The sequence below is a fragment of the Eretmochelys imbricata genome, chromosome 7, assembly GCF_965152235.1.
Source record: "Eretmochelys imbricata isolate rEreImb1 chromosome 7, rEreImb1.hap1, whole genome shotgun sequence".
Taxonomy (NCBI): Eukaryota; Metazoa; Chordata; order Testudines; family Cheloniidae; genus Eretmochelys; species Eretmochelys imbricata.
The window spans coordinates 17936348-18008436 of NC_135578.1; the positions used below are offsets into that span (position 1 = coordinate 17936348).

A 72089-nucleotide genomic window follows, 5' to 3' on the forward strand; every position below is an offset into this window, starting at 1 on the left:
TCAGTTAATAAAAGAAAACAAAGACACATGTGGAAGAGCCAGGAAATGTCATCTGCTAACAATGTACAATTCAAACGACATAAAGAATGGCTCAGTGCAGTCATCCATCAATTTGATTTACTTGACTTTTCTTCTGAGACCATTCTCAATTCTTCAGAGAACCTAAATTAACCTCTTCATTATTTTACCTATGAAAATAAGAAACTATATGCTTCAGTAGAAATGTCACCTTTCTTATGCAGGAGAAGACAAGGTTGTCCTTGTACTGAAGGAGTGAAGATGTCAGCCTAATGTTGAGAGATAAACAGTACAGGACACTTTCTTTTTAAAAAAATCCAATGTTGCTTTCAGTATAATTATTTTGGTCATGTCCAGAGCAAATTCAAAGTGTTTTTATTTAAGGCAATGAGCAAAGCATCTCTAGAGTAGTAGATTAGATCACAGATTATATTAGTCTATTATGCATTTCTAAAGTCCCTGGAGTCAGAGTTTGGTTTTGAAAATTTAAAATCAAGGGGTAGTCCGAGAATTCTGATCTAGGTCCCATTTTATCTGCACTTCCAATGTCCAGGGATAGGGAAAGATGTTGGATAAATACTTCCAGTTTTGCCCCATCTCTGTGTTCAAAAGAAATTATCTGCTGAAAAAAGAGATTTGGAGAACCTACACCTATCTATGGAGGGTTCACCTCTGGATAATATGAGAATTATTAATGTTACAGTAGTGACTAGAGACCCAATGGACTTTGAAGGCTCATTGTGCTAGATCCCATACAAATAGATACTTACCGACAATACTTGCCCCACAGAGCTTTCCAGCTACAAGACAGACAAAGGATGAGCATGGAAACAGAGGCTCCGAGAGGCTGAAATGACTTGCCAGAGGCCACACAGTAGGTCAGTGACAGACCCAGGAATTAGGGCCCATATTAGTTGATGCCTACTCACTCACAGCCTCTCTACAAGTTCAGTTTCCACGATATTTCTGCTGAGATTCCCACTAATGATTTGAACAGCTGTCCACTATGAACTAGAACAGGGGTGGCCAACCTGGGGCTCCGGAGCCACATGCGGCTCTTCAGAAGTTAATATGCGGCTCCTTGTATAGACACCGACTCCGGGGCTGGAGCTACAGGTGCCAACTTTCCAATGTGCCGGGGGGTGCTCACTGCTCAACCCCTGGCTCTGCACAGGGTCCTGCCTCTACTCCACCCCTTCCCGCCCCCTCCCCTGAGCCTGCCATGCCCTCACTGCTCCCCCTCGCCCCCAGAGCCTCCTGCACACCATGGAAAAGGTGATCAGAAGGCGTGGGGAGGGAGTGGGAGGCGCTGATTGGCAGGGCTGCCAGTGGGCAGGAGGCGTTGGGAGCCAGGAGAGGGGTGGAAGCTGATGGGGAGCTGCTGACCTATTACTGTGGCTCTTTGGCAATGTACATCGGTAAATTCTGGCTCCTTTTCAGGTTCAGGTTGGCCACCCCTGGACTAGACTGCGATAACCAACCCAATTCACCAACTAATATGACGTACCAATGGAACTCACTTAGGCCATGATGTTCACAAGAAATCAGTCAATTTTATAAATTTGTCTCATTCGGAGAACTAAAAACCCTTTATAAACATTCATTGATACTGACATCACCCTTGTGTGGTAGGTGTGCATTAGGTACATTTTATAGAGGCATAAACTGAGAGTCAGTGGTTTACCGATGGGCACTGTCAATGCAGACACAAGAACCCAAGTGTCCTTACCCCTAGAACCCTGTTAACCATTACACCACAATCTCTGCCGATATTTTTGATTTCTAAATCACACTGTACTTATAAAAAATCTAGCTCTGCATGTTCTTAAGAGTACCCAAACGTTTATTTTTAATGGGCTAAAGTTAAAAATAGCCCAGCAATTTTAAGTAACTTATTTACAACAAAAATTGAGCTGAGAATATGTGTTCCAAATTCCAGCTCCATGCCAATGTTTTCAATGGCTGAGTTATAAATATGCTCCTATTTGGAGCATATAAATCACCAACAGACTTTTTCCTGTTGCTGGATATCACAATAATATATAAACACATGTATTGCTGTACTTTAGAATAACAATGAGAAGTGCTGAGAAGCACTTTGACCAAAGCCAGGAAATTGAGAGTGTAGGTTGTTACTCATCAGTTGTGCCTTAGGTATTTCAGTTTGCAGCATGTTCTTGTATTGTACGTTAGAGATCTAATCCTGCACCCATTGAAGTCAGTGGCAAAATTCCCATTGACTTCAGCAATGCATGGAAGCACATGGTGAGACCAATTTGGAAGTGCCCATGCCCCAGAATTCCATCCACAGACCATATGTGTGTATGGATGGACCTCCAGAATGCAGAGCCCATCTTCAGGTAGATGCTTTCCAGTGTGGCCACCCCAAATTCAAAAGCACGTTTGTCTGAGCTGTCATCAAATAGAATAATTTCTCAATGGAAACACCATAATTTTATGGTGAAACTAAGGTTACAGGAGTGTGATTTTTTTTCCAGCAAACTCCAGCAGGGCAGGTCTGTTGGGTTTGAGTTTCTGGCTAAGCGAAACTATTGTATGCCCTATCCTATACTGTTGCATTCTTACACTTTCTGTGATATCTCGGTCATTTGTTTTTCAGACTTTGGGGGTCTATAACTAGACTGCAAAACCACCGCCCCATCCCTTCCATGGAGCAATATGGAAGCACAGAGTGGTTGGGACTGGCTGGTTAAGAATCCACAATGTAGATATGAGTGGATGAGTGATAGGCACATATAAAATAAATGACCAAATACATTTTTCCCCTATCATAAAATACACAGAACTTTGTCATCTCTTATTTTCTCACCTTTCTTTTGTGCCATTCAGCACACAAAAAGAATTTATATATTTTTACTGGAAACGGAGAAAGTGATGTTTGGACAAAACTTAAAAATGGTTTGGAAGAATTCTGGTATTACAGCCGGTTTAAATCTGTCATCCTTTCCCTACATATAAAAGAATATTCGTGGGAAAGTTTATCCATAATTGGCAGGAATTACATATTGAGAAATTTTTTTTTCCTTTTGATGAGAAAGGGAAGGTTTAAAGCTAGAAGTAAATGGTGTCAATGCATTTATATGACACTCATAATATATTGGGATGATCATTTTCTTTCTTAAATTGTAATCTGCTTATAATGATGCCCATTTTCTTGATGTGCAATTGTTTTAACTGATACTTGTAATAATATATGTTATTGCAGGGTCTGATCTAAAGCCCTTTGGAGTCAATGGAAAGACTCCCATTGTTTTCAATGACTTTGGATCAACCCTTTCCAAACAACATCTAGCCAATCTCACTCATTAGAAAAATATAGCATTCAAACATAATTATTTCTCACAACACCTGAGGAAAGCATCATTTAAACCCAGTTCACCCTGTATCATTTCACCTATTTCTGAACTCTTTAGCAGTTAGTCAGACCTGGTGTTGAGTGCTTTAGATAGAGATTAATATCTCATTTTTCTCTTGATTTAACAATACTTCATGTAGCATCATTATTTCTCCCTACAATAATCAAGACTTTCATTCATGAATTAAACATCAGAACTCAATGACATTTCAGCAGTATTAGTGACAGCAGTGTATCATTGGGGCCCCTTGAAATGGGCGTCTCTTCTTGGACTGTATTATAATCTCTTTAAAAAGGTGCAGACAAAGGTTTAAGATCAAGGATCCTTTATCATAGATGTCTAAATTACACAGCATTTTATTAGAAGACATAAATGTCCCTGTTCAATTCTTGCTATGCAGCTTTGTAGTAGAATTCAAAAGCCCTCTGTTTATTAAAAACAAAACTGTGATGTAAAACTACTATGGAACTCTAGTTATGGAAGATGATTTTAAGGGCCTGATCCATTGAATGCAATTGGAGTTTTCCACTGATTTCAGTGGACTTTGGATCAGACCCTAAATTTGAACTGAACATCTTCAGCTGTCCAGAGAGGTGTATTTAAGGAATGCATTGACAGCGGCCACGTTTTCACAGACAATGGGAGGAAGCATGCATGTATTTACTGTGGGCCTTTTCAGTGCTGGAAACATACTGTTGTTCGGTGGGTGGCCTGAAAGAAAAGCCTATAACTATTTTTAAGCATGCATTATAACAAAATAGGAAAACAAAGTATTAGAGAATACTAATACTCTCTGCAGGACATGGGCTATATTTCCTTTAGTTTTACTTACTGTCATCTTCATTCTGTTCATGGTCCATTTTCAAGGGTCAGGAGGCAAAGAGGATTTTCTAATCCCAATTTCCACCATGGAATGCATTGTTTTCTGAGCATTCTGTGTTCATAGTAGCTAAAGCCCATCCCCTCCAGCCACTCCCACCTCACAAACAATTCAAAGGTCAGAATTAAAGTGAAAGCTGACGCAAAAGTGAGTGATGAAAATACAAGCCAAACAAATTCATGAGTGTCACGTTCTCCTCCCAGAGCAAAACCCATAAGAGGGGACAAAATGTTTAGAAAGACTAACACACAGGGTCAGATTACTCAATGGGCCCTTCAGGCCAGCTAGCCTGACATAAGGCGGCTGTAGAGTAGGTGATAAGTCCCCCTACACATCATATTCCCATCTGTCCCTCTTCTCCATCCAGTAATATGAGAAAGGTAGTTCTTTCATTGTAGATTTAAACGTGATCATGGGCTTTATTCCTTTTACTCACCACCCAAAATACAGATGTACTGTTTTATATGTAGGTAACAAATACCTTCCTGTTATGGGACTTTGTCTTTTTTTTCCCTTTTCACCTATTTTGCTGTCACTAGAAGTTTTTGTATCTGATGTTGGGTATTATCTGCTGTTGTGTATGATTATGATTGCTAAATACATGCCAGCTAGAGACCAGAGCTTTTGGCAGACTTAAGCAATGATCAGAATCCTCCATTCATTGCTCTTCAGTTAGCCAGATTTGTATATATGTGAATCCTGTACATTACTACAACTCAAATTAGGATACTTGTGGCCCCTAGTGAATACTGTAGCTATACCAAATGAGCTAATAAATATTCTGTGCCAAGCTATGCTAAGCTTTCCCAACTCCCTCTTGTGTACCTTACATCCCTTTCTTTTTGTTCTCTGATTCCACAAGCATAATTCCTTTTAGAACTTCAACCTTCATCCAAAAAAACTAACTGAACTGTACTATTTGCAGACAGCATTCCTTTGATAATATGTGTGCTCTCTAATGTTATCCATCATTTCTATGAGCTGAAATATCAGGAACAGATTGATATGGTTAATAAGCCATTGCCTGTCTGGGAAAACAGTTAACGAGATACTTTGGCCAGGTAGCTGATGATTATGATAAATTAAGAAACAAATCTGTTCTTGAATTTTTTTGTTATTTATATGCTATTTCCATCTTGCACGTGTATTTATATATGTTTTGTTTCATTATTGTTTATATTTTATAGAAAATGAAAAAATGTGAAGTTTTTTTAAAAAAGAATTGAATGGAGGATATGTTGTTACTAGCCAATTTTTCAGTGCCTTACTTATTAGTTCATGTGGCCAAAAGGTTAATATCCAATGATATTCAAATATTTGATTCATTAGGGGCCTGATTCTGTGTCATCCTTATGTAGGTATGAAGCACGTGTGAGAGAGAGAGGCTGTAGGAGCCTTTCTCTAGAGCTGGTCAAATTTTGGATTTTTGTTTTCACTTTAATCCATCACAATGTCAAATGCTGACCAAAAAAGAATCTTTGGGCAAAAAGTTCCTTCCATCCCTTTTTTCAACTGCTATAGACCTGGTCAAAATTTTCCAAATGGCAACATTTCACTGAAAAATTTTGACAGAAAAAAAAAAGACATGAATTTTTTATGAAAATATCCTTTTGCATGGACTGCATAACGGACGAGCAAAATTGCAGGCATGATGCTTATACTTAGATTGGGTGTTCTCTGGGGCAGGCACTGTCTTTTTGTTCTGTGTTTGTATAGTGCCTAGCACAGTGCGGTCTGGTTCACGATTGCGGCTCCTAGGTGCTGCTGCAAAACAAATACATCATAATCCTCATCAACAACAACTGGGAATCAGTAAGGACCTTATAAACTGTGAGAAGTGGAGAATACTTGTAGTGTAGTGTTCCCTGGCCACACCACTGGCATGCCCTGATCCATGCCTTATGTCAGGTCTGGGTGCACAGCTGGTGTATAATTTTCACTCCAGTACTTCACCAGCCAGGAAGGCTCCCTACATAAGAGATATTTGGGGGAGCCACCTACACATACTTTAAGGCCTGTTGACGCTGTCAGAGTTGTATAAACTGACAATGTAACTCAGAATGAGTCCCTATTATAGCTCCAAAACCTTTATACATTTTAGTCCATACTGACATTGCTTTCAGGTCATCAAGGAAGAGAGTTTACATTCTACTGCTAGCTGCAGTCAGCAGGAGCACGTGAGCTGAATCTCCCCCTCTTTCCAACAGAGAGGGGGTGGCTAACAAAGCGTTCTGAGTGAGGGCACCAGGACTCTGGAACTTGCTCCCCTTCTTAGTCCAAAATAGTCTGAATTTGGTAACTAGTGACATCTCTTTGATAGGGCTTTTGGAGGGGGCTGAGAGTATGGGTCCCTCAACGACTGAGTGGGGAAAGGAGTCTCCGTAAGTGTCTGGGTGGCTGAGTTCCTGTCTGAATTGATAATTTAATGCAGCTGAAATGTAATTGTTAATGGAGTTTTTAGAGCACTTACAGCCTTAGCTAGGAATTTTTTGGCTATTATTTAAATCAGATTTTTTTAAAAAAATCTAAAAATACCAACCACCATGGGACAGTGCTGATAAACACTGAGCTAAACTGTGGCACAGAGCCACACCTCTGAGAGGAATAAATTAACAGCATGTATTAATAGCAATGAATAGATCCACTAGCCCCAGTGCTAAGCATTATTACTGCCAGGGACAGTTGGTGGTGGTCATTAAATGCTGTCAGTGTGCTAGGTGTGGTTGTTATTACACTAGAATTTCAACCTGAGAAGCTGTGATTCATTAAATACCTTCAAGATTAAAGTAAATGGCTCTTAATGATCGAGCTAGACTTCATGTTGCTGTTAATTTTTACTCTTTAACTAAAAGCTTCAGGCATCCTGAACAAATTCTAAGGCCCTAATCTTGCAATGAGAGCTGCATGGGTGAACCCCCACTGAAATTACTGGGGCTCCTGGGTCTGCCTGGGTAGGGCAATTTGCATGATCAGGACCTAAATATGCTGCTTAAAAACCTGTTTTTTTTTTCTTTCCTCCATCTGTCCCTTCCATTTTATGTGAAAAGGCCTGGAGGCTGTCCTGATGTGTTCATAACTGTTCTCTTTCCATCTAAGTCAGACCTGTCTTAATAAAAGTCTAATTGTCCTAATAAAACTTAATAGAACTTGATGGTCACATCTTTTCTGGGGTCTCTGATCTTTTCCACCACTGTGTCTGTGCTATACCACATTGAGGCATGACTATATTACAGTGCTTTGCTGCATTTCATCATCCAAGTGAAAGCCAGAGGGTCTGAGAACTTCTTTGGTGAAGTTCATCTTTTAAAACTATGGAACAGTCTGATATAAGCGGGACAAGGCACGGAGGCACTGAGTCCTCCTAAGCGTTATTATAATTTGTGACTGCATTTACTACCCTTGAAAGTGGAGGTTTTTATAGAAATGATTATATATTGTGCAACCCTTCTCCTCATGTTGCAGCTTCAGATGGAGGAGGCTGGTAGTATGGTTTGGATATATGGTTAATAGAGATAGGCCCCATCTATACTGCAAACCAAACTGTGTTGTTTAACAGTCGGGATCACCAGTGTGTAACTGGAGCCTCTGGCACTGTTATTTTTGTAGTGTAAATGGGACCAAAGAGAGAGAGAAAAATTCCATCCAACTCAATAGTATATTGGTGCTGAATCCTAAAAAGAGTGTTTAAATGTCACTGTTAATTAATTTACTGCTGGTTACTGTAGTAGAAACTTCCAAAAACTCTGGGATTGTTAGCAGAAATTAAGTTTTGGGTGGGGCTTGAGTAGAATCCCATTACAATGCATTTGTTCCCGAACCCTGAGGGGACTAGAAGACCTAAGATCTGGTGGAAAAGATAGCAAGACCAAGTGAAGAGAAACCGGAATGAATGAACTGGAGACACTCATTGAGTTTGTGCTGTTTTGCTAAATTCACTCCCGTTACAACTCTCACTTCCCTTTACCAGTGAGTAGACCAGGCCGAGGGTTTCAAATTTTGCAACTGGAATTTTAAAAAAGCAAAATAAAATAAAATAAAACATAATATAAAAAAATGGAGTAACCTTCTTATAGCATTTTTTTCTGGACCACCTGTAAAGAGGGGTCAGACTGGTCCCCATTTTTAAATGTCAAGACTTAAAAAGAAAGTCACAACATGTTTTAAAATGCTGGATTTTCCCCCACATTTTTTGACCAGCCTTGGTAGAGAGAGCAAGTGAGCTGGTCACACAGTCTCAGTTCAGGCTAACAGGACTTATGTGAACAGTGACCTTTTCCTTACTCTTAAGATGCTTATTTTACAATTCTATGTGGTCATGGTATCAGTAACATTATTGTCTATACCTATGTGAATGTATATTGTACTGGGTCTTCCCTCCCAATCGAGGAACTCTGGAATTAGCATGTTATTTCTCTTTGTCAGGAATACATGTAAAAGAGACACCTTTATAGCTATAGTTGCTGCATGGCATTGGCTGGTTCCAGCTGTATAGCTGATCTTATTTCCTGTTAGCTAGTCACATTTTTAGAGGCCTTATAGGGTGTCTGGTGTTGGATTTGTGGGTGGGAATGAATGCACTTTTATAACTGCCCTTTTTATATTAAGACATTGCTGATTAAACTCTGGTTTGGGCCGTATGAGTTTTGTCAGTTGTCAGCTGTAGAATTAGGGCTCATAGTTTCACGGCCCATCCAAAACCTGACTACTGAGAAATGCTCACACCCTTCATTGCATTTGAATTGTATGGTGTAAATAAAACAAAACTGCCTGTTAAATTGTGATAACATTGTTATTGACTTATCAACTCTCCCCAAGAACAACAAATTATAGTGTAAATATTAGCAAGGGAAAGCCCTAGATTCCATTCAGTAGGATAATCTGGTGTGAATAAAAAACAATCTGTGAAACAGCAATGATTCTGGGAAGTATTATATACAATACCTTATGAATGTGCTTGCATCATCTCTGATTGGAACAAGTTGATGTCTCTCCCAGAACGTTTGGAGTGGAAAAGATCTTCCTGGATGTATATTTAAATAATACTTTTAAATAAATACTTCATGTGGGGACCTCATAGTCCAACACCCCAAGTACAGAAGGGTAAATTGAGGTACAGAAAGATAAAATGACTTGTTCAAGCTCATGCAGCGAATCAGTGGCAAAGCTAGGAAACCAAGAGTCCTGGTTTAAGTCCTATGCTCTAAGTCCTATGCTTTAAGTCCTATGCTCTACCCAATGGACACACTCCCTCCTATTTTAGAGGTTTCATGCAGGATTTAAGTCAGTAAAATCAATGGGAGACATATAGCTGTAAAACCTCTGTGTAGTGTTTGGAAAAGCTACCCTCAATTATTAACAACCCTTTGGAATTTTTTTTATAAAAAGACATAGGTTTGCTTGGCCTGTGGAAAGTTTGACTAGGCACACTGATGGTGGTGGAGTTCAATGCCACTCCCAGGGGAACGATAGCATTCTGTGCTGCACTCAGAAGATAAGTGTGACTGGTTTGGGATGCCTGCTGCACTATGATTAACGAAGATTGAACATACAAACTTCAGTCAGGAACAAATACATTTATCTTTGATGCTACGCATCATCTGTTTTTCTAGTTAAATAGGTCTATTTTAACTTAGACAGTTCTAAACTGCGAGCAACCCATCTTTCCAGCTGCCGTGGAGTAACAGAGAAACCTCAGTGTCATAAAGCTGTTTACAGAGTTTCGTAAATGCAAGTATGGTACAGGAATGATTGAATGAGACACTCAGATACTACGGCAAGGTTGTCAACACTTGGATTTTATTGAGTCTTATCATATTTGACAGGTTTCAGAGTAGCAGCCGTGTTAGTCTGTATCCGTAAAAAGAAAAGGAGTATTTGTGGCACCTTAGAAACTAACAAATTTATTAGAGCATAAGCTTTCATGAGCTACAGCTCACTTCATCAGGCGCATACAGTGGAAAATATAGTGGGGAGATTTTGTTTTACGTAAAGCCCCAGCTCCTGGAGACACGCACTTAGGTACAATTCTCAGCCTTCTTCTTTCTTTCTTTATTTTTTTATGAAAATTTCCGCCCCTGATGGTTGCAAAGAAAAGTCTGGAAACATGACCCAGGTGCCCCCGAAAGGTTAAAAAACCTGAAGGCAAATAAAAAAGCTCAACATTATTTATTTATTTAAATTTCTTTATGGGGGGGGACTCATGAATTTTGAATGTTTGGGTTTGGCAGGAATGGTGATGGATATGGCACAAATGCTTAGATAAATATTTCACATCAGAAAGGAAAGAACCTCTGCCAGATATTTCCCACATGTGTTTTATTCCTTACAGAGTTTGGGTGTTCAGCCATTTAAAATGTAGTGTCTAGTCTTTCCAATGCTAAGCAAATCACATAATCAGTAATATTTTGCCATTGCTTACATTAGGGCTGTGAGGTAGAGGTGGTCTGAAATTTTTTCCCTACTTAAATTTTAGATGAAAATGAGAAAATGTCCATGTCCATCTACATTTTCCATGGAAATTATCGAGTTTTGGCTGAAAATGGGAGTTGGATTTGTACTTTGCTCTTTGTGTCCCCATTCCCCACTGCGTACCAGGTTCTGCAGCTGGACACCATCTCCCACAGTGCACTATTGCCAGGGAGTCCATGTTACACAGGTGTCCCCTTATTGGTAGGGGAGACTATGATGTATTATGGGAGATGTAGTCCTGCTGGGAATGCTAGCATGTAGAAAGAGGACATGAGATGCAAACTATCACTTGCTATGAAACACTATAGCTCCCATTTTTGGCCAAAACCTTTTGGGTTTTGACCAAAATATTTTAGCGAAAAACAAAAATTTCCGTGGAAAACAAACACTCTCTGCAAAATATTAGTTTGTCAAAAATCCAATTTTCTGTCAAAAACCAGTTTGATAGGAAAATATTGACCAGTTTACTGTTTCATGTTGCCCCCTTCCCAAGTCCAAAGGCATACCCCACCCCAGTGGTGTTACTAGGAGAAGATCCTGCCAAACCAGACTGGTTTGGGGTGTTGAAGTTTAATTCCAGCCCGTGTTCGAGGGTAGCTTAGAGAGGTACTATAAGCTGGAGTCATTTAGATACTGCTGGGCCTGTTTAGGCTCAAGACCTTAAAAGAAAGGTGCTACTGTCAGTGGAGGGAGATACGAGAGGCTTATGCTGACCAGGGAAAGGAGCTCTGCTGTATGATTCATACTCTCCGGTTTTGTTTTGAGTTTACTGCATGGAAGAAATGTGCAGCTTGAGCCTTTTGCCAAGTTGGTGTCAATTTGGGATAAATCTGAATCCCCTGCAACGATACCCAAAACAGAGAGAATAATTTGTGTCCAAACCTAACCTTGCAATGAGCTCTCCCTTACATCTTTCCATACTTGTCCTGCTACAAGGGCTATAATCATTTGGCTAAATGTTCGACCCTTGTTTTGACAGTGGTATAATTCCTTGTAAAGACCAGGTGGTGAGGTCATATCATTTATTGGCCCAGCTTCTGTCAGTGAGAGAGACAAGCTTTCAAGTTTACACAGAGCTCTTCTTCAGGTCTGGGACAAAAAGATATGACCTCACCCACCTTGTCCTATAATATCGTGGGATCAACACAGCTACAACAACACTGCATATTATAATTGCTTGTGTCAGTTAGCTTGCGCTAGTAACTGTACCCAGTTACACAACAACATAGACTACAATGGCTTTGGAGTGCTATCATAGTTACTAATCTGGTGGCCTTTAGTGTTGGCATTTATCCACTCAACACATTTCCTACTCCCCGCCCCTCTTTCTCTGTCTACCCTGACATAGTCTATGACAAAGATCTTGGGTCTGAAAAGGATGGTGTTTAACTACACACATGAGTTGGTTTCAAAGACAAATCACTTGTTGTGCTGCTCGAGGGCCTGAGTCTGATGTCACTTACCAAAAGGTGCAGTCAGTCCAGGGACTGGAGTTACTTTGCTATACACCTCGGTCAATGACAACAATGCAGGCAATGACAACAGTAACTATATGATTTGCACCTCAGCAGGAGATAGCCAGCAACCACATTGGCTGCTTGGAGGTAACATCTAATATAAAATATGAAGGCAAGGGAGAAAGGTCTGAATATAACCAATCTGTGAAGTGCTTGAAGAGAGTGTTGCTCTCTTTCCACCACTCATTTAGAACAGCCCCGGGGTGGAGGAGCAGTCATCATCCTCAAGTGAGAAAGCTCAGCTCCAGTGTTTATTTTCTTAATTAAACTGTCTGTTGCATGCTTGGTGCCGTTCAAGACATGGAGGAGTTCATGTTCCCTGCTGTGAGGAGCTCCCTCCTATGTATATAGGCCAGCTATGTAAACAGATGGCCAACAGGAATCTTCTGGGTCTCGCAGTGTAAGGGTCTGTCCTAAATATTAATTTTTTAACAGACCACCCTAGTAAGGAGCCTCCTGAGATCCTTCTGTAATTGACCCTGCTTGTGCTGACAGTGTGATTTGAGCGCAAGTCCTACGGAGCTGAAAGCATGAGATGCTATCAGTTGAGCTAGAGGAGTAACTCCTGCAGTTCAAAGCAGACTCGTGGCTATTGTGTAGCTCAGTCACAATGAGGGAGACAAAGACTCACATTCCCCTTGTGTAGGTTACACATGGACATGTGCTAACATCACTACCTATCCCTCTCTGAACCAATCTCATCCCACACTTTCTTGTGAAGATCCTTATCAGGGGATGGAACACACACCTGTTGCTCCTGACCCTGAGAGCTATTGCAGAGTAATAGTGTATTTGGAAAATTACAGATCACATTCCTTCATTTCAAACTCTGTAAGAAAGCTACCTGAAGCTGCTTACATTTCCATCATTTAGAATATGCATTCCACACACAGGCATTTAAAGGATACATTTAGCAAGCTAAATATCTCAATGCAAAGCTATGGAGACCAAAACCAAAAGCTTTGAATTCAAATCTCTGTCATACAATGTGTTAGCAATGTTTCAATCTTCATTATCATGATTCGTTCATCTCCATAGCTATAGAGCGAATGGCGAGGGGTGCACTAGAGAGGTGTTCTGCTGTTTCATTTAAGCACTGTATGACCTGCATGAATCGTTATTACACTGATAAAGAGACACCCACCACCCTCTGCGATGATGATGGGAGTGAAAGATCTTTAGATCTGCTCTCCAGTGAAAGTTGGAAAGGAAGAAGTTGCTCACTTTACGGAGAATAAATAATTCCAGATCTTCTGTGGTGCCCAATGGTGTGTTTCTTAGCAGAACTTAGGACCTATCTGCGAATCACATGACTGAACAGCAGCACTTTGCTGGGTAGTCCTCTGTATACACTTTATTCTCATTTCCAAAGACATAGAAGGAATAGACTTTTCCTCTCCATTCATATTCCACCTTGGTGAGTGGAATCAGCTCAATGGTTTGTTTCTGGAAAAGACAAAGGAAATATATGGTTATATCTGATAATAATCCAAAGGGCAGAGGTTGGGACTCAGATCCTGTTGGCCTGGCTTATGTTGAGGTGCACCTTACTCACAAATAGCCCCTTTCACTTCCCGGGTAAAATACTACTCAGCATGAGCAAGTGGATCACAACCTGGCTTTTATTTGGTTTAAAGAGCCTGATCCTAAGCCCATAGAAGATCTCAGGAACCAGCACTGGTGTAGCCTATCTAAGCCTAGTGTTTCACTCATCTCAGAATTGCTATGGTGATGATGAATTCTTGGAATGGTTTCAGTTCCTTTCCCAAGTGTCCTTTGATGGCAACATTTTTACATCTTTCTTGCACACCAGGATATCTAGAGATAGTGGACTTCATTGTACAGGTTTATATGACTTAAATTATTCCCTCCCCAAGTGGCTGTGAAACAAGCTGTTCAAACTTACTGTCCCCCCGTCTGACTCTCCTTTTATAAAAAAATCTTGGGGACTGACTACATCGTTTACACTGATTTTACATGATGGATCTTCATTGATTTTGATCGATTTACTCCCAGTGAAAGTCAGATCAGAATCATGCAACAGAGATCTGGTAAACGTGACAAGATACAACCTCCCTGGCAGATGGTAAGTTAGTAGCAACTTGGGCTCACATAGGTGCTGCAGAGAGATGCGGTAAAACAGCTGCTGTGCCTCCAGGAACAAGAAGGGAAAGAATGGCTGGCTGAAGGCTGGTCTCTGAATGTGGGCTGTAGATCTAAGTTAAGATTCCTCAAACTGGGGGAATATTTTGCATGTTGATGTTTTGGGGGAGTTTTCTGTAATTGCAGTGCACAGTTCTCCTTGAGTAAGGGAATTGACTGGCTGACCTTGTGTGATTTTTCTGTGTTGTTTCACCAGTTTACAATTGTATATTACATATGCTGGAGATTAGCAGGCTAATATTCTCCCCAGCTGCCTCCCATTTATTGGGGCAATGAGCTCACATCTGTTTGGTGCATGTTACCTACCTGTCTCAATATACGACTACGGGAGGCAAACTGCATTTGGTGTTGCGCAATGCATGATTCTGAACCCCTATCGATGGTCGGCTCAGGGAAATTCACTAGAGGATACACCTGTGAAAATAAAGACAGAGTTATGAAGGACATATTTATACACCCTCCAAAATGCAGTTTTATCATGTTAAGGATCATTAGTAAAGAACTGTAGTCCCTTGGGTATATTTTAATTTTAGCCCACTGCACGGTCCGCATGTACAGTGCCGACGCCCTCTTAAGCATGAATTTGACTGGCAGCTGGCAAAATGTCAGTGCTTCAAGGGATAAATCAGTTTTAATCTAATTTTAAATACAGATCCGACTGTCCTGCAGCTCCTCACATCCCCAGCACAGAGCAGACCTGCAGCTCTAAATCAGCACAGGAGGATGATTGCAGGATAGTGAGATTCTCAGATGGCACAAAGCCACCATACTGGCTTCTGCACACCTCCCTGAAGCTGTGGGAGCACCAATAACCACTCTGGAGAACTCCTTTCCCTGTCTTGTGCTGTGACAAAAAATGGGACCGAGATGCAAAGTCCCTCTATGGATGCAAACTTTCCCCAAATTCCTAGTAGTTCAGATCCAGGGTTCTGGTTCAGGCCTGTCTCTTTTATTGCTCATCCACAAGTATTGATAGCTGTCACCAGTGTTTAACTGGACTGTAACATGTTGCCCATGATGATATAACAATGGCTGCTACTGTGTTGTACTGTCATTGGAAAATTGCTGTGACATTTTTTTACAAATATGCAAACACTCCTATAAAAATTATACATTTATCATAAAATGTATGGCTATTAATTTTACTTCTTTGTCCCTTTAAAATTACTTGGTACTTAGAGAGCTAGTTCATAAACATGGCAGTGTGCTCTGCAGTTTCAGTGGATTCCAGATGAAAGAATTTTAACACAATAGCATCATTATTTACCACTTGATTTTCATCACTAAATATTTCCTTCCCAGTGACTTCCTGCAGGTGATAAATAGGAAACCCAAAATTCTTGTCAACAACATATTCAGCAACGCTGTTCTTCCTGTTGGGAAAATGGGGGGAGCATGTTGATTTCTATTTCTCTTCCTTAAAAGTTAGGATTGCTATGATTAGCTTTATACAACAAAACCCCATAGTGTTCAACATGTTTTACAAGCCCTGGGACAAAATCACGCCTTGGGAAGTACACAGGACTATGGCGGAAAAGCCACAGCTGGGAGGGGAACCATTAGGGGTAACTTTTGTACTCTGCTCTTATCTCCCCCAAAATCTGTCAAGTTCAAGCCTTTGTAGCTAGAAGGAATTCTGGGGTTGGGCTTTGGTTATGTGGTTCACATGTGTTAGTGCATATGTCTCAGACCTTACCACCCCCTGCAGGTTACTGCTTTCCTTGGCCTGAATAAACTATGTGAGAATAGATTTCCAGGGCCACAGCCAGTCCCAGGTCTACCTTAATTCTGCCCTTGCATTGATTAATGTGTGCCACTGTGCAAGCTACAAACAATGAGGGCTTCCGTTTGGCCTAAGATATATAGAGATGGCTTCTTCCATGACTGAAATTCAACCACTTTTGGAGTATGAGAGGCACCCTTCAAGTAAGGCACAGCAACATTAAACAGATCAGAATTTAAAGGAAAGATGATGGGTCTGACTCTCATTTACACGAAAGTTCCTTTACACCTTAGTGGCAGTGTCAAGTGAGTGTACATGTAATTCTAGAGCAAGGTAAAGGGATCATAGTGTAAATAAGAATCAGCCCCTTTACAAGAAAATGTTAATGAGGTGAAAAGTAGTTTGCTCAGAATTCTGTCTGAGCATTGAGCTAAGGTGCTCTAGCCTACCATACGAGGGAGTTTTAATGGGCACTAATGCTCGGGACCGTGGTTTTCTATTTGATCCAAAAGTTCCAGTAATCTAGTTGAACACTCCAGGTCTCTGAATATTTGTGTGCCAGATGCATTCAGCATGGACGGTGATAATGTCATTTCTCATTCTGCTTAACTAAAATTATATAATCAAGTGATTTCTGAAATTTACAAAATTATACTTCCTAGAGGTGAAAGCTGGATTTCAATGCCACTCTTTCTTTCAAATCTACATGTAAAATATCAATTTCTAAGGATTTCGTTAACACTTCTGTTAAATGTCACTAGGAGCACTGATCTCATGTTTGAATGTTTAAAATGTTGGGCCACGTAACTGGCAGGTGTAAATCAGCATGGTTCCATTGAAGTCAGTACTCCTAACCATGGCACAGCATTTAACAGGAATGACCTCAGCAGATCTACCCTCATTTACACCAGTTGAGGATCTGGCTTGAGTGTTATGTCTCAGTAACATCAGCATGCTTGAGAATGGCCAACAACTGTATATACTCTCCTGTCTAACAACAAATCCCTGTGTTCATTTGATTTCAACTTACCAAGTGATTGTAAGTTCAGAATGATATAGCAAGAGGCCTTTTCCAGAGCAACGGATGCATTTCTGCCAACCACCTCCATGACAGTTTGAGCAACTATGGAAGAAATATAACATTTATGCACTCACTTTACACACACAAGCCTGCTTTATGTGAAGCGAAGTCCTGATTCCTTATCCTTTATAGCACTCTCATTTTCACCCAGAATTTGGATAGGTTCAGTCGGCTGTCTAATTTCAATGGGTTCATTAATCAGACAACACCAGTCTGCATGGGTGTGTTCTAATATGGCACCAAGGAGTGGGAAAAACAGTTGTCTGACTTGACTTTTTAAATGGTAAGGCAGGGATCGGCAACCTTTGGCACGCGGCCTGCCAGGGTAAATCCCCTGGTGGGCTGAGCCGGTTTGTTTACCGGCCCCTCCAGGCCAATGGGGGCTGTGGGAAGCAGCTGAGGGATGTGTAGAAGTGATGTCTGGTAAACAAAAACTGTGAAAGAAATACAAATTGCCATCTCATATTTTAGCTTTTTCTTACCGTCTCTTTCCTGAACCTGAGCAAAATAAACAACTCTGATTGGATGTGTCTTGCCAGCCAGTCCCATTACAAGCTGTACATCTTCTCTACATTTAAAAAGGTGAAAAGAAAAGAAAATAATATTTTTTTCTCTGACAGATTTTGATCTTCTCACTTTTCATTTTGTCAAGTCCACATAATCAACAACAAAAGTACACAAAAGTATCTAGAGTTCAGAACGGGGTAACCTAAGTGAACTTATTTCATCCCATGCCTAGAAGGTGCATTAGAAATGCAGAAATCATGCGGCAAAGGCACCTCCTATGAAATTCATCCCTGTGTAAAGAACGCACACAAGGTCCAGGCACCGTGCTATTCCCACTTAAATCCTAGGTTTGAGGGTTTAAATGGAATTAAAGTAATGCATAGGCCTCATGCTGGATTTCTATACAGAGATGAATTTGTCCCCTAATGCAGAGTCTTCCAAGTAAGGATTCCATATCCAGCGGAGTATTTAATTGCAGACAACTTAATACTGCTGCTTATGTAGGTGACATCATTCCATGAATATTACTGTTAAAATGAGGTAGGCACATCCTTGGATCTACTCTATAGTCTGTACTAGCTGATATTTTAGCAAGAAACTTTTCATAACGCGTTTTCTGTGTCTGAAGATGGCAGTAGAGTCTGTTCAGTTTCAAATTTTGCAATGCTCACCTGAACATTATTGAGTAGCACCTGCAGATTCCAGAATTAGGACTACAAATTAAAGGCAAGAGATTCCAGCAATACCTGTTCTTCCTTCCTTGTTATTGATAAAGGTCCATGCTCATGCAGTTATCTAGTCTAGCTGATACTCATAAAAGTAGCCCTTACCACCTGCAGGACCTGTTTTTCTCCTATAATTTGCGTCCTCTGGAGATTCATGTCCTTTATTTACAGGCACCGCATGCGCAGAAGCACTGCCATATTACTCACATTGACTGACCTATGAGAGTGAGCAGTTACGGAGTCACCATTCCTAAGCAGTCCTTTCGCCTCTTTGATGAAACTGCCAGGCAGCTGGCGCTAGATCAGATGTGAACAGCCATCGTATCACAATGAATTCTGGTTACAAATGAACCGGGCCAGAACAAACTGATGAAAAGCTCAGCATCCTATTATTTGTTCCCTGAGTCATCCAACCAGCTCCTCCGATAAAAACCCTGCATGTTTCTGACAGTGACAATGGTTTAGCTATTGGAGAAGGACAATTCCCTGCCAGCAACGACTGTGACAGCTATATACCACAGAACGGAAGTTCTATTCAATTTTTTTTTTACAAACTTCTCATGCTAAATTTGTATAGGAGAGCCTGGGAAAACTTTTGAGGGGACTTGTGCTAAAGGATTAATATTGACATCTGTAGTGGCTACAGATGGGCAGCCCTTCTTTTTGTGCTTGGTTAAATACTGAGATGATATTTACAAAGGAAGAACCTCAGTTGAGGATCTCTTTATTAACTGCTACCAAAATCTCAGCATCATTAATGAGCTGGATGATGGGATGGATTGCACCCTCAGCAAGTCTGCGGATGACACTAAGCTGCAGGGAGAGGTAGATACACTGGAGGGTAGAGATAGGGTGCAGAGTGACCTAGAAAAATTGGAGGATTGAGCCAAAAGAAATATGATGAAGTTCAACAAGGACAAGTACAGAGTCCTGCACTTAGGATGGAAGAATCCCATGCACCGCTACAGGCTGGGGACTGACTGGCTTAGCAGCAGTTCTGCAGAACAGGACCTGAGAATTACAGTGGACGAGAAGCTGGATATGAGTCAACAGTGTGCCCTTGTTGCCAAGAAGGCTAACAGCATATTGGGCTACATTAGTAGTTTCATTACCAGCAGATCGAGGGAAGTGATTATTGCCCTTTATTCGGCACTGCTCAGGGCACGTCTGGAGTATTGCGTCCAGTTTTGGGGCCCCCACTACAGAAAGGAGGTGGACAAACTGGAGAGAGTCCAGTGAAGGGCAACAAAAATTATTAGGGGCCTGGGGAACATGATTTATGAGGAGAGGCTCAGGGAACTGAGCTTATTTAGTCTGCAGAAAAGAAGAGTGTGGGGGGATTTGATAGCAGCCTTCAACTACCTGAAGGGGGGTTCCAAAGAAGATGGACCTAGGCTGTTCTCAGTGGTGGCAGGTGACAGAACAAGAAGCAATGGTTTCAAGTTGCAGTGGGAGAGGTCTAGGTTGGATATTAGGAAAAACTATTTCACTAGGAGGGTGGTGAAGTACTGGAGTGGGTTGCCTGGAGAGGTGGTGGAATTTCCACCCTTATAGTTTTTAAGGCCTGGCTTGACAAAGCCCTGGCTGGGATGATTTAGTTGGAGTTGGTCCTGTTTTGAGCAGGGGATTGGACTAGATGATCTCCTGAGGTCTCTTCCAATCCTAATCTTCTATGATTCTATGATTCTATCATAGTAGTGTACAGGCATAAGGGTGCCTTCTAATGTCATCTTATTCTTTACTCTAGTCACTCACCAACTGTGATATTGGCATTTCTGTTTCCCCCTTTCATTATATCTGGGCAGACAATACACAGTGAAACTAGTATAAGAAGCCACTCTTAGCAGTTAATCTTCTGTCTTGAAACCTTCCCAAATGTTCTGGGTACAAATCTGCTCCAACTTGATTAGGATGTCATTTCTGTTAAACCTCCCAAGTTTTGTCATTCCCTTCAGCGTTCACTTAAAACAGGTTAGATTAAATCACTCCTTTATTAATGGAAAGCCCTAGGTTCAAAGAAAGGTCAGACTTGTTTGTCAATATAAATTGCAATCAAGTTCTTCTCAAATAACAAAGGGCCATGGTCAACTCCCACTGATAGAAAGATTCCCAGTGACATCAATGATCTTTGGATCAGGCCCGTAACCTTCAATTCTTTAGCTGTCACACAACCATTTACATCTCCTTCCTTACTTTGTCATTTCTCTTTGAGAGCTTTGTCAAAGACTGGGAACAGCTGCCTCCTTTTTGAAAGCTGAAGACATATGTTCCCTCAGTATTTATTAAAGACCTAACTTTATCTGTTCCATCTATTTGGAAGAAAGAATGTGAATTGAATGACCAACAGACACATAGGTGGGACCAGTTCCTACTAGTGACTATTGTTCTCAGATGACTTGATGTAATTTGCTTGTCAAGAGCTCAGAAAGAGAAAAGTTTGGGCCAAGTGGTTTTTATATAGTTTTCCAAGTATTTTCGAAGGGAAGTGTGAGTGTTTTCTTCCTTCCCTGTAGAATTGTAGTGCACAGGAAATGGTGACACATGAAAGAGAACTTGCCATAGTTGCATTATAACTACCTTTCCAGATCCACTACACGAATGGCACTGATTCTTACCACGTCCTTGGCAATTAGGACAATCCTGAAAGCAAAGCAAATAAGGTATAAGTAACAGAGCAGTGGGTTGAAAGAGAAATACAGCAGCTTGAGGCTTCTGGCATTAGAGCCCATGGGCAATTACTTTTTAACCCCAAAGAGCCATCATTCTCACCTAAACCTCATCCTCTCTCTCTATTACACCTGTAGGTAAGGAGAGCCTTGCTTGAAATCCATTGGCAAAGAAACCTAAAATTACTAGTGCAGACAGGGATTCCATTGTGAAATTAAATGATCATATCACAGGGAGCAGAAAGTATAAAAAGACTGGTTTCATTGTCATCCCTACATTGCAATACATGCTCAGAAGTCTTCTGTCCCCTTCCTAGTGGAAACATCAGGAAGCAGGATATATATTTTCTTACCTAGGTTACTGAGTTCACACACAAAACCAGTTGGGTTGGCTTTTCTGTCTGGTTTTGTTTGTTTTACTCCAGAAATAGTCTCGCTTTGTTTTGTTGGGTGGATACAAATCCTTTTTCATGGCAGCCTGCCCACTTGAAATGCACACTTCAGACTATCTGGAGCAGTAAAATCAACTCCTTGCCAAAAACAAGGGCCAATCCTTTATCTGAAGCTAATACAAATAATATCTCATTATTTAAAGCAGCAAAAACAATACTACCTGCCAGAAACCTGAGTTATCTTTTCTTATCCTAAATCAGGAGAGGAAGAAGCAAAAAATATAATTATACCCCAGAAGAGCTACTGCAATTAGTAAAAATAATTGTGTCAAAATAGGTATATGTGCTAGATATTTAACCAAAACCATAGAACTGAAATATGATGGCACAGTGATTTTAAAATCAGGATGTAATCAAGCCTTCTGAATTTGAGATAACATGTTGCCTTGGGACAAGGATCCTGCTCCATTGAAGCCAATGGGAGTTTTGCCATTGATTTCAATGAGAGTAGTATCAGTCCCTTGAAGAAAAGCAGACTTTGAGTTACATGCTGCTGGATTTAGGATTAGAAATATTTTCTATTAGGGTAGGTACTAAGGCACTGAAGTGGGATTTAAAAAACCTGGTCTCAGTCCTGGCTCTGCCACAGACTTCCTGTGGTATCATAGGCAAATTGCTTAACCTCTTTTTGTGCCTTGGTTGCCCATCTGTACAATGGGATAAAAATATTTTCCTTCTCCCACCCTTTGTCTGTCTTGTCTAGTTAGATTGTCAGGACAGTCGCTTAACATGTGTATGTACAGTACCTAGCACAATAGGGACCTGATTTCAAATGGGGCACTCCTGTCACCCAATTAATGATCCTTTAACAGCTGGAATGTTTGGGGGGGGGTTACCTGTACTGAATATGTGTGCGGCACTGGAATGTGCATTTCACAATCCGTAAACAGAGGAGGTGCATCCACTTCTATTTCCCACGGGGCAGGTGCTGGTGCAACATCAGAAGAGTCCACAAATCCACCTGGAGCAAAAGACTAAAGATCAGTCAGAAAAGACAGTGGTGCATTAGGAAGAACGGGAGGTTAGCATGGAACGGACAAACACAGGCACCTCCTTTCACATGTGCATTTCAGTGCTAGTCGAAGGTGACAGGTTGATGGCAGTGGAGGAAACTGACGGAAGCAGGTTATCCACAAGCATATACATTTTAGACAGTGGCAGTTCAGATCTTATCCATTACAGCCCCAGCCCATTTCCACAGGGATCCTTCCTAGGGGTGAGAGGTGCCAATTAATACTGACTGGTTCCTCTGATGCCAGCCTCTGTTTACTGGGCTGAGACTCGCTAACACATTCAAGAAAGACTACTGAATCCATCAGCTGGGAAGGACATTAGGGCTCTGCTAATCTGTGCTATGTTCAAGTCCAAAACACACCAGCGTCACTGCACCCCAGAGGGAACCACTCGGGTCTTTGGTGCTCAGAAGGAACATGGAAGCTGTGCCCTCTTTAAACACGTTGCCACTCTTCCCTTCTCCTCCAGTAGCTTGTTCTCCAAGGCTGGAGAGGTGCCTGGCTTCATCCCATTTGGAATCATTTTCCTGCAATTGTCGCTTGCCCTTTTTTCAGGGGGATGGAGGGAAGCTCCTTGGACTTTCCCCTCCTGACCCAGCCCTTTACAGAGGCCAACCTGTTTTAATTAGATGAGAAAATGTCCCCAGAAAGCTTATATTTGTAACCATATAAGGTTGTATAACCTTAGTGTATTCAATTCTCTTCTCTTTCCCTTTGTACACTGCACCCATACCCCTGGTCTCTAAACAGTCCTTTCCCCTCTCCCCCCTTTTCTCTCCAAAGGCAGGAAGATGTTACAATCCATTTTACTCTGAGGTCAAAGTAAACTGGCCTCACTGTGCTTGAGCTAATGGGGAAGTTAATTGTGTATCAGGAACTATGACTCCAGTGAGCAACTTCTGTTATGTTAACAAACCTGCATCTGTCAGTGGAAATTGAAGCAAAGGAACATGCTGTTTCCTGAGCTGGACTTTTTTTTTTTAAATTATAAAAGACAATTACAGTACACGGTGGGAAAGGTTCTAAACGAATCTATTACCCCAGATTAAATTTAGCTTGTGTGAATAACCCCAGGGCCTGATTCACAGCCCACTGAAGTCAATGTAAATACTCCCATTCATTTACTGGGCTTTGGATCAGGCCCAGAGAAAACCAACTTAGAAGAACAAAAAATATTAGAGGCCACATAATGGACTGCCAGGAAGTTAGCTTTGACTTAGCTAGCCCCTATGATAACATTCACCTTCCACTTCCAATGTTCCTCACTTTTTCCTCACCTCTTCACCTTCCACTCTCCTCCATCTCTCTTGTAGATTCATAGATACTAAGGTCAGAAGGAACCATTATGATCATCTAGTCCAACCTCCTGCACAACGCAGACCACAGAATCTCACCCACCCATTCCTGCGAAAAACCTCTCACCTATGTCTGAGCTATTGAAGTCCTCAAATCGTGGTTTAAAGACTTCAAGGAGCAGAGAATCCTCCAGCAAGTGATCCATGCCCCATGCTACAGAGGAAGGCGAAAAAACTCCAGGGCCTCTTCCAATCTGCCCTGGAGGAAAATTCCTTCCCGACCCCAAATATGGCGATCAGCTAAACCCTGAGCATATGGGCAAGATTCACCAGCCAGATACCCAGGAAAGAATTTTCTGTAGTAACTCAGATCCCACCCCATCTAATATCTCTTTTTCCACTCTCGTCTTCTCCTACCTCTGTTTCTTCCCCACTTCCTCTCCCTCTTTCTCCTCTCTATACTTTTCCTTTCCTCTCTTCCCACTCTTCACCTGGCACGTTTATCTGATCTTCCTTCATCTACCTCTTCGCTTCTCTCTCCCTCTCTGTTACAAAACATTACATGAACAGAAATATTTTCCAATGGTTTTTAATTCAGGGAGAGCAGGATGGAGGCGGAAATTGGACTAAAATGCCAGAATGGGATGCCAAACACATCATCACTGAGTTACTGCAGGAGCACTAGTCTAAGCAGATTCGCCTTGTTTCACTGTCCAAAAGCCAAAGAGAAAACAAATGTCACAAAAGGTGATTGGCAAAGAAAGTTTGAACAATAAATTACAATTTTTAAACCTTTTGGTCTCCACCAATTTGGGCTGGATTTAAACTCACCACCTAAACAGGTGAAAGGCTTAGTACTCAATCCGGTTCTCCGTGCCTCTGAAATCAGGCCCTAGGAGACCTCATGTTGGATTCCAAAATTGAGGCATTCAGAATCAGTAGCCATTTCTGAAAATATCACCCCTTATGATTCTGCTAGTCTGTGTAGTTAAGGCGCATGTGGTCATTCGTTATGTCCGTACATCCACTGAGATAGTCATCCCCTGCCACAGTGCATTCTACAGTGGTCACTCTGCTAGGTAAGAGCGCTGATTTGCTTACCATTATAAGGCTCGCTGACCGGGAATGTTTCTCTGGTTTCAGTGAAGGTTTGCAGATGATACTGATAAGACCAAACAAAAGTCAACTTTAATGTAAAGCTGCTGCTTATTCTCTGCTAGGAGATGAAGCAATTCTGGGCTTAATCCTGCTCCCATTAAAACCAATGGCACAACCTCTATTGACTTCAAGGAGAGTAGAATTGGTTCCTGCGTTGGAGTAATAAGAGCTGTTCTGATTTCAAGAGCAAGAGCCAGACAGAGCAATAAAATAGTTAAATTACTAAATGATTGCACAGGGGAATAATAGCCAGGGCCGGCTCTAGGTTTTTTGCCGCCCCAAGCTCAGGTGGGGCTAGGGCTCGCAGGCGGCGCTGGAAGTGGAGGGAGTGAAGTCACCTTCTCCCAGTGCCTGCAGGGGCTTTCCCCCCTCCCCTGCCTGGCTGCGCAGAGAAGCCCCAATATATGGGGTGGCACAAGGCAGCGCAGCAGCCAGTGCGCACGTGAAGTGGGGCAGCCCCTGCTTCCTGGCAGGACTCGCCCTCTCCTCCCCAGGTAGCAGCTGGGCCCTGGCAGCTCAGCATCCCAGGGCTGGAGCTTCTGCTTCCCGCTGCGGCCGGAGGCATGGCGCCCTCGCCCCATCTAAGTGGCGCAGCTCTGAGAGCGCACCTGCCCCGAAAAGAAAAGGAAGGCCGGAATGCCGCCGCTGGAAATGTGCCACCCCAAGCACGTGCTTGCTTTGCTGGTGCCTAGAGCCGTTCCTGATAATAGCCTGGAGAATGCTGTGTCTGGCTGAGGCATAAGCAGTCTTGATATCACAGAGACATGCTAGCATAAGGGTAGGTGGGAGTGATCAGTGCTACATTGCTAAAAGTCATTGGTGAAACTTGGTGAAGACGCATCTTGGGAGGGTCACTGCACTAGCATAAATCACTTCAGTATTTGTTTTCTTTGCTGCTGCCTAACCACAATACTGAGGGGAACACTCACGTCTTCCAGTGCACAGTGGAGAAATCTATGAGATCGAGAACTTTTCTGACCAACTTTACATTTAGGGAAAAATTCTCTTCTCTGGGATGTACTTTAGATTCTCACACACACACACACACACACACACACAGAGTCTCCCTAGAAAGCACCACATTTTGGAGCAAAGAAAAATTTAATGTGCCTATCTTAGCTGAAAATGGCCAATGCAATTTTAGTGTGTATGTATGTGGAGAGGGGGGATTATGAAATGAGACCACTTTCAAATTGGTAACATGACAAAAGCTGAATTTTTGAGATTTCAGATTTCGTTGTGAATATCTTGCCGACCTTCCCGTAACAGCTGTGACGGGTGTCTGTCTGAAACCGTAGATCATTGCAGTTGGTATAGGAATAAGCCTATCAACTAAGCCTGCCATGCAATGCTAAATTTGGTCAGCTCTTTTCAATACTATATGTACTTACTCTGAATGTGTTGAGCGGAGTCAGGTTCTGGACCACCATACGTTTTGCAGGGGCAATCCGATAGCAGCACTTATTGGCTGTGTACTGTACCAAGGCTTCTCTGGCTACATGCTCAGAAATAGAGAGAATGCTGGAAAAGGAAAGAAAAAAAATGTTTTGGTAAAAACTGGACAACCCACTTTACTTCCTGAGGGATACAGTGAGGAAAAAATGTAAAACCATCAGCCACCATTTTCTTAAGTGGCTAGCAATATGGCATGTTTCACTTTTAGGTGCCTCGCTAAAGACACATTTGAAAAGGGTCTGATTTCTGAGGGTGCTGAGCCCCTCTGAAAAATCAAGTTGCTTTAAAATATCTTGTTGAGCACCCAAAATTTGGGGTGCTCTAACTCACAAGTTACTTATGAGAATTGTGGCCATCACCCTAGTTTACAGTTGTTTGTAAAGTCTGGACTAATTTGACAGTAGGCTGACATTTCTGATGGCAAATAAAGGTCAGGAAAGGTCCAGATCAAATCCCTGAATCCAAAAACTCCTGAACATTGGGGTTGTAAAAAATTCAGTTCGGATCAGACTCAGAGCCAAATTCCCAAATGTTCAGAATCAGTGTTTGAATTCAATAGAGCATTGAGATTAGTTCAAGCTGTTACTCTGATGCAAGGCTTGGACCCAAGATTCTGGTTCAGTGTCACCTCTTTTCTCTATGCTCTTTCTCTGGGCTAGGTGGACCTTTGGTTTGACCCAGTATGGCTGTTCTTATGTTCTAATTTTCTTTTCCAAGGTAAGGTGAAAATACATTGTTCTGTTTTAGAAGATGTTTCTCTTCATAATGCTGCTGTTTTAAAGCAATGTGCACAAGGCTGTAGGAAAAGACCAGCAAAGAACAATTCTGTTAGCTGCTAGTCGAAGGTACTTAATGGACTAAGCTCCCATAGACTTCAATGGGATTAGAATCAGGTCCAAACTTAGATAACAGCAATCAGCATCCAAGCAATATGATAGATGGTATCCAGCATCAACTTATCTAGGTAAGTACATCAATAAAACATGGAAATTCAGGCTATGAATTTTACACTGTAATTCCTCCATCTTCCATAGACAATAATGTAAATATGAGTTCAAAAAGGGTTTGCGCTCGTACACTGGAAACAGCATCTAAAAGGCGTCTTACCTCCACTCTGTCTGAAATGGAATGGAATCATTGTGCTCTCCTTCAGGCAGCTGATCAGCTCGGGGAGGTAAACCTTTGTTTCCTACAGTGAAATAGCAGCAAGAAGAGTTGCTCGCATCTAGTAACTTGCGGTTGCCACAGTTCAGTTTTCCACTAGTTTAGAAAGATGCAGATGATGAGTTCAGAACTCTGCTTCTTATAATATAGCTTGCTGGCTTTACACTGTTACCTCATCCTCCTGTGTCTTTTATTAGTCTCATTCACCTGTAGTATTGTATCATAACCTAGATTTTTGGCTCTCTTTTTACTGTCTCTCTCTACAGGGCCTAGCACAATAAAGACCTGTTCCTTGATTTCTTTAACACTATCTGCAACAGGTGGTTATTTTAAAGCGACAGACATTACCCTGGACAAACAACCCTAATGTACATGTGGAAGATTGTACCAACCGCAGTCTCCTGAATCTTCCCCTTCATCTTCAGTAGCCGTGTCCATCAGCTCCAAGCGGGGCGTAGAGGGTCCTTCATGGGGCGAGGAATAAGGAGCAGGGGCATCTGCAACATACGAGTTTAAGAGAAGTGAATTCTGGTAGGGATCTAAAAGTACATACAAGTGCAAGTGCTTTGCAAGGAAACAGTCATTAACAATACAATAAAAACATAAAGAGAAGACAACATATGAAGTCATTAATGCCAGTTTGAAATAATGATGGGAAACCTTCAGCAGAAGGTTCCAAGAAATGTGCTGTATTGATTAGACCTGGATGGGAAGTGATGTCTTCACAACAATAGTGTGATGTTTTCAGATCAGTATACTGCACGTTCCCAATCAGTTTGTCCTACCACTATGGTACTCATGGGTCATCAAGAATCATGTGTTTCTGCAAAATGATTAGTCCATATTTGAATTAGTTACCACTCCAGAATTGAATCTTTGGCTTGACTAGTCCTCCTTTGGTGCATTAACCATAGATCCCATGAACTGGGATACCCATGTGAACTGCCTAAAAAATGCCACAGAAGTAGATGGCCGTGGTATTGTGATGATGCAGAAAATGTGGGTTAAGGGGCAGTCTCAAAATTCCTGACTTTTAAGTTAATGGAGATCAGCCATATTGCAAAAATAAAAGGGTTGGTCATTGAATTATAAGATCTCCCCTTTCTGGACCATATAAAAACATATTATTCAAGCATTCCCTTCTAGTAGTCTTTGAAGTGTTAGACGGTGGCCACAGGTAAGAATGTGCTTTCTGGTGGTAAAGACTCGAGGATGGGAATCTAAAAGCAGTGAATGGGATCAAGCAAAATGAGGCAAAAGGCAGTGCTGGAGCTGTCTATCTAACTAATCTATCTCTCTAGTAGCCAAGGGAGGAAGGCAATAATCTTTCATAGGAATCCACTCTGGCAGATCTGCCCAGCCAAAAGTGTTTAACAACCCAGAGAGTTTATAAAGTCATTAGCTAAATTAACCTATTTCAGTAGCAAACAAACCTGCTCACTGAATTCATAATACATTGACTCAAAGAGCAAAGTCAAAGAGAATAAAAAACAATCACTGTTAATTTGTTTCAGAAACATCTCTGCCATGTTTCTGAGTTCAAGATGCAGATGTCAAGTTTGTTCTTTGGATTCAGGAAGGTGTGGCAATGAGCAACACCAAATGCCACAGGACTCTTCCTCCTCTAATGGGAACTTTTGTGTTACTGCAGGTCAGAAACGTGGCAATATTGTTCTCATAAATATGCAGGCAGTGTGCTATATATTCAATACTCATACATTTAAAGGAAGCATTCAGTTTGTACAGTATCTGCAGCACATGCCTGGCATATTATTGGTTTTGTTACCCTTTACTATTGGCCAGCTTTAACCCACCTTCAGATATTCCTTCATGTGCACTTATTGTTACTATTAGCCACAATGCTAGGGAAGGAAAGGCCATTTTGTCTTTAAGGAACATGACTGTGAACATCCAGATTTTATTCTTTGCAGCAGGTTTTTTTTTCCATGTGCCCTTGGGAAAACCCCTTAACTCCTCCGTGCCTCAGTCTCCTCATTTGTAAAAATGGACAGAATTGTATTTACCTGCCCTCATCCACATTAGTGTAAGATCATCGCAAAATCACCACACCATTTAGCACAGTTTAATAGCCTCTCCTCAAGATAGCTTCCGGACTGGACTAGTAGGAATGCTGCAAGCTAAGGACCTAAGGTGCATCGGCAGGGCTGTGTGGGAGAAGGTCCCAAAGCATCTGCCTTGTAACATGCTGAGAAGATAAAGAGTGGTTACTGGGTAGCACTCAAAATGAACTGGAAAGTGTGGACCCCAGTCCAGTTCATTAATGTCAGTTATGTCCCGGTGCAGTTTCAGTGTTGTTTGGAAACCTTGTTGCTCTCTTCTGGTTTGCCTACCGGGCCTCCAACAAGAAGTGATAGCATCACAGCTGTAATCTTGGGCAGGCCTGAATCGCCTGTTGAGACAATTGCCGGTGGTGCTCTGGGAGCCCCCGGCCCCTACTTCAATCTGGGAGCATCTGCAAGAACTGACACGAATGCAAATCCTCTGTGATTCAACACTGTGCACGCTGCCCCAGTGCAGACAGTGCCTAGTACAATGAGCAGGGTGCCTATCCCTGACCAGGAGCCCTGGGCCCTCTCCTAATACAAATAATACTTTGATTCTTTTCTGACTAAGCCCTTGAATAACTGCTTTCCAATGGAGCTTGACAATAACCGCAAATTCAACTGGTAGGGTGAGAAACCAGCCCGAAATGTTCTGGGTCTTTTAGTCTTCATTTTTAAGTATAATAACATTGCTGTTTCACTCCAAAAAAAAAAAAAAACAGGCCTGCCTCCGTCTGGTGCTATTAGTCGCTCACTTTCAGAAGCATTAAATTTACTCACAAACTGTAAGTTAACTAAGAGTCCTGTTTGCACTGATTATAGCCCCATGAAACCTTCCTGATGTCAGTGGAGTTGTGCAGTGTGTAATTCAGTGCAGAATTTGGCCCAAAATAAGTAACTGAAATAAGAGAATGGAACGCATGAATTTTTGCTTTTCTCACTTACCTAGTGTACTGTATATGTGACGGCTGGCTCTTTCTTGCACCCTCTGCTGTATGGTGAAGACTCCTAGCCTATTGTGACTCCAAACGAGTTGAGCCGACCGTGCTAGATAATATAACGAGGTCTGTTGTTTCTGTTGTTAGTATAACTGGATCTGTTGTTGCTGTTGTAAAACTGATTTTCACGTCGTCAAAGAATGGGTAAATATTTGAATATGACTCTACCTTCTTTGAAAGTGCAGCTCATGCATGGTAAAGGACAGGGGGCTTTTTCGAGGGGAACAAGCATAACCATGTGGCGTTTCACAATGTGAGCTGCAATCGTGATGATCAGCATGCCTGACTGCAAAAGAAAAGCACTGACCATCGTGTGCTTTATGCGTCTCTCAGAAGAGAGCCTCAAACCTTCCTTCAGGTACACAGCATTTATCATTCAGGGGAGAATCAAAGCCCTAAGAATTTGCAACATATTAGTATCTTCATATACTATGAACTGTTATGCGCTTGGGTTATTCTTTTCTGACATACCAGTATGGTGTCATTAAGAATGCTTCCAAAGATACACACAAAAATCGAAGCATGGGCTATTTGAATTGTTAGTTATTGCATAAGTTATTTGAAGCCCAGTGTTGTTGGTATTGAAGTCAATAAGGTGGGACAATGGTCTTTTCTTTTGTTTCCCTCATTTTTTAGACAAGACAACAAACAAAACTAAGGATTGTGGGTGTTTAGCTCCTGGCCAATCCTGCTTGAAAACGGCCTGCTCAGTAGTTTAGATCTTATCTCAGGTAAACAGCTGCTAATTTACAAATACCATTGTCCATACCTTGTGCAACAGAGGGAGAAAGGAGACATTCACTTCCATAATCCAGATGGCTTTCATTTCTGTTTGGAAGAATGCAAACAAACAATATAATGAAACGAGCCCTTTGCTAGGAGAAGGGGATGCACAGCAAGGTCATGATTCATTATGACGTAGGATTAGTGGTATTTATTATCCGCTCACCCCTAGAGGAGGCCCCAGCAGAATGAAGGTTGAGACACATTGGCAGTGCAATTTAGGAGAAACTCATTCTGCCATTGCCTATGCTCTGCTGTGCTTGTTGGGTGTGCTACTTTGAGTTGTGAGAATGTGGCAAAGAAAAAAAAAAAAAAGCCCTGTGAATAGTCCATTGCATTTTTAAACCAATGTGAAAGTGTTTGCACCCCTTTTGCAAACACCTTCGTGAATTAGATTTGTGGTTGGCTGGAATGTTCATGGAAACAGAGTTGGGTTTTTTCTTAATGTAAAAGTAAACAGAAACCAGCTTCACCTCCTTAAAATGTTTCTTAACTTTGATTACCATTGCAAGTGCTATTTACATTTTTTTCTCCTGCTAGCAATCTCACCACAAAACTGTCACTAATCATTCATCAGAAGCCAGTTCTGTTTTCAAGCCCTTAATCACTGGATTTTCCATACTAACTTAACTGGTTACACAATACACTGTACAGTGAGTGGATGGATGGAACACAGCACGCTCTAGCTTAGGCTTCTCCTATCCCTGGCATGCCCTCAATGCTGTGGGGCAATGGGATAGAATGGCACAGAACTGTCTATACACCGACCGTGCAAGCCAAAGATTCCCCCATTCCGGGGTCATCACCAGTTGCCTGATAAAGCAGTTTTACAGTCTCCTTGCCTTGGCAAAGTGGTACAGAGACTGTATTGTGGCCAAAGGTCTAGCCTAGTATGAATTAAAAATACAGTTGTCAATCAGGTGGTCCCCTGTGCAGGTCTTTAACCTGTTTTTTATCCCCTTTATAATTGTTCTGCTTTGTCCAGATACAAAGAGAGAGATTCCCAGCCTGTTTGGGGGCCTTAAACCCCATCACTCCTGTATCCTTTGCCAGAACTTGTGCAGGTCTATGGGGGCTGAGAATATGCTTCCTAAATTAAAATGCTTCTCTCTAATATTTTGGTTGGTGTCCTGGTTCTCATCTGGGCTGAATCATTCTATAGCAGCTGCAAGCAACTATTTAAGTCTCTGCTTTGCATGGTTTAATTGGGGAAGTTTTCTAAAACAGAGACTGAGGGATAGGAGTGTTGTATGTGAAGGCCACGTTAAAACAAACTCACAGCATTTGATGGATGAAAAATGAGCGATGGGGACCTGGATCGCAAAGGTGGTTTTTAATGAGATATGGGGCCTTTCACCAGTAATTCAAATGCAGTCTAGGCCACAAGTGACAAACATCAGGTGACTGCTGATGATCTGTAGTTGGTAAAGATGATTTTGGTGTCTCGGTTCAGTTCTAAGAAGTCAGGTGTCCACATCACATAAAAAAATCATCACAATCAATGTGCCTGGCAGAGAAGACAAGGACTGAGTGGCAATGAAGAATGAACAACTCTCATACACCTAGAGGTGGTCCCTCCAGGCCAGGGCTTAGGGGCACAGTGAGGATGTTTGCAGTGCCAGTGATCAAATTGTATCTGGTTGGAAAATAAATAAATGACTTTAGTGTCATCAGCCTGGAACTTTTTGAAAGAACTACAAATGTGGCTGAGACACAATGTCCAGAGGTGGATCATGAATTTCCCAGCATTTAAGTTATCCAAAGTTTTGGTCTGTCTCTACGGCAGCCAAAAACCTTCAAACTGTATTGAGCTACAGTTCAAAAGGCACAATATACAGAGAAGGGCAGGGTACACTAAGGCAACCTTTACAATACATTAAGCTATTTAGACATCTTGTTTTAATGCATGGTGCCCCTTTCTTCCTTTTGTAGACCACTCTACCACTGATAAGCTGATATTTTTTAATCTTGATTCCCAGAGTGTAGAAACCTTTATCACCAGCCACCTAAGATTTTCCCTTTACTATTTGTATTTAACAATGCAGGTATAATATGATGTATTAAACATATACTTGAGTCTGTGTTGTAAATTTTAAAGAAACTTTGCTAGATGCTTGAAGCAGAACTTACAGACACTTTGTAAACCAAAGTCTATAATGTTGTCATAAGTAGCTCACCCTAGATAATTATTCTTTATTTCATTTCTTAAGCATTTCTCTAACAATCTCCATAAAAAACCTCAACAAGAACACCCAAGGAAATAACATACCATAAAAATAGCATTAAAAAACTACTGATTTGAAAAAGGTCAACGTGTCTGAGTTTTTTTTATAGACATTGGATAATTTGCTGATTTGAAAAAGGTCAACTGTCTGAGGTTTTTTATAGACATTGGATAATTTGCTCTTGGTACCTGTTTAGAATCATGCCAGATGTCTGATTCTAAAAAGGAAATCCAAATAAGGTTAAAAATAAAAAGGGGAAGAGTCCAAAATGGGCTGTAAGGGTAATACCATTGCTATAACTAACAGTCCTGGCAGGACAAATTTTTATCTCATTTACACCCGTGTGATCTCTGAGTCACTGCCCAGGAGTCAACGGAGTTAGAGATAACCGTGTGTTGTTAAACGAATGATGTGTTTATCTGAATCTCTGAAAATGTCCTGCAGGAATTTTCCTAGCATTTCTGGTACTTCCTGCTCTCAGCTGGACTAGAAACATTGCAAAAATAGCCTCTCATCACATCCCAGGCAGAAGCATGTAATACAGAGGGGTGCGGAGCTTAAAATAAGGGGGGGAAAGAAGTCAACAGAAACCTTATTCCAGTTAGCTGGAAGAGATCTCAGAGAGACAATTTAACCTGTTCTGAAAACAGACCGACATCCCCGCCCCACTCCCAGCATACATCATTGTCAAGGGAAACACTTGCAATGTTAGCCCAGATTATCAACTGGTGTAAATCAGCATAGGTTTCAGTGGAGATACTTATTTGCACCAAGTGAGGATCTGGCCCATTGTGCTTCAAAGGATAAATGTACGCCTCCTGTTATTATTAGTATTGGCAGTTGCACATCTAAGTTAATCTCCCAAGCACAGCACTCTTCAAGAGATGGAAGGTGCATAGGGATAGCCCTACTTTAAGAAGTGTTAAAATGTACTACATTGTCCAATTCCAAGCTGCATTTTGAAAAAGTAATTGAGAGTCTTCAAATCATGCTTAAGCATCCTTCTGGAGGAAAAATACTGTGTTATTCTATAATAAATACTCTAAACACCGTAGTAACATTATTACATGCAGTTTTTAGGTGTGTAACTGTACTGCAATCTTTACCTGTGAATTACATTGTTTTGGTGAGTTTCATATAGGACTACATTTTCAAACCAGGGCAGATTGCTACAACGATAAAATGTGGGATTTTAAAGATATATCCACTGCAACCACATCTGAAAATATGGCCATTCACCTTCGTTGAATATACTGTATTGCCCCTAGTCTTGGGAAAGCGTCTATCGTGCCTCACTCAGGAAGGATTGTATTTATCCTGGGCAGCAAAAACTAGGAGTTTTTGATGGAAACAAACTATAACTGACTCAAATACATATCATGGGATGAAGACATCTTTACACAACATACAAAAGGCAACACTGAGAATACTAACTGGCATTCACTGGAACTTTCCAGAGTCGGATGAAAAACTCCCTCTGACTTAGCAACAGCATAAACTGAAAGGAAACTGTTTCATTTTATAAACATTACAGTTAACATTTAAAAACCAACTGAGACGTTTCTACAAATTCTCCCCACATTTTTATTTTTGTTTGGATTAAAAAAAAACCCCGCAGTTTCATAGCTCTCTTAATCTGCAGCCTCCCTCTCTCTGCATTACTGTATTAAAACCGCATGCAGTGGCTGTACAATTCCATGATTATTCCAACGGCAGAATGTTTGTGCCTCTCCTTCACAAAAATACATTCTTATTTCTTAAGCTCACCCGATCTGCAGCTCTTGCTCCATTGTTGTTGAAAGACACTGACTGCTGTTTGCTCAAGAAATGACACTTCCTGTGCTGGTGTTTAGCTCTCAAAAGGCCTCACAGTTGAAGGAAGTTGCAGTGTCTGTACTAAATCTGAAAGTACAGGATCACATACATTCCTGTAGGGTTTCAACATGCCATCCCCCTACTTTTAATCAGACAGGGCCAGCTATTTAAAAAGTTGCTCTCTAAGGGCTTGATCCTGTGCCCAATGTAAAGACTCCCACTGACTTCAACAGGGCAGGAAAAGGGCCTAGATCTCTTGGTCACTGACTGCTTCAGCCCACTGGGCTTGTCTAGATTAGAATAAAAATGTGTATTTCTAAAACTGTAGTCCAGACAAGCCCTATCTTCCTTTTTCCTATCTGGGCCCCTGAATTTGTTACCTTGGAAACGCCTAGCTCTGGCCTGTATGGGGTATATTGGAGGGTCTGGACATTAACCCTGCTTTAGCGCAGCTGCTCTGCAACAGAAAAGAACCGCTACAGATTTATGTGGAGACAGCTTCTCTACTAACCCCATCCGCAGGAAAAGGCTTACTCCACATCCCTTAGCGACCATCTGGATGCTGTTACAGTATGGTGTCCCTGGGGCCAGGCCCTCTACGTATGAAGTGTTTCATATTGCATACTTACTGTGATACTTCCCTGGGGTACCCTAGGTTGCAAGGCCCTTAACCTCTGACGACACAAGCGCTACATGCCAAGCCTCTGCAGACCTTGCTCTCTCTGTACAGGTTAGTGATAGGAGCTCTCTAACCCCTGAGTCCTCCAAGCGTCCCTTTGGAGTGTCCAGTCCCTGTTCCACTGAACACTCTCAGAACTCGCTGAGGTGCTGCTCCCAACACTTGTAAGATTCAGCTCGGAATCACCACTCCACATAACACGCAGCGGCCAGATATGTTCATAGTGAAAACAAGAATAAAGTTTATTATCAAAGGACAGAGATTCAAATAATAGGAAGTAAGAATATTGGAAACAAATGGTTACATATCCAACAAAATCAAAATACACTTTCTAGACCCTAAACTTAAATCACCAAACAAGCTTGTCTCTCTCACCAACAGAAGTTGGTCCAATAAAAGATATTAACTCACCCACCTTGCCTCATAGAATTATAGAATATCAGGGTTGGAAGGGAACTCAGGAGGTCCTCTCTAATATCCTGGGACCAACACAGATACAACTACACTGATAAGATAGTTCCCTGTCTCATACAAGAGAGCTTAAAAAGTCCTTTTCCCCAGCATTTTCAGCCCAGTTGGCTGAGATCCCCCTTTCATAAAATCAAACCTACTGGCAGCTTGTCCTCACAGACTGAAGGATGCCTGAGGGTTCATCTTACCTACATAGACCAGACCAGACCTTTGATGATCATCTGAAAATAGGGTTCCAGTCTCCCTCTGTTGTTCACCTCTTCCTGTTAATTTCCTTCTAAAGCTTCCACAAGCTCTTCATTAGCATTTGTCTCAGTGTGCTAATAGACTTCTGTTGTGAGATTCACTGTGGTCCACCTCACACCTTCTGTCTGGAGAAGTTTGTTGCAAGGCATGCTAACTTTATGTAACCTGCCTTTAACTGCAAGGCCTAGAGAACGTAATTTTAAGCATATACACATAACTCCTCACACGTTTTCCATACGTACATCTCATAATGACTATGAGGACCAGTGTGACACAGGCTTTCAGCATGGACGTTATCTGATCAGGGGATCCCTGTACCCATATGTACCCCTAAGCCATCTGCCAGTTGGCATGCTTGGGTCACACATATATTTAAGTCATTACATGCATTTTATTAACACTTTGGCATAACAGTTCAGACTCTAAAATGGTAAACTCCCTGCGGTGGGATTATTTGCTTGGCAAAATTGTTAGTAAGCAGCCTATTGCATACCCCACCTGATGGAAAGATTTCAAGACTGAGTCCCAGATTCTGATCTCATTTATACAGGAAAAAGAAAAGGAGTACTTGTGGCACCTTAGAGACTAACCAATTTATTTGAGCATAAGCTTTCGTGAGCTACAGCTCACTTCATCGGATGCATACTGTGGAAACTGCAGAAGACATTATACACACAGAGACCATGAAACAATACCTTCTCCCACCCCATTCTCCTGCTGGTAATAGTTTATCTAAAGTGATCACTCTCCTCACAAAGTGTATGATAATCAAGTTGGGCCATTTCCAGCACAAATCCAGGTTTTCTCACCCTCCGCCCCCACACACACAAACTCACTCTCCTGCTCGTAATAGCCCATCCAAAGCGACCACTCTCTTTACAATGTGTATGATAATCAAGGTGGGCCATTTCCAGCACAAATTCAGGTTTTCTCACCCCCCCCCTTTTTTCCAAAAACCACACACACAAATTCACTCTCCTGCTGGTAATAGCTTATCCAAAGTGACCACTCTCCTTACAATGTGTATGAAAATCAAGGTGGGCCATTTCCAGCACAAATCCAGGTTTTCTCACCCCCCACCCCCATACACACACAAACTCACTCTCCTGCTGGCAATAGCTCATCCAAACTGACCACTCTCCTTACAATGTGTATGATAATCAAGGTGGTCCATTTCCAGCATAAATCCAAGTTTAACCAGAACGTCTGGGGCGCGAGGGGGGTAGGAAAAAACAAGGGGAAATAGGCTACCTTGCATAATGACTTAGCCACTCCAAGTCTCTATTTAAGCCTAAATTAATAGTATCCAATTTGCAAATGAATTCCAATTCAGCAGTTTCTCGCTGGAGTCTGGATTTGAAGTTTCTTTGTTTTAAGATAGCGACCTTCATGTCTGTAATCGCGTGGCCAGAGAGATTGAAGTGTTCTCCAACTGGTTTATGAATGTTATAATTCTTGACATCTGATTTGTGTCCATTTATTCTTTTACGTAGAGACTGTCCAGTTTGACCAATGTACATGGCAGAGGGGCATTGCTGGCACATGATGGCATATATCACATTGGTGGATGTGCAGGTGAACGAGCCTCTGATAGTGTGGCTGATGCTATTAGGCCCTGTGATGGTGTCCCCTGAATAGATATGTGGACACAGTTGGCAACGGGCTTTGTTGCAAGGATAAACTCTCACAAATCTTGGGAGACAGGCCAGTCCTTGCCTACAGACAGCCCCCCAACCTGAAGCAAATACTCACTAACAACCGCATACCACACAACAGAACCACTAACCCTGGAACCTATCCTTGCAACAAAGCCCGTTGCCAACTGTGTCCACATATCTATTCAGGGGACACCTTGAAATGGCCCAACTTGATTATCATACACATTGTAAGGAGAGTGATCACTTTAGATATTACCAGCAGGAGAGTGGGGTGGGAGGAGGTATTGTTTCATGGTCTCTGTGTATATAATGTCTTCTGCAGTTTCCACAGTATGCATCCGATGAAGTGAGCTGTAGCTCACAAAAGCTTATGCTCAAATAAATTGGTTAGTCTCTAAGGTGCCACAAGTACTCCTTTTCTTTTTCCGAATACAGACTAACACAGCTGTTACTCTGAAACCTGTCATTTATACAGGCAAATTCCAGGATAAGTCTCTTAGTCCTGATTCTTCTCTCACTATAACTGACTTTACACAAGTGCAATTCCAGTGACTTTCAGTGGAGTTAGACCAGAATCTAGCCGTGCATGCCGTGCCCCTGGGAACCTCCACCAAAAACTCAAACTGCAACTCTCCAGGATTGAGAAAGTTTGGCTAACTTTGTTTTTCATTTTCTTAGGCCTCTGTACATCATGGTTCTCAAAGTGGCAAAATGCCAAAATGGCCGCTATTTCTACTTTAAATCCACCTCCATCAGAAACAACAGGTTCTGGTGACAAAATTTTGTCTTGGGAAGTCCAGCCCAAATAGGGAGAACAAAGATTTATGAATCGCTAAGTCAGATAAGGTGGAAATTTGTCATCTGAGCAGCACAGACCAGGGCGACAGTCTCTCACTCTCTTGCACATTCAGAGTAATTCCACTGAAGTCACACATCGAAGACACAAAATGTTACATTAAAGTCAATGTACGTCATGCTATACTTGTTTAAAATTGGTGTGAATGAAAACAGAATAAGGCCCAATGGGCCTGTTGTTAGAAAAAAGGGAAATGTTTTATTGTTTGCACTGATATAATCACACACTAGATGGCACCATAGAACTAATAAATGTTTAAACTAGCAGATAAGAAGTTATTCTTGGAGGTGAACATTATGCTATTATTTATTCATAAATGTGTTATTACAATAAACTAAACACATTTTCCACCCTTGCAGACACACCTTGAAAACTGGCAACTTGTATTGCTCTTTGGTCTTCTGTATATTGCAGTGCCATGCAACATTTATGGGAAAAGTAAATCTGACTTGATGAAATATCTTTCCAGTTTTAAAAAGTCATGATATATAGTCTAGGAACATAATGTAATAAAATCTCATTCTGTGTCTCTTGTTTTAAATGTTGCATTGCTTATCTGTATATGCACCTAAGCTGTATTCATGCCTATGCTGCTCTCTGAAAAGATTTGGGGTAAAATATACAAAAGATCGTAAGATCCATTTTCAAAACAGACTTAGGACCCTGAGACCCATTGACTTTCAATGGGACTTAGGTTCTTAAGTCTGTTTTGGGGATTTAGGTTAAGCAGAGCTATGCAAGGGATGGATGCTCCATTTCATAGAGGATTTCAAGATCTCAAATTTTGACTTCATTTCAGATTAGAATGCAAACCAAGTATTTTTAAATTCTCTGCAAAGGAAGATTCTGAAGAATTTCCATGTAAGGTGGGTCAAAATGTTTTAGTTTTGACTTTTTTAAAAAAAATACTTTATAATACAAAATAAAAACAATTCAAAACAAAAAGTGATTTCAAAGTAAAACAAAAAAAAAATCCACTATTTTCTTCCACTATTAAATTCCAGCAAAATTGACCTGATTTAGCAAAGCATTTTTATTTTGACAGCGCTGTATATTCTGATGGAATATGGTTTTATTGAAGTTTCGCCAACCAGCTCTACTTCTAAATTATTGAGGCACTTTTGAAAAAAATTACATTTGATCTGCTGAAAAGATCCTGGTTAAAGATTTTAAAAACAAAGACTATCCAAAAATACTACAAGGGGAAACATTCAGATCCGTATTTTTGAAATTATTCAGCCTGTTCAAATTTTTCCAGCACACATACACATTAATCTGGGAAAGATGGGACTGGGGCAAAGTAATAGCTAGTTTAGCCACATAATTCTGCTGTTGAAAAATCAAACAAATTACATTAATTTCTACCAAGGGTCAGATTCTGATCTTGGTTTCATTAATGTAAATCCACAATAATTCTTCTGAAGTCAATGGAGCTCATTCAGATTTACCCCCAAATCAAAATGTTCACCCGAGACACTTGTATCAATTCTACAACAGAACAAGCCCTCTTTTACCTTAGATGTTTAAGCAAAGGGTACCAGAGTCTGTTAAATTCTGATCCATGGCCCATCCAAATTTACATTCACTATCAGACAAAGAGATGCTTTCTAAACATCCCTGAATTTAAAGCTGAATGTTTATAATTGGTGAAGTGTTATAAACATACTAAATAATATGATTCTTGCAGTGGCATCAAAAGTACCCGATCCTGACTGCTGGTATCAGGGGTTCAATTATTCTGCTTATGGTGACTAATACTTTTGGTTTTCATGACAGAAGTCATTTTGCAACAATAAATCAGTCTGAAAGTGGTTTTTGCTCTGCAAAATATTGGGTAAGATACACTATTACCCAAGTAAATATTAAATGTAGGGTAACATTTTCAAAAGCACCTAAGTGACTTAGGAGCCCATGTTTAATGAGACGTAGGTGCTTTTGAAAATGTTATCCATGCAGTCATTAGCACTGGTTTGTCTAGGTCACTTCCAAGTGAGTGACCACAGCTGATGGCCTTTCCTTGCTGTACGCAGAATTGGTTAGTGATTTCAGTCCATTTCCTAGTGGACAAAACCAGCACAACTGGATTGTAAACTCTAACTTAGATTGTAAGTTCTTTGGGACAAGGGCTCACTTTTTGTTCTGGGTTTGTACAGTGCCTAGCACAGTGGGGTCCTGGTCCATGAATGGGGCTCCCGTGCAACACAACTAATAGTAATAACAATAAACTGACACCAATTAGAACTACTGATAGTGTTAGCAGAGGACAAAGACTGAGTGGGTATGGCAGCTGGGCTACCATCTTAGCCCCCAACTTGATCCCTTCAGGTCAAGGTTAGGGCACACTGACAGTATGTTAGCAGAACAGGAGGACGTTTAAACTCCCATTGTTTATACTGGATATGTGGACAAATAGCTTCTCCGGAGCTCTTATCACAGCCACTAAATCCCACTTAACTATTTAAAAGAACAGTGCAGTCCACCCTGGTTATATCCCACCTACAAAAACTGGATTTGACAAGCATGTGCAAGTAAACACTTGGGCATTATTACTACAGTGTTGTTAGCACATCTGCCCAGATACATTTATTCTTAACAGGAATCCTACCTAGTCATATTTTATTACTATGACATTGGTACAGAAAGAGAAACTACAGATGTGTGTGTGTGTGTATCACAGTCACATGGCAAATGAGGAACGATCCAAACATGCTGAAAACTCAGCAGCAAGAAAGGTTAGAAGTTGATAGTGGGTGATTAATAATATGCATTATAAACCTGATCCACTGAAGTCATGGAAAGATTCACATTGACCTCAAGAGGCTTTTAGTCAAGCCCTATACACTTAAAAATCCACAATTTGTCCTGTTTCCTTCTCTGTTTATCTTCATTTGGAGATTCTGTTAGAAGAGTTAAAATGCTGCCTCAAGGTTTGCCACAGACAACTTCACTGAAGTCAGCGGGTTTCCCTAGCGTAAGACAGGGCAGACTGTTCGGTCACATAATTTTTACTACTACTGATAATGGAAGACACAGACCTAGGCCCTGTTTTCCTTGTATTCCCTTACTCATAAAAATGTAGACCTTATTAATGCCAAGAGACCCAGTGAAGTCTGAGTAAAGGTAGATTAGGCCAGGCCCACACACAGTGCAGAAACTAAATGGTACTGTAATCCCAAATGGAGTTTGTATTCTACGAGTGGCAAGGGTGGGTCAGGGAGAGCCACAGCAAAAGCCAAGCAGCCCCACAGGGATTGTGACATACATACAGGATCCAGTCCTGAAACTGAATAATCAGCTTGACAAACTCTCGCTCCCCCATTTTCTTCCTGCTGCAGCCTGCCCCAAACATGCAAATCAATGAACTTCTATTGACCAAAACAAAACAAAACGAGTACGAGATGAAGCTTTTCCTTGCATGGGTCTGGACAACCGCCGTGGTCCTTGGCGTGCTGAGAAGTGATCAGTAAGTCACATAACGGAGCAGCAGCACTTTTTGGGGTAGTTCTCTGCGTACACCCTATTTTCATCTCCATACACGTAATAGGAATACCGTTCCCCTTGCCACTCGTATTCCACTTTAGTAAGAGGGATCAGCTCAATAGTTTGCCTCTGGAAGAAAGAAAGAGAAAATACAAGGCTAATGAAGCTAAATCTATACAATACAGGAGGATTTGTAAACTCTCTTGGTGGCATTTTCAAAAGCACTTTATGTAGCACTTTGCAATCTGTGTAAACATTAAATAATTAATCCGCACCACACCCCGGGTAAGAGAGCATGATAAGTCCCATTTTACAGATGTGGAAACTGAGGCACACAGAGAAGTGAGCTGACCCATCCACAGGCAATCAGTAGCAGAGTTGTGATTCTAACTCAAGGAGTTCCAGTCTCCCAGTACCATCTTCTATCTCGTTAACAGTTCTCTTATGCTCAGTATTACACTCCCTCCCATTCTAAATCAAATTAAAGATGTTTTAAAGGTCTTGAAATGCAGGCACTTAAGAAAATCCAATCCCTTTAATGTTAATAGTCATTATCCACCTAATGGAAAGTCTTTTGCTCTGGTGCTTGAAGAATTGTTTCAAATGGTCCAATAAAAAAGGGCATGGTGAAACTTGCACAAATGTTAAGCTGGTACAGTCTGATTTCCACAAACTAGTTGCTTTGCATCCTCTTGTTACACTTGGGCTGCAGTGCACTCACCTGTCTCAGTACACGAGATGTAGATGCAAACTGAGTGTGATGTTGCACAACAGCATTCTGGGAAGCCTGACTGATGGAAGGATCAGGAAAATTCACAACAGGGTAAACCTGGAGAAATGGAAAATATTTAAGACACACAAATTGGAAGGAGATCACAATTGCTTCCAAATATCAGGCCCATTTCAGTCCTCAGGTCTCTCAGGGCTTGTTTCCACTCAGGAAAATTAATCTGAATTAACTAAAGGTGGGAATTTTAAGTGGATAGTTTTAAACTTCATTAAATCTCTGTGTGGACACCGTAATTCAGAATTAAAGTGGCTGTAATTCGGTTTAGTTTAATTCACTTCCAGAGTGAATTAAGGCCACTTCAATTCTGAATTACGGTGCATCCAGACAGGGGTTTAATGCAGTTTAACTAATTCATTTAAAATTCACATCTGTAGTTAATTCAGATTAATTTTCCTGAGCGTCGCAGTGGAGACAAACCCTCACTCACAGGAGTAATCTTTGTTCACAGCAGTGGACCAAATCAATGGAGCTATGCCAATTTACATCAACGAGGATCTGGCTAGTGAGGTAAATGGGATTGCTTGCATAAAGAAAAGCGACTCACGTGAGTACGGTTTTGTAGGACGTTTTGTGCCAGTTGTAAAGAAAACAATCGCATTCTTCCCGAGTATCTTTTTCAGCAGTCTTCATTGCTGCGAGGTATCAGCTAATTGTGTTGCAGTTGCTAAAAACTAAGGGCCTGTCTATACTAGATTTCAAAAGGGGGTTAGTCACACTAGTGCAAGTCATGTCTTACACCGACACAGCACATCTACACTGGGGCAAAAAGTGTACATAAACCCTACGGGCTAAAACTTGAAAAGGAATAGGCTCTGGATTTCCAGGGCAGTAGCCTAATTGCATTTGATTGTGGATTCCTTAGCAGGCTCTAAAGAATCACTGCAATCAATTCCAAATATACCCTGTAGGAAATCCATTATGTATCATCCATTTTGTAGCATCTCCAAAAGCAGATGGTTAAGAAGGACTTGGAGTGTGTTATGAAATACCAAGCCACCCCAAAAAGGAGTGCTTCTGTTATTATTATTTGTATTATGGCAGCACCTAGAAGCCCCAGACATGGGCTCGAACACAGAACCAGTCTGAGATTAACGAACTATGGTAGGTGCTGTGGAGGGGTGGCTGGTCCCTGGAGAACCTCTAGAGGGTTAGCCACCAGGAAAATCAGAAGAAATCGCATTTATATTTGCTATTTGAAAGCTCCTGCAAATATGTAAACAGGAGAGGAACAAAGCTGCAAAATTTAGATCTGGATTTCCAACATCACAAAGCTGGAGGCTGTTTAGATCTGGGGGGTTTCTTTGGGACCATCTCTAAAGTAAACTGCATGTAACTAAATATATTTGAAATTTATTTATTTGCGTGTGAGCACTGGGAATTTACATGAGCCCAGTGACCATAAACCCATACACTGCTAGCCCAATAGATATATGACCGACAGGCCAAATGCAGGGCAAGTGCACCTTTCAACCCACATACACCCAGATCCGCAGAGGTAAACATGGGACGACATTATCTGCTAGTGTTAATTAGCACATCTCCATTGACTTAAATGGAACTGCACCAGTTTATGCCAACAGAGGATTTGGCCCATTTTTGTGGAGAATATAGGTTGTTAATGAGATCCATGTTGCAGGGATTTACAGGACTTTCCCCTGGTCTGAATAGTAAAAAGTGTTGAACATCTCTCACTCCCAATTGACTTCATTTGGGATTTGCGGGTGAGCAGCACCTCTGGTTATCAAGCCAAAGAGGTGAATTGATACACACACAAAATATCCCAAACCAGCATTTTTTACTAAAAAAAGGAAAACCCTACTGTAGATGACATAGGAGAATTAACTAATTTAGTTACATTAGTAACCAGAATAACAGAGCGCTGTGTTCTCAAATGTCTTTTTCTTCTTTTGACACTTTAAATTCTCAGTAAACTCCACCTCAGGCTATGTGAGTTGTTCTGTTTCCAGACCTCTCATTTTGTTATTTCAAGAGGTGGTAGAGTCTAGAGTTTCATTACCATGGACTGTTCATCAACAAACTTCTTCTGCCCAGTGACCTCCTTGAAGTGGTCAGCAGGAAACCCAGATCTTTGGTCCGCCACATATTCAAAAATGTTGTTCTTCCTACAAGAGCAAGGACACAGATATTGTCACCTATTGTATCTCCTCTTACTCAAATGGATTTTAGAGGGGACCGTCCTTTTTGTGTTTCTTGTGCTACAAAAACATCAAACTCCACAAGGCAGAGTTGTTAAATAAGTTCTCCAGTCTATACTGAGGTTCCTGGTAGCAGAGCTTTAAACATACCACATGGTGTTCTTTGTACTTTTCTAATGATAATATGGAGGCATGCTATGCTGGAATGCAAACTTCGAGACTTTGGCATTCAAATTCCAGTTGTAATGGATCCAACTGAAATGCTGAGATGGTTTATTTATATTTGTTCTTTGTAACGATCCTCTTAAAAAGTCCATCAAGTGATATTAAAATAAAATGCCTTTGAAAATTACAAATATTAAAATAACAATGGCTGAACATCTTTAAGTCAGTGACTGGGCCAACAGAGGACAACAGTGGTTTAATTCAGAACAATATAAAACCATCTGGGAACTCTAACCCAATCTGGAGACTGAAAAGTCAAAGAAGATACTGCACTACAGTAGATTAGCAAAGGGGCAGGATACAAAGCCAGAGGTAAAACTGCTGTTCTGTCAGGCACTTGTTAGACCACCCCGTCTGGTACTCCATGTACCACCCTGGTCATTGAGTCAGGGAAGGACATTTTTTCTCCTTCATATGAAGCGCAGTGTAGAACAACAAGGATCTCATTAATTAAATACGCAGGGAATAACTCTCCTATTCTCTACTGCGGCTCCTCCCTAAATAGTCATCAATGATTAAACAGCCAGTGATGTGATACTGAGTCTAGTCCTAATCTATGTTTCTTTGTTGCTGGCACATCAGAGAGATGATCTGTTGACATAGCCCATAGCTTTGATCCCATTTTAGTAAAGGGCCACAACTAAGCTTTCAACTTCACTGTGATTACTGTAAATTTTCACAAAGTTTGTCTCCTCCAATTTCTTTCTTAAGATGCTGCTCTCTTTTGGAGCTTTCTGGTAAATTTCAACAGACTTTTTGAAATGATAATTAGCTGGTATGGATATGTGCACAGCCCGACTTTATGAAGCTGGTAATGTTCTTGAAATCCTAACAGCCCCCTTCCTGAGGGAAAGCAGCATATCACAATCTTGCCTGTCAGAACACTGCCAGTTAAACCCTGTATGTACAACAGTGAAGAAGAAGGAGCTTCTCTGCAATTATTTAAAGTTTTATTAGACTTGCCATTTGACTTGAAGCTCAATGTAGTACAGCAACTGTCCTTTTCCTGCACACGTTATGCAGGTTTTGTGGCCTGAACCAGAACAACTGTTGCAACTGTAGACAAAGAATGATAATTAGAATGGATGGTGAGAAACTATTACCACAGTGATTTTGAATGCATACACTGTGTGTGTGCATGGACACACACACATCACACTTCATTTGGCATCACATTGGGGATTCAGTCCAGCCAATGCTTAGTATTTGCCATCGTGTCTACTACCAGGAGTTGTCTCATTGAAGAACATGATTTCAATAAAGTCACTGACCCATTGACTCCTGCTAGTAAGTACTATACCCATTAGCAAGTATTTACAGTATTGAGTCCTAATCTGATATTTTATATATATATGTATAAGCCATGAAGTCTACTCTCTGTTTCCAGTCACAAGTTTATTTACACTTAGCATGATTCTATAAGTGTTTCCAGCAGCACTGTACAGCTTCACTGCAATGTCTTGGGTAGCTGATGCCACCAAAGCACTGGAGAAACATTGTTCTCCAAGCACAAGGTTCAGTTTCATGTACACAGCAGTTCTGCCACTGAGGTACTGCCACCCCATCAGAAAAATGAGACAGCACAGTAGAACAGACTGACCTTCATCCCAGTGCTACACACTATTCGCAGCTGTAAATTTCAAGGAATAGCTCTTCCAGAGCTAGGCTGCAGCTGGGTTGAATTCTCCAACTGCCCTCCTGCCTTGGAGATAATTGCTTCCCCTGTAACTCATGGCTTCCTAGGGAAGCCATCGAAGGCAATAAATCTTCACAAACAGAAAAAACACGAGACTTACAGGCAGGAAGTGATCAGTGGAGGGAAACACCATGCTCTGCAAATAAACGGAGCTTCCTTATAGGTGGGAAGGAAGTTGGATGGGACTCTACAGGTCTTATTTTGAAGAGCGCATTAAAAAACTCAGGGCCAGCCCCGGCCCCGGAATGAATAATACATTTTGCTCATTCCAGCAGGATGTTCAACAACAACAGTTGGACTTCATTGACTATCCTGGGCAGCCACAGCCCAGCACTGAGGGGCATTTTCACAAACCAATCAATACTTGTACAGCTACAGTGGCTAGCTGAGCCCACCTAAGAATCTGACCTTGAACTGTCCCTGAATATAGCAGTATTCCATACCTGTGCCAACGAGCCCTAGTTTTGAAGCTGATGCTAATTAAAATATGGACTTCCCATGTTGGCTTCTCCTTGAGCGTTGACTCACCTGCTCCGACCAGAACCTCTACAGTGTGTGCATCTGTCCTCATTCATTTGCTTCCCAGAGCCATGACAAATCCAGCACTGTACCTGCATTAATTAGATGGAAAAGTCAGAGCTATATATACTTTGCCAGAGCAGTTTGCTGGTGTTGTAACCTTCATTTCCTCACATGGAAAATGGATTGCAAGTTTAATAGACTCATAGATCTTTAAGGCCAGAAGGGGTAATTAGATCATCTAGTGTGTATAACACAGGCCACAGAATTTCACATAGTTAACCCTGCACTGAGTCCTGTAACGTGTTTGACCAAAGCATTCCTAATAAGCATACATTAATCTTTAAGGGCCCTACTCCACAAACCACCATTGCACTCAGCACCTTACTACACAAGTAAGTCCCATGAACTGCTTGAGAGATGCTTAGATCTGTGAGCTCTTTGTGACAGAAACTGTCTTTTCGTTCTGTGTTTGTACAGTGCCTAGCACAATAGGGTCTTGGTCCATGACAGAGACTCCTAGGCACTACGATAATACAAATAATAAATAACAATAAATGCTGTAAAACAGAGCACAATACAATTGTGAACTCTTCACAGCCAACCTCACTCCCCTTCTAACCTCCCAAAGCTATTTGATTTCAGCATCTTTGCCTGGTTCTTGGTTTGACACCTTGCCCCAGAATAAATTCAGTCCTAAGCAAAGGATCCCCTTAGACGTCGCTACTCACCTTTCCTTTTCCATGACACTTTGTGCAGCGAATTGTACCTGAACATCGACAATTATGGCAGCCCTTAAATCAAAGGAGAAATTTTAAAGGTTTGACATTTCTTTAATTTAGCTGTTTATGTTACTATCTGGCTGCCTCTTGGTATCTCTCCCCCCCCACCAAAAAAAAAAAAAAAGACAATGGGAAAATGTTTTTTCTTCTTTACTGGAAACATTCTAGAGAAACCTCATTCTTTACACTTTTATAAGGCCTTTCATTCGAGGTTTTTAAAGAGTTATACAGCAACCTACAGCCAAATTACAACCACACTTCTACAGGTGAAACTGGGAGAGAAGTCATTAAGTAATAGCGTGTCTTTTGTTGCAAAGTAGCTCATTGGTGCCAACACCCAAAGGTCCATCCAATCAAGTGGGAGAGTGATTTTGAATGATAGCCCATGTATGCACTTCTGCAATTTGTGTGAAGTAAGGCTAAAACTCATGTTTACACTAGGGAATTCTAGGAGGGGAAACCGCCACCAGTGTTAACACTAGTTCAACTAGACCCTGGGGTAGCACTAGTGAGATAGTGAGAGCCTTAGTATAGAGAAAAATTCATGCTAAACCAGTATTAGCACAGATGGTAGAGAAGCAAGAAGGGAACAGCATATGTGAGAGCATGAATGCTCAGTCTGTATGCTGGACCTCTCATTGGGTAGGGCTACATCTGTGAGTTACAAGCTGCTCTTCACTTACGGATTCTAATTTCCCTTCCAAAGAGAATACCCACACAAATAAATTAAACTATGATACCATGTCCTGTGATTCTATCAGTTCATTTCTTTCCCTATAAGGGGATAACTGGAATTCAAACATTCCTGACTACAATGAAGCACTTATTGATTATTGTAACAGATGGGTAAACTAAGGCACAGAGCAGCAACTGTGAGACTGTCTGAGCTGGGACCAGCACTCAGGAGTACTGATCCCCAGTTCACTTGCTTTACCCATTAGACAATAATAACTTCCATATCAAAGCATATATTAGACTCCTATTGAGTTTGTTCTTGGTCTTTCTTCATGGCTGTGTATTGCCCATTTTCCAGCCTCCACTCCTCCCCACCTTTAAGAAGTAAGATTTAAATGATGGAAGAGGTCACATATTTAAAGTGAGATAACGCCCTCAGAATTCCTTTCTTATTACAAAAGCAAGGGAAAGAAAAACATCTATTAAATCACGCCCTATTAAAATGTCCCAAAGCGTCTCTTTTCCTGACTGTAGCACTGGTTTCCCAAAAGACAGGGCTTTTTCTCACAAAATACCAGTCCCTCTTGGGCATGATTTTACAAAACACAAAAAAATGTCTCAAGGGAAGCAGAAAGTGATGCTTCCGTATTTGGATAGTGATTTTAAATAGAAATAAAAACTGAAAAAAACAAATAACTCTCTTACTTATAATTAAATTATTTGGGATTCTGATAGATCGAATTCATCTTGATATGAAAAAGCTCCTAAACCTGCCACATACCTTTAACAAACTCATTCAGTCCTGTAGGTTCAATATCTCTCTCTCGCTCTCTCTGAAATAAAACCTCGCCCCGTATAGTACTTTTCCCTCATAGATCTAAGAACATTTTACAAAGGAGTTAAGTATCAGCTATGATTATATTAGCTTTTACACTCTGTATATACTCACATTGGGCTTGATTCATGATTGTCCTAAGAACCCTAAATGGGCCATGTGGTATCTCCTGGTGTAGGAGGAACCTGCAGATGGTGCAACACTGGCATAACTGGCTCTATGCATCTTCCCCTCCAGTCTGCACTGAATCCCTCATTGCAGAGTGCGCGTCAGGGGGATTCTTTGAGAAGTGAAGGTGGCTATGGTGTTCCCCTGCCCCAGCTGTCATAATAGCACATTAGGGAAGCAGATTTATCCAGCTCAGTTCAAATTAGGGCAGCCCTGAGGCTGAGGATGTCCCTACCTGGTCAAAGACCTGGGAGCATAAACTCTGGCAAATGAAGTATAAAAATATAATTAGGAAGGCCAAAAAAGAATTTGAAGAACAGCTAGCCAATGACCCAAAAAGTATTAGCAAAAAAAATTTTTAATACATCAGAAGCAGGAAGCCTGCTAAACAACCAGTGGGGCCACTGGACAATTAAGATGCTAAAGGAGCACTCACAGAGGATAAGGCCATTGCGGAGAAGCTAAATGAATTCTTTGCATCGGTCTTCATGGTTGAGGATGTGAGGGAGATTCCCAAACCTGAGCCATTCTTTTTAGGTGACAAATCTGAGGAACTGTCTCACACTGAAGTGTCATTAGAGGAGGTTTTCGAACAAATTGATAAACTAAACAGTAATAAGTCACCAGGACCAGATGGTATTCACCCAAGAGTTCTGAAGGAACTCAAAAGTGAAATTTCAGGACTACTAACTGTTGTCTGTAACCTATCATTTAAATCAGCTTCTGTACCAAATGACTGAAGGATAGCTAATGTGACACGATTATTAAAAAAGGCTCCAGAGATGACCCCAGCAATTACAGGCTGGTAAGCCTGACTTCAGTACCGGCCAAACTGGTTGAAACTATAGTAAAGAACAAAATTGTCAGACACATAGATGAACATAATTTGTTGGGGAAGAGTCGACATGGTTTTTGTAAAGAGAAATCATGCCTCACCAATCTACTAGAATTCTTTAAGGGGGTCAACAAGCATGTGGACAAGGGGGATCCAGTGGATGTAGTGTATTTAGATTTTCATAAAGACTTTGACAAGGTCCCTCACCAAAGGCTCTTAAGCAAAGTAAGCAATCATGGGATAAGAGAGAAGGTCCTCTTATGGATTGGTAACTGGTTAAAAGATAAGAAACAAAGGGTAGGAATAAATGGTCAGGTTTCAGAATGGAGACAGAGGTAAATACTGGTGTCCCCAGTGGTCTGTACTGGGCCCAGTCCTATTCAACATATTCATAAATGATCTGGGAAAAGGGGTAAACAGTGAGATGGCAAAAATTGCAGATAATACAAAACTACTCAAGATAGTTAAGTCCCAGGCAGACTGCGAAGAGCTACAAAGGGATCTCTCAAAACTGGGTGACTGGGCAACAAAATGGCAGATGAAATTCAATGTTGATAAATGCACATTGGAAAACATAATCCCAACTATACATATAAAATGATGAGGTCTAAATTGGCTGTTACCACTCAAGAAAGAGATCTTGGAGTCATTGTGGATAGTTCTATGAAAAATCCACTCAATGTGCAGTGGCAGTCAAAAAAGTGAATAAAACATTGGGAATCATTAAGAAAGGGACAGATAATAAGACAGAAAATATCATATTTCCTCTATATAAATCCATGGTATACCCACATCTTGAATACTGTGTGCAGATGTGGTTGCCCCATTTCAAAAAAGATATATTGGAATTTAGGAAGATTCAGAAAAGATTCAGAAAAGGGCTATGGGAAGCTGGCCGCTGCTTCCCACAGCCCCCATTGGCCTGGAACGGCGAACCGCGGCCAATGGGAGCTGCAATCGGCCGAATCTGTGGACGCTGCAGTTAAACAAACCATCCCGGCCCGCCAGCAGATTTTCCTGATGGGCCGCGTGCGGGAAGCGGCGGCCAGCACATTCCTCGGCCCACAATGATCTCCACATGGATAGATGATACTTAATCCTGCCTTGAGTGCAGGAGACTGGATTAGATGACCTATCGAGGTCCCTTCCAGTCCTACAATTCTATGATTCTATGATTATAATACCTTTAATGAAGACGTATGGGGCACTTTGACTCTGGTTATGTTGTCTATGAACAAGGTAGGAACTTCCACTTGTATATTCCATGGCAAAGGAGCTGGCCCAAGCAAAAAGGAGTCAACAAATTCATCTGAAGCAGAAACAAAACTGTACTGAGTACAAACACCTGGTATTTCCTGACACCTGCAATTAAATCATGCCACACCTGTATCTGTTATGTTGATCCCAGTTAAGGTGATTAATTAAAATAAATACCATTTTTAGGTCAAAGAGTTCCATTGTTTACTAACCATAATTTCTTTTCTGTCCCAAAAAGGAAAATGTTATAGAGTATTTTGTAAATACAATCAATTCCAGCTAAAATATTCAACCAAAATGGTATGAATGCAGCATAGTCAAATTTCCTCTGAGAAATTAAGATTACAAAAAAATCAAACTCACCGTTGTTTCCCAAATTCAGTGAAAAACACTTCCTGTGAGCCCTAATCCTGCAAACACTTTTCTGCATGCTTATCTTTACTACTATGAGTAGTCCCAATTGAAATCAAGGTTAGCAAAATTAAGCAAATGCCTAAGTGTTTACAGGATCAGGAACATATTAGTTACAAGCAATTGTGTTCAGTAAATCTTGGCTTCATGTCCCCAATGAATGGAATGGGCAGTGGTCATGAAAAAGAAAAAGAAATCCTTAAACTGAGAGATAGCAAAGAACCCCCCCCCCCTTTTTTTTTTTTTTTTTGTTTTGTTCTGCTTCCCTCAGGAGGAATAGAATCACTCCACACCAGTTTGGCAAATCCCTCCATGATTATATGACTCAACTAGAGACAGTCAAAAAAAAGGTTGCAAAATATCTTGAAAATTTCTAAGTCATCCATTTTGCAAGTTGCAAAAAGGAATGATTATTGTTTGTTTGAAATTTTTCATGAAACCAAGAATTTTCAGGGTTTGGGTCTTTGCTCCCCCCACCCTTTCTTGGCCTTTTTTTTCTTCCATCAGCCCCCACCCCTATTTTTCCCCTTTCTTTTTTTTCCCCCCTCCATTCCTTTCTCTTTTTTTTTTTTTTTTTTGCCTGTCAAAAAGAGGAGGAAAAGGAAAAAAGAAAAACTGGGGAAAAAATGAAAAGTGAAAATGATTCATTCCCAGTTAAATCAATAAAGCAGAAATTTCTTTAAAGATTTTTTTTTTGCAAAATTTTTCATTTTTGAAAAAAAGGCCATTTTTCAGCAAAAATGTTTGCTTTGAAAAATTTCAACCAACTCTATCTGACGTGTTGCCTGAAGGCTACCAGAACCCAAATCTCTTCTGGTTTGCCAACTCCTAATAACTCTGAAATGTTGGTTGTCTCCTAGTTTCTATAACATTTGCCTTACGATAGACCGCAGTGTTCCCCCCATTACATTAAAACTGTATAAATTAGGCACGAAATCTCAGTAAGCTCCAGTACACACCAGAACGTCTGTGTTCTTATGGAGTTAGAACGCTTCCTTCAAGGATCTAGTTTATTTCAACTTCCAAACTACATAAATCATATACCACACTCATAAATCAACTGGCTTATCGTGCTTAAGGTGTGTAATGAATTGTCATAGTATTTTTATCTGGGCATGTGTTTTATTTTATTTTTAATAACTGCAGTTTGGCAGCTGAGTAGGAAGGTAACTTTTCCTGTGCAAATTTTTCATTACCTTCTGGCAGAAATGCACAACACAGCAGTTAGACCTGTATTATAGAAGAGGCTGATCATGCAAGATTCTTACTTGACATCAGAATCCTACTTACCCCTGTAAGGTGTTGTCTTCCATTCAGATGATCTGGATTCAGTGAAGGTCTCTAGCCGATACTAAAAAAATAATTAATTAACATAAAACAAAAACCTGTAACAACCCCAAAGTGGGAGTGATTGGGCATTCAATGCAGTCTATACAAAAACCCAATTGGGACTGCAATCTGTGGCGCTTAAGAAAGTAAATTCACACTAGCCAAAATAATGACCAATCTCACTGTTGACAGGGTGAGGTGATATCTTCATAGAATGCTGCGTTATGGACCTGAGCCAAAGTCCATCGAAGTCAACAGGAGACTTTCCACTGTTATCAATGGTCTTCTGATCAGGCCCTATATTTGTTCTATACCAGCGATTCTCAACCCACGGCCTGCGGGCCGCATGCAGCCCAGTTAGCACACAGCAGCGGCCCAACTCAGCTGTGAGCTAAAGGCCACAGGCTCCAGGCTGCCCTGCTGCATGGCAGGCTCCAGGGTCAGGGTCCTGGCTGCCCCTTGGCCCCCTGCCGTGGGGTCTGGGCAGCCGGCTGCCCTGCCGCATGGCACACTCTGGGCTCCGGGCTGTTGGCTGCCACCCAGCCCCACACAGTGGGGCTCGGGGTCCAGGCAGCCTGCTGCCGCCACCCAGCCCCACATGGCGGGTCTGGGGTCAGGGTCCTGGTTGCCCCCTGGTCTTGCACAGCTGGGGTCAGGGGTCCCCGAGCAGCAGGGTCTGGGGTCGGGGTCCCTGTCCCCTGCTCCACACTCAGCTCTCCATTCCTGGCCCCACTCTGTGGAGGGGTCTCTGGGCGGAGGGCGCTGAGCATAGGAGTTTACGGGGGGGAGTTAGGTGGGGGATATTGTGGTTCTCACCCTGCAGCCCAAATAACACTTTGTGGGCCGTATATGCAGCCCACAATGATAAATAGGTTGAGAACCACTGCTCTATACTCTAAAAACCAAAAATGCCAATAAGGCTATCATACCTGCTCTATTTAATTGCCCTATTTCTTTTTGTTTTAGTCATTCGCTTCTTCTTTATTTACCTTCTCATTTGACTATTTTCCTCATATCTCCTCCCTCTCTTCTATCCCCACACACTTCTGCTCTTCACTTTAGTTTCACCTAAGCTAACACTATCTATCTATGGGTTTCCAGAGTACAAGTCGCCATGGAATATTCGCTGTTGTTTGGAATTCAGTGGTTGGTCCTATTAATTAACAATGGCTATATCCAAAAGCTGTTTCTCTCTCCGACATTGTCTATGCTGTCAGTTTTTCAGGATATTTCCCACTGTTCACTACCAATGGTGCATCTCCAATGGTTCTAGGGGTGGTGGCTGACCTTTTTACCCAGGTCCTTACCCTATTTGGAGCAGGGATCAAAATGGAATATATATTTTTTAAAGACTTGACACTGGCAAAAAAGGTCCATAACAATGGAATCAAATTATGAACCTGTATTTTTCCCGATTCTAAACCAAGCAATCATTGAAAAGCTACGAAGTGGAAGTAGCTCTTTGCTGTCAGTCTAAAGATTCCATTCCCTTTATGAGTCCCGAGATGTTCAGAGCATGCAAACACAATTCCAAACTGAAGCTAGCCACACCACCCCACTGGGAATTTCTCAGTAAGGGGGCTATTGCACGGGTAAGGGTAATTTGCAACGCTTGGCAGCTGTTTGATCCCCGTGAAATGCCCAGCTCCCGCTGAAGTTAGTGGACAAACTCCACTGACTTCAGTGTGAGTAAGTTGGGCTGCAAAAGATGAACATACTCTGTAGGTGTTGAATGGCTGCAGATTCCGAAACACCATTTCCTTGGCAGGGGCCGAGCTGTAGCAGCACTTTCTGGCCGCGTACTGTATAAGAGCTTCTTTGGCTGCATCTTCTGAAACAGCAGGAATGCTACCAGAAAGAGAGAAGAAAGCGTGGACCGGTTTGAAATTGCCTTTCAATTTGCAGAGCAATTCCGCCGTGCGCTAAACATCCACCCTTCCCCTTTCAGAAGACATCCCAGCATCACACATTCTCCCATATAAGGCCTTGACCTAATTTACATAGCACTCCGCTGCACTGACAGAAAAATGCTGGATAAGATGACTTAGTCCTACAAGCATCAGGCTTGGAAAAACCTAGACTCTCTTAGAGATTCAAATCCCAGGAACGATAACTCAAGCCTTCATCTCTCCCAAGAAATGAGGCAGTTTAGGTTGAGAGGTGTTTAGGATGCAACATTAACAAGTGAGGTCCTGTCAGAATTTCATGGACACTGGTACCTGATTTTCAACCATCAGGTCAACATGTCTTTGAGAATGTGAAAATGTATGCCTATTGTGTACCTCAGATGTGTGCATGTAAAATCCCTGAATTTGCTCACCCATGGCTAAGTGCATGCTTATCTACTCAGCAGTGTATGCTGATCATGGCTTTGTGCGCACATATCTTGATGTGTAAGGTAGGCACTCACATGCTGGCTGAAAAGGGGGAGGGCCTAAAGCTCCCATAGCACCATTGATCCGAGCAGTGTCTGACCCCACATCATTGGCCAAAAAATTCCCCCTGCTCTCTTGTGTGCAGTGTGCCAGTTGGCTGCCACCCTCTCATCAGCTGTGTTGATTGTGCTTAGTTTACAAAGGATGCAAGGTAACTCTTAATCATCATCATTACATTTGAAAGCACATCTTACTTCCAGTCTGTTTGGGCTGGAGGGGGCCCACCTCCATGATCAGTCACCAGATCTGATGGAGGAGGTAAACCTTTTCCTCCTGCGAGAAACAAAAAGGTAGAAGTTGGTATTTTACAGGTTTAGAGAGACACACATTTGTTACTTGTCCTTCAGTTCCTGCCTGCTTTTGAAATAAGGCCAAAATCACCGGTTTCTGTCTTGTTCTAATGAACGGCCTCTGACTAGCACAGGACACACAAAATATCAGAGGAAAACTGATCCCTTAGAGAAAAAGAGAGAAATCAGGATTATTCATTGGATAGTTCAGCAGGGGTAAAGAGGCAATTGTGTGGCACAGCAGGGGTAGGGGGTTCTGGCATAGGTGGGGGTAACTCGCAACTTTGGCAGCTGTTTGATCCCAGTGGAATCTCTCTCCTACCCTATCACTTGGGAAAATGCCACAGATAACAAGATTACATTCAGGAATATAGAAAAGACAGTGTCAATCAGCTGATACAAAACGCTGTACACTGACTTCCTTTTAAAGAGATAGACAATCTCAGGAAAAATAATAGTCTGTGGGTTTATGTACTAACCACCATCGCCCAGTGCTGTGCCTTCATAGCCGGAGATCTCGTCTATTGGATAAGCAGGGGGAGCAGAGGGTTCTTCTCCATTGGTCATGTGATCAGGAGCGACGGCACCTACAGCATAGAGTTTATCAATAGAAAGTTGTCATAATGTCCTCACTCAAACATGCAACGAACCAACTAGGTTCCTGGATACACAGAATGCCTTATATTGAGCCCAATTCTCCTCCCAGTCACATCAGAGCTACACTAGTGTAAAACTGGTATGAGAGGAGAATCAGACTTCTGGTCTTTAATCAGATAAGTGTTTGAGATATGCCAGGAAGTTTTGCCTTAAAAATGGTAGCAATGGGTGACCCCTGTCATGCACATGGAGACTACTGATGAGCAAACTTCCATAAGGTTTGAGGTGTGGCCAGGATAAAAACCTATGAACTGAGATGTCTGCTTGACTCTCTTCGAAATAAGAGTCTGCAAAATAAGCCTGAAAATCTCATAAGAAAATCTGTGTTCCTGTGGTTCTGTTTGCTCCTTGCTGCAATGGAAGTACCACAAAAGCCTCTCTTGTGGAATTTCATTACTTCTGCTTATGGCTTCAGACAGAATGAGAAAGCACAGACATTAAGTAAACCCAGGGAAATATATTATCTGAACACTTACTCTTTTTAATCCAACCAAAACTTTCAGTAAAGTTTTGAACAGAGATTTGAATCAATGCTTACCAGTGCAGGCTGATGAAATCTGAATGTCGGTAGCTGAAATGGACATTTAAGGAGGACTCAGAGCCTGTTTGAATCCACCTGTAGCAAACTATGACTCATGTTACTCACTAGTAGCAACACTAGAGGGAGCCATACCAAACCTTGTTATCTACCACAAGCAGGAACTGAAGATGAGGGAAAGAAAATAAATAGATCCTTATGATCAGAGCACTGAGCTCTTCTGAAGAAATGAAAGTCTCTTCCACTCTCTCATTCTGAATGTCAGCATAGTGGTTCAATTTGCAATTGTTTAATTGCAAGCATTTTAATTGCTGAACCACAAACACAAGTCACTCAGCAGGAAGAAATGTAAATAACTTTATGCTGATTCCCATTAACTAACTAGATGTTGACGTTTATTCACAAAAATGGGAAGAAATTTGCATTTCAAAGGACAATGCATTACTCACTTTGTGCATCAATCTCTTCCTGACTCCGCACTCCTTCTATGGTGTCAAAATTCCCACTGACTTCAAGCAAGGAGTGCAGGATTGGGAACGCCCGGTTGAAAAGGGACCCTGGCAGCTCCAGTCAGCACTGCTGACCAGCTGTTAAAAGTCCGGTCGCCAGCACAACGGGGCTGGCAGGCTCCCTACATGGCTCTGCGCAGCTCCCAGAAGCACCCGGTATGTCCAGCCCAGCTCCTACACGCAGGGGCGGCTGGGAAGCTCCACGCCCATGGGTGCCGCCCCCGCAGCTCACATTGGCTGTGGTTCCTGGCCACTGGGAGCTGCTGAGCTGCCATTCGGGGTGGGGGCAGCGCATGGAGCTTCCCTGATCACCCTGCACCTACAGGCCACAAGGATATGCTGGCCATTTCCAGGAGCTGCGCAGAGCCAGGTACAGAGCCTGCCTTAGCCCTGCTGCACCACCGATCAAGAGCCACCTGAGGTAAGCGCCGCCTATCTGGAGCCCGCACGCCAACTCCCTGCCCCAGACCTAAGCCCCCTCCCATATCCAAATTCCCTCCCAGAGCCTGCACCTCGAACCCCCTCCCACGCCCTAACCCCGGCCCCCAGCTCGGAACCCCCTCCCACACTCCAAACCCCTCGGCCCCAGCCCAGAGCCCCCTCCTGCATCCCAAACCCCTCCTCCACAGCCCCACCCCAGAGTCACAACCCAAGCTGGAGCCCTCATCCCCTTCTGCACCCCAACCCCCTGCCCCAGCCCAGTGAAAGTGAGTGAGGGTGGGGGAGAGCGAGCAATGGAGGGAGGGGGGATGGAGTGAGTGGAGGACAGGACCTCGGGGAAGGGGCGGTGAAAGGGCAAGGCCTCTGGGCAATGGGCAGGGCAGGGGTGGGGCAAAGGTGTTTGGTTTTGTCCAATTAGATAATTGGCATATCTAGATTGGGTCCATTCTGAGTTCCCTGTCAAAGACTGAAACAAGAACTGGCGCAGCCAGGAAAGCAAACATCAGTGTAACAAGAGTCATTGATTTCTCAGGTTTTCATACCAAAATATCCTTCAGCAGAGGCATGAGACATCTGATCAACAGCTCCATAACACTGGCTGGAAACTCTGATCAAAAAAGCAAAAGAAAACAGGCAATCTGAGTGTTTAGGAATAAACATGTAGAAAAAAGGCAATGGGGAAGTGGACATGGAGAAATGAGAGAACTGGAGCGATGCAGAAGGGCAAAAGTAGAGAGATCGCAAGAAGAATCTTTCTGCTCTAAAGACATTTTACGGATTCTTTGGACTTTATGGAAAGACTGATGTGCTTGGTGCTCAGCACTTTTGAAAATCAGGCCGCTTACTGAGATAGTTAAATCAGGATGTGAGTAACTAATTTAGGCATTGACTTTTGTAAATCTCAGCCATTGTGCCTAATTTGGACGGAGACACATTTTTCCTCTTTAAAGCACCCTGGCCGTACCAGCCTAGAATATGCTTTATATTTGGGAAGGCATGAACTGCTGTAGCTTCGCATTTCAGATGCCAAGATATGATTTCATTGAGCAGACTACTAAACCTAGGATGCAAAACAATATGACACACTTAGCTTGATGGATACTCCTACACAAATTCTGAAAGGCCGTTATGATGCCAGTTAATATCAATGCTTTATTGGGAAATATTTTCTAGATCACAAATGACCTCAAATTATAGAAATACTCCTCAAGTTGCTCCGCCAAAAGCCTTCACTGGCATTTCCATTCTGACTCCTGGTTTTGGGGCTGTAAAATCTGTCTGAAAAAATTGATCTGCACTGCAACGTTGTACCAAATCAGTGTCTTCCTAGCCTGTGCAATAACACTGACATTTTGCATGTCTTAATAACTTCTGTGTTATAGAATCACTATGCTTGTCCACAGGGTGAGAAAGTTTCTCACTGTTTGAAGGATCCATTTAAAAATTATTATATTAGAAACTTAACACACAAGGAAAACTGACTTTAATATAAGCAAAATTAGGAGGCACATAATATGTTACTGGAGGCAAAGTAATTCTAAAGTTTCATGGTCAACACTTGAAAAGCAACAAGTCTCAGCTCAGTGGTTACATCTGTCGAGTACTGCTGACATTACTGCATCACCTTCACAGAACCCGCTACTGTATTTCTTCGCCATCCAAGGGCTAAGAGCAGCACCTGGATGAAGAGTAGCTGAATGAATCTGAATCCTGGAAAGGCTGAAGTGATGACAATGAGAGGGAAACACACCGAAGTCACCTCTATAGAACATGACTATCCAAGGAAGGCATCCGTCCTCAGGTGGTTACCATGTACTCCTAGGACAGCTCCATCCCATTGAAACGACAGAACTCTGTCAGCCTTCAGGGTGAAACTCAAGTGTGCAGGAGACAGAGTTTTTTCTGAGACCGGCCGCAGACCTGGAACTCACTCTTGGAAGATAGCCTCAGCCACTTCAGAGGAGAACTCACAGCCCAATTCTCTAACCCAGACAACCAGCTAAAACACTAGTGCGCACACACACAACACACACTGCAGTCCTTGCTGCCAGAACCTTTGCTGCTGTAAGTCATATATTTCAATGGAATTACACTGATTTACACCAGCCCTGGATCTAGGGTGACCAGATAGCAAATGTAAAAAATCGGAACAGGGTCTGGGCGGTAATATGAGTCTATATAAGAAAAAGCTGCCCAAATCAGGGCTGTCCCTATAAAATCGGGACATCTGGTCACCCTAAGTGGATCTGGCCCCATATCTTTTGGGTACACATCACTTTGGGGGGGAACGCAGGTAGATCACCCACTCCCTCGCTAAAACCCTGTGGCCCACTCACCCCTCCCACTTCCTTTTCAAGCTAACACCAAAGCCCGGCTGCGTGAGGCTGAGACATGCTCCCTCTGGGGAAAACTTTGGGCTGCTCTGTGCGCAGCTGACCCTGGGGCGCATCCACTGCTTTCCTAGGAGAGCCCTGCAGGAAGTGAGTGCCTGGCTCGGTGTTAGGGCCCCTGCCCGGAGGCAGTCTGGACTGATTAGAGGAGCAGAGGGGTAATTGCGAGACCGGCACATGGAGGGGACAGCTGGGCGCTCCAGATCTCTGGCTCCCTTGCCCCCAAAGCCCCCAGTCGCTGTTGTCTCGGATCAGTGCGTTTCCAGGGCCGCTGCTCCGCCCCACCGCAGGAACAGAAACGAAAGCGAAAGGCAGGCAGGCAGGCTGCGCTCTCCCGAAAGAGACTCCCGACCAGTCCCAAAGAGGAGTCGAACTTGTGAAGCCCTCACCTGATCGCCTGGCCCTCCGCTGCCATGGCTGCTGGGGGGATCCTGCACGCTGGCGGGGGGCTGCTCTGCTTTGCCTAGTCACCCACACCCACTTGTGCGCTGATGCTTTTCCTTGGGGAAAGCCAGCCCCTTGCTTTTGGTTCCGTCCTCCGCACCCTTCATATGCCGGTTTGGTGGGGGGAGTTACTCCTCACACGTTCTTGTCAACTGCTAGAAGTGGCCCATCTTGGTTATCACTACAAAAGGTGTTTGTTTGTTTTCTTTGTTTTTTTCTCTCCTGCTGGTAATAGCTCACCTTAACTGAAAAAAGAAAAGGAGGACTTGTGGCACCTTAGAGACTAACCAATTTATTTGAGCATGAGCTTTCGTGAGCTACAGCTCACTTCATCGGATGCTGTAGCTCACGAAAGCTTATGCTCAAATAAATTGGTTAGTCTCTAAGGTGCCACTAGTACTCCTTTTCTTTTTGCGAATACAGACTAACATGGCTGCTACTCTGATACCTCACCTTAACTGATCACTCTCCTTATCCTGTGTATGATAACACCCATTGTTTCATGTTCTGTGTGTGTGTATATATATATATATATATATATCTTCCTACTGTATTTTCCACTGCGTGCATCTGATGAAGTGGGTTTTAGCCCACGAAAGCTTATGCTCAGATAAATTTGTTAGTCTCTAAGGTGCCACAAGTCCTCCTGTTTTTTTGTCTCTGCAGAGGCTGATGCCTGGAACATTTAAGGTGTAGGCTACCCTAATTCACAGTTACTGAGGGACAATCTTCACCCATTGATATACTTTGCTTTCCACAACCAACTTACTGTACAACGTTTCACGAATACTTGGATTCTAATATCTAAACTGTATTCTTAAATTTATTCACCTAAATCTGGGTTATTGCTGATTGTGCACTATCTGTCCCATATGACTTTTAAAAACAAACTTTGTTTTTGTGGATAATCTAAGCACTATACCCAGATATACAGACACTCTTTTCTCAACCTGTGTATTATATAATTTTAACATTAGCTTTGATAAAAAATTGTAAATATGTAGGTAGTGTGTCCTCTTCCATTACTTTAAACCAAGCAGGGCACTGAACTCTGCCAAATGTTAGTCTCTTATTGAGTGTGGATATCACAGTGCCTGGTCCGAGGTGCAGAGGTTAGCAGCTCCAATCCTGGGTGCAGCTGTTACTTTGCTGGTATATTTATTGTGGAAACTTTGTGGTTGCAGCTGCTGTTTTGAACAAGTACAGAGTCACAATGCATAGTGTCATTGGCATTGAGTGGTCTTGGCCCTTATGTGTTGAGTTCTGTTGTGCCACTCAGATGCACACCTCTAGGGACACCACCTGGTTACTGTGAAGATTGATAGTGTTGGTGCTAAGGCTGTGTGTGTTTAAAAAAAAATTGTGTGTTCTGCATCAATAGCTCACACACACACAGCTGCTAGAAGGTTATTGTCAGCTGTTGGATTTTGAATCAGAGGTATAGAATAAATACTTTTTCTAAGGAGATTCCTAAGAATATTTACATGGGCATTCCTAGAATATTTTTAACTCTTTCAGTGCTGAACTTCCTAGCATATTCTCACAGGACCTGATTCAGCTGTCATTGCATGCAAGGAACTTTCATGGGCTTCATTATGAGTACTGCATGAAGCGTAGATTTGGAATCATGCCAGAGATGCTGGTGAGTGATTGGATAGTGATGGAAGATACACAGTTTATATAACATGGCTTCTGGTTTCAAACGTGTCCAGTAATTTAGAGTGGATCAAATTGAGAGTGCCTACTTAAGTCAGAAATTGAGGCTCCCAGAATGAATGCTTCTGAATATTTGGGTCTGTCTGTCAAGGGGTTGATGTATTTTCTTTTCCATAATAGTAATAATAATAATAATTAATAACTTATTTTAAATTAACGATTTTGGATTTCAGAGGAAGGAACGCTCTGGACGTAACCAATCGAGGTTCAGATTTCCAGATTTACCATGGACTTCCTGTGTGAACTTGGTCAAGTGACTTAACCCCATAGAAATAGGGAACTCATGCATGGTGAGGTGAAGAGTACTTCCTTTCCCCATTTCTATGGGGTTAAGAGTACTTCCTTTCCCGTTCTTTGGCTTGTCTCTTCAGTCTGTACGCTCTGTGGGGCAGGGTGGGACTCTCAACATCTGTGTGTACAATGATGAGCACAATGATTAGCACAATCTGACTCTAGACGATACTGTAATACAAGTCAATAGAATAACTGAGTCCTCCTAACAATCGGGTTACATGCTGCTTTGCTATTAAATTCATACTCTTTCAGCCCACCACAGTCTAAGAGTTCTCCTTAGGCATCTCTTTTTACTGTAGCATACGGATATTTACGGGTGCATCTCGTTTGTTGGCCTTTATAGTTTTGTTCCTCTCGTCCTGAGTACAGTCATTAGGCTGTGTTCTGTAAGTAATAATCTAAATCTACCTGTTGATTCAATATTGAGTTATATTGGTTTCTGCAGGCTTTACTCAATAACCCAGGCTTCTCCACGCCAAATTGCAAGACACTGGCCAGGAAGGGCAACAGCTAAATTGTCTGTGGAATGCACTGGATCATTATCTCGCAAGTCAGGCTCTTCTAGTAGAATTCCTAAGGGAGGGACAGGCCTCACTACAAATATCCACCAACTTTCTGTTTGGGTGAATCCCTGCTGACTTAGGGAAGTGCAGCGGAGGTAAAAAATCTCTACATTCACCAACTGTTAAAATGCAGCTACTTCTTGGGTGCTATGCAGCAGCCATTTCGTACAGCAAGCGTGCATGCTAGCTGATGTTTTTTAAAAGAAGAAATGAAACTCCAAAAGAGATTTTCGTCGTTGTTGAGCAACATGTCCAGATTCGAGGAGGGAAGCAGGATTAATTTGTATTGCTGACATCTTCCTTTCACTTGGTCTTTCACATGACCAGCCTTCACGTAGCGTGCTGGTGAAGAGAGGAACTTCATTAACACATAGCAGCACAGGGCACTCAGCAATTTTTATTCTTAAACATGTGGGGGAAGTGATATTTTTTGAAAGTGACTTAAAAATAATAAGCTATGGCATCAGTAATGCTTTAAAAGATTTAGAAAAGTAACCATCCGATGATGCTCAACATGGGTGCATTTGGAGGAAGAAAGCCATAAGCTCCAGTACTAGGGAAGCACATGTATCTCACCAGACCTTCATAGATACTAAGGTCAGAAGGGACCATTATGATCATCTAGTCCGACCTCCTGCACAACGCAGGCCACAGAATCTCACCCACCCACTCCTGCAAAAATCCTCTCACCTATGTCTGAGCTATTGAAGTCCTCAAATCATGGTTTAAAGACTTCAAGGAGCAGAGAATCCTCCAGCAAGTGACCCGTGCCCCATGCTACAGAGGAAGGCGAAAAACCTCCAGGGCCTCTTCCAATCTGCCCTGGAGGAAAATTCCTTCCCAACCCCAAATATGGCGATCAGCTGAACCCTGAGCATGTGGGCAAGATTCACCAGCCTGATACCCAGGAAAGAATTCTCTGTGGTAACTCAGATCCCACCCCATCTAACATCCCATCACAGGCCATTGGGCCTATTTACCATGAATATTTAAAGATCAATTAATTACCAAAATCATGTTATCCGATCATACCATTTCCTCCCTAAACTTATCGAATTTAATCTTAAAGCCAGATAGGTCTTTTGCCCCCACTGCTTCCCTTGGAAGGCTGTTCCAAAACTTCACTCCTTTGATGGTTAGAAACCTTCATCTAATTTCAAGTCTAAACTTCCCAATGACCAGTTTATATCCATTTGTTCTTGTGTCCACATTGGTACTGAGCTTAAATAATTCCTCTCCCTCTCCGGTATTTATCCCTCTGATATATTTATAGAGAGCAATCATATCTCCCCTCAACCTTCTTTTGGTTAGGCTAAACAAGCCAAACTCCTTGAGTCTCCTTTCATAAAACAAGTTTTCCATTCCTCAGATCATTCTAGTAGCCCTTCTCTGTACCTGTTCCAGTTTGAATTCATCCTTCTTAAACATGGGAGACCAGAACTACACACAGTATTCCAGGTGAGGTCTCACCAGTGCCTTGTATAACGGTACTAAAACCTCCTTATCTTTACTGGAAATACCTCGCCTGATGCATCCCAAGACCGCATTAGCTTTTTTCACAGCCATATCACATTGGCGGCTCATAGTCATCCTATGATCAACCAATACTCCAAGGTCCTTCTCCTCCTCCGTTACTTCTAATTGATGCGACCCCAGCTTATAACTAAAATTCTTGTATAACTAAAATCCCTAAATGCATAACCTTACACTTCTCACTATTAAATTTCATCCTATTACTATTACTCCAGTTTACAAGGTCATCCAGATCCTCCTGTATGATATCCCGGTCCTTCTCTAAATTGGCAATACCTCCCAGCTTTGTATCATCCGCAAACTTTATTAGCACACTCCTATTTTTTGTGCCAAGGTCAGTAATAAAAAGATTAAATAAGATTGGTCCCAAAACTGATCCCTGAGGAACTCCACTGGTAACCTCCCTCCAGCCTGACAGTTTACCTTTCAGTATGACCCACTGTAGTCTCCCTGTTAACCAATTCCTTATCAACCTTTCAATTTTCATATTGATCCCCATCTTTTCCAGTTTAACTAATAATTCCCCATGTGGCACGGTATCAAACGCCTTACTGAAATCTAGGTAAATTAGATCCACTGCGTTTCCTTTGTCTAAAAAATCTGTTACTTTCTCAGAGAAGGAGATCAGGTTGGTTTGGCACGATCTACCTTTTGTAAAACCATGTTGTATTTTGTCCCATTTACCATTGACTTCAATGTCCTTAACTACTTTCTCCTTCAAAATTTTTTCCAAGATCTTGCATACTACAGATGTCAAACTAACAAGCCTGTAGTTACCCGGATCACTTTTTTGCCCTTTCTTAAAAATAGGAACTATGTTAGCAATTCTCCAATCATATGGTACAACCCCTGAGTTTACAGATTCATTAAAAATTCTTGCTAATGGGCTTGCAATTTCGTGTACCAATTCCTTTAATATTCTTGGATGAAGATTATCTGGGCCCCGCAATTCAGTCCCATTAAGCTGTTTGAGTTTCGCTTCTACCTCAGATATGGTAATATCTACCTCCATATCCTCATTCCCATTTGTCATGCTACCATTATCCCTAAGATCCTCTTTAGCCTCATTAAAAGACTGAGGCAAAGTATTTGTTTAGATATTGAGCCATGCCTAGATTATCCTTGACCTCCACTCCATCCTCAGTGTTTAGCAGTCCCACTTCTTCTGTCTTTGTTTTCTTTTTTATTTATATGGCTATGGAACCTTTTACTATTGGTTTTAATTCCCTTTGCAAGGTCCAACTCTACTTGACTTTTAGCCTGTCTCACTTTATCCCTACATGTTCTGACCTCAATAAGGCAGCTTTCCTTGCTGATCCCTCCCATCTTCCACTCCCTGTATGCTTTCTGCTTTTTCTTAATCACCTCTCTGAGATGCTTGCTCATCCAACTTGGTCTACAACTCCTGCCTATGAATTTTTTCCCCTTTTTTTGGGATGCAGGCTTCCGATAGCTTCTGCAGCGTTGATTTAAAGTAATCCCAGTCCTCCTCTGCCTTTAGATCCATAAGTTCTTCAGTCCAATCCACTTCCCTAACTAATTTCCTTAATTTTTGAAAGTCAGCCCTTTTGAAATCAAAAACCCTAGTTGCAGATTTATTTTTGTTAATCCTTCCATTCAGTTTGAACTGAATTAGCTCATGATCACTTGAACCAAGATTGTCCCCTACAACCATTTCTTCTATGAGGTCCTCACGACTCACCAAAACCAAATCTAAAATGGCATCCCCTCTAGTCAGTTCAGCAACTGCTTGATGAAGGAATCCATCAGCTATTGCATCTAGGAAAATCTGAGCCCTATTATTATTACTAGTACTCGTCCTCCAGTCTATATCTGGGAAGTTAAAGTCTCCCATGATCACACAGTTTCCATTAGTATTTACTTCATTAAAACATTAAAAAGGGCTCTATCCATATCCAAATTAGATCCCGGCAGTCTATAGCACACCCTAAGCACTATCCCAGGGGAGGCTCTAATAGTTTTCTTCCCCAATGTAATTTTTGCCCAGATGGACTCTGTCTTATCCATTCCATTGCTTCTTATTTCTTTACATTCTACCTCATCATTGATATACAATGCTACTCCACCACCTTTACCTTTATTTTGGTCTTTCCTAAACAGCACATACCCTTCAATACCTGTAGTCCAGTCACAACTACTATTCCACCATGTTTCTGTTATCCCTGTAATATCTGGTTTCACTTCCTGCACCAGTAGCTCTAGTTCCTCCATTTTGTTACCTAGGCTCCTCACATTGGTGTACAAACATCTTAATTTTTGCTGTTTGGCCTCGCTCACATTCTGTACCCTATTAGGCACGGTCATTCTACAGCCAGTATAACCTATTAGACTGGTATCCACACTGCCCTTCCTCCTAATATACATTCTCCTACCCACGGCTGTATCCTTTCTTACTTCGTTTTCTTCCCTCTCAATGCTAAAATCCGGCGTGGAGATTACCCGGACATCTCCCAGCCATCTCCCCTAAATTCCTAGTTTAAAGCTCTCTTAATCAGTTGTGCCAGCCTCCATCCTAGAAGTCTATTTCCTTCCCTACTCAGATGAAGTGCATCCCGAGAGAACTGTCCTCTGTCCATGAATGCCTCCCAGTGGCCATACATCCCAAAGCCCTCCTTATAGCACCACTGCCTAAGCCATCTGTTGATAGTCATAATCTTGTCACACCTTTGTTGCCCTTCTCTAGGAACAGGCAGAATCCCACTAAAGATCACCTGAGCCTCAATTTCCTTAAGCGTCTTTCCCAGCCTAGCATAGTCTTCCTTAATACTTTCCAGCGAGAATCTAGCCGTATCATTTGTTCCCACATGAAGGATAATTAGGGGATTCTTTCCCGCTCCCTTTAGGATCCTTTTCAACCTCAGGTCTACATCCCGTATCTTAGCACTTGGAAGACAGCATACCCTTCTATTCTCTGGATCAGCTCTGATTACAGGCCTGTCTATTCTTCTCAGTAAAGAGTCCCCGATCACATAGACCTGCCTTTTCCTGGTGACAGTGCTATTCTCCAGTCTATCCCCTGTTCCCTCTGGCTGCAAGTTCTTTCCATTCCTGTTCTCCCTTGTAATCCCCTTCAGCCCATCCTGTATCCTCTTGGGGCTCATATCATGACTCTTCCCCTTTTCCTATAGGACTAGCCGCTCTTCTCATGTTCCAGAGCACATGGCTGCTCTTAGAATAGCAAGAAAAATGCACATAGAGGAAAACTAATAAAGAATCAAATAGAAAAGGAGTACTTGTGGCACCTTAGAGACTAACCAATTTATTTGAGCATGAGCTTTCGTGAGCTACAGCTCACTTCATCAGATGCATACCGTGGAAACTGCAGCAGACTTTATATATACACAGAGAATATGAAACAATACCTCCTCCCACCCCACTGTCCTGCTGGTAATAGCTTATCTAAAGTAATCTTCAGGTTAGGCCATTTCCAGCACAAATCCAGGTTTTCTCACCCTCCACCCCCCCACACAAATTCACTCTCCTGCTGGTGATAGCCCATCCAAAGTGACAACTCTTTACACAATGTGCATGATAATGAAGTTAGGCCATTTCCTGCACAAATCCAGGTTCTCTCACTCCCTCACCCCCCTCCAAAAACCCACCCCCATACACACACAAACTCACTCTCCTGCTGGTAATAGCTCGTCCAAACTGACCACTCTCCAAGTTTAAATCCAAGTTAAACCAGAACATCGGGGGGGGGGGGTAGGAAAAAAACAAGAGGAAATAGGCTACCTTGCATAATGACTTAGCCACTCCCAGTCTCTATTTAAGCCTAAATTAATAGTATCCAATTTGCAAATGAATTCCAATTCAGCAGTTTCTCGCTGGAGTCTGCTGAATTGGAATTCATTGGAATTGGAAACTGCTGAATTGGAATTCATTTGCAAATTGGATACTATTAATTTAGGCTTAAATAGAGACTGGGAGTGGCTAAGTCATTATGCAAGGTAGCCTATTTCCTCTTGTTTTTTTCCTACACACCCCCCCCCCCGATGTTCTGGTTTAACTTGGATTTAAACTTGGAGAGTGGTCAGTTTGGACGAGCTATTACCAGCAGGAGAGTGAGTTTGTGTGTGTATGGGGGTGGGTTTTTGGAGGGGGGTGAGGGAGTGAGAGAACCTGGATTTGTGCAGGAAATGGCCTAACTTCATTATCATGCACATTGTGTAAAGAGTTGTCACTTTGGATGGGCTATCACCAGCAGGAGAGTGAATTTGTGTGGGGGGGTGGAGGGTGAGAAAACCTGGATTTGTGCTGGAAATGGCCTAATCTGAAGATTACTTTAGATAAGCTATTACCAGCAGGACAGTGGGGTGGGAGGAGGTATTGTTTCATATTCTCTGTGTATATATAAAGTCTGCTGCAGTTTCCACGGTATGCATCTGATGAAGTGAGCTGTAGCTCACGAAAGCTCATGCTCAAATAAATTGGTTAGTCTCTAAGGTGCCACAAGTACTCCTTTTCTTTTTGCAAATACAGACTAACACGGCTGTTACTCTGAAAAGAATCAAATGTAATTAGATTTCATCCTGCAATATAAGTGAGGCCAGAACCATAAATAAAACAGGAAACAATTCTGGAGCCTACAATGTCCAATGATTCAGAATGGGAAGGAGCTTCAACTGAAAATGGAGCATGTTGGAATGAGCACAATGGGACAATGTCCCTCTAAAGTGAAGGGTTTTGGTCACCATTTAGGACGGAACCTGCCACCTGGAGTGGTGGGGAATAAGCTAGAGTTAGTCCAGCAACAAACTAATGGTGCTCTGACTGAGCAGGAGGAATATAGTGAGGCTGGCAGTGATAACTAGAACAGATACCATTGCGGATATTAGGGCTTGTGGAACAGGAGTTGCCACTGAATGACAGTAACACTGATTCTATAGGTTTCAGAGTAGCAGCCGTGTTAGTCTGCATCCGCAAAAAGAAAAGGAGGACTTGTGGCACCTTAGAGACTAACAAATTTATTTGAGCATAAGCTTTCGTGAACTCCAGCTCACTTCATCAGATGCATGCAGTGGAAAATACAGTGGGGAGATTTATATACACATTATTTATATGCAAATTGGTGAGGATTTTTATCAAGCCTTCGCCAGGAAAGGGGATGTAGGACTTTGGGGGATATTTTGGGGGGAAGACATCTCCAAGTGGGCTCTTTCCCTGTTCTTTGTTTAACACGCTTGATGGTGGCAACATAGGGTTCAAGGACAAGGCAAAGTTTGTACCTTGAGGAAGTTTTTAACCTAAACTGGTAATAATAAGCTTAGGTTGTCTTTCATGCAGGTCCCCAGCTCTGTACCCTAGAGTTCAGAGTGGGGAAGGAAACTTGACATGGTTATATAAATCTCCCCACTGTATTTTCCACTGAATGCATCCGATGAAGTGAGCTGTAGCTCACGAAAACTTATGCTCAAATAAATTTGTTAGTCTCTAAAGTGCCACAAGTACTCCTTTTCTTTTTACCAATTCTACAACCTCCTTGATAGCTTTGCTTCTGCCCTAAAAGTGTGTCAAGTGATTCACTGGGAGGGCGGACTTAGACTAGGACTCAAGAGGTGGGTTCAGCTCCAGGCTCTTCCGCAGCCTTCCTGTGTGACCTTGGATATTACTTATTTATTTTATGATTGTAGCACCTAAGAAC

The 72089-nt window shown here is 42.0% G+C and overlaps 2 protein-coding genes across 4 annotated transcripts; both read right to left on the bottom strand.

Annotated features, from left to right (window-relative positions):
* Positions 1 to 10054: 10054 nt before the first annotated feature.
* Positions 10055 to 37527, bottom strand: LOC144267986 (protein SSUH2 homolog). Of its 3 annotated transcripts, XM_077822472.1 has the most exons (15): positions 36176 to 37527; positions 35499 to 35633; positions 31493 to 31551; positions 30892 to 31009; positions 28055 to 28159; positions 27606 to 27687; positions 26435 to 26564; positions 24987 to 25047; positions 22414 to 22538; positions 21037 to 21099; positions 17710 to 17795; positions 17177 to 17269; positions 15691 to 15796; positions 14730 to 14837; positions 10055 to 13706 (listed from the first exon to the last, which is right to left on the bottom strand). In XM_077822472.1, the coding sequence occupies exons 3-15, from the start codon at positions 31547 to 31549 to the stop codon at positions 13566 to 13568; spliced, it is 1275 nt and encodes a 424-aa protein (XP_077678598.1). In that variant the 5' UTR covers positions 31550 to 31551; positions 35499 to 35633; positions 36176 to 37527; the 3' UTR covers positions 10055 to 13565. The 3 variants fall into 3 exon arrangements, with proteins under 3 accessions (XP_077678598.1, XP_077678600.1, XP_077678599.1); XM_077822474.1 differs by lacking the exon at positions 30892 to 31009; XM_077822473.1 differs by lacking the exon at positions 36176 to 37527 and having other exon boundaries at positions 35499 to 35752.
* A 2814-nt stretch (positions 37528 to 40341) lies between these two features.
* LOC144267725 (protein SSUH2 homolog) lies at positions 40342 to 62426 on the bottom strand. The gene is made up of 13 exons (XM_077821959.1): positions 62264 to 62426; positions 60027 to 60091; positions 57819 to 57926; positions 57244 to 57322; positions 56333 to 56462; positions 54576 to 54636; positions 52802 to 52926; positions 49054 to 49116; positions 48332 to 48414; positions 47071 to 47163; positions 45744 to 45849; positions 43658 to 43765; positions 40342 to 43065 (listed from the first exon to the last, which is right to left on the bottom strand). Exons 1-13 carry the CDS (start codon positions 62287 to 62289, stop codon positions 42925 to 42927), a joined length of 1188 nt encoding a protein of 395 aa, XP_077678085.1. The 5' UTR covers positions 62290 to 62426; the 3' UTR covers positions 40342 to 42924.
* Between the last annotated feature and the right edge of the window lie 9663 nt (positions 62427 to 72089).

What these genes read in the sequence shown, in the direction of transcription:
- LOC144267986 (XM_077822472.1), bottom strand. Translation starts at nt 31,549, where the DNA reads ATGAAAGCCATCTGGATTATGGAAGTGAATGTCTCCTTTCTCCCTCTG. An exon ending in CCATTTCAGACAGAGTGGAG is followed by an intron (nt 26,565 to 27,605) that starts GTAAGACGCCTT and finishes TTCCTTTTCCAG; the next exon opens with CATTCTCTCTATTTCTGAGC. An exon ending in TCTGAACTTACAATCACTTG is followed by an intron (nt 15,797 to 17,176) that starts GTAAGTTGAAAT and finishes TTTTCCCAACAG; the next exon opens with GAAGAACAGCGTTGCTGAAT.
- LOC144267725 (XM_077821959.1), bottom strand. Translation starts at nt 62,289, where the DNA reads ATGGCAGCGGAGGGCCAGGCGATCAG. An exon ending in CACAGCACTGGGCGATGGTG is followed by an intron (nt 57,323 to 57,818) that starts GTTAGTACATAA and finishes TGTTTCTCGCAG; the next exon opens with GAGGAAAAGGTTTACCTCCT. An exon ending in TTGTTGATGAACAGTCCATG is followed by an intron (nt 43,766 to 45,743) that starts GTAATGAAACTC and finishes CCATTTCTCCAG; the next exon opens with GTTTACCCTGTTGTGAATTT.